The sequence below is a fragment of the Boleophthalmus pectinirostris genome, unplaced genomic scaffold (genome assembly GCF_026225935.1).
Source record: "Boleophthalmus pectinirostris isolate CB_2022bp ecotype Guang Dong unplaced genomic scaffold, ASM2622593v1 HiC_scaffold_23, whole genome shotgun sequence".
NCBI classification, from domain to species: Eukaryota; Metazoa; Chordata; class Actinopteri; order Gobiiformes; family Gobiidae; genus Boleophthalmus; species Boleophthalmus pectinirostris.
Window position 1 is genome coordinate 13,798,270 of NW_026571207.1, and position 72,089 is coordinate 13,870,358.

Consider the following 72,089-nt stretch of genomic DNA (forward strand, 5'->3'; position numbering starts at 1 on the left):
TGGGTTGAAACACAACAATAGGCCTATGCACTTGAATAATGTTCAAAAACTAATTTAAAACACATTTGTTACTGATCTGATGAGGCAAATTTAAAAAGTTCAGGTAAGTTCTTGACGAAAAATCATCAACAGTACTAGTACATAGAATACATTTTGCATAATACCTCTCTCTTCTCTTTAGCATTATCACGTTGGCAGCTAATCTTTGACAATACACCCTGGCTTTACATGTCAGCTTGTGTGTACATCAACACAGAGTTTGGAGATTCCTCCAAATGAAACATAAACAGGATGAAACCATTTCTCTGTCAGACCATAAGCGCATTCTGGCCCGCATCCAGTTTGCCGTCTGCAGCTCATCAAGACCCGCGCACTCCTGGAGAATGTAACAGCGTTTTATTTTTTCAGATTTCTATTAGATTACATTATAGCTGCTTTCCCCCCCTCCTCCCGTCCTCCCCTCCCAGCCAGCCACTTCCTGCCCCGAGGAAAACCGCAGATAAGGGGCCTGCTCTCCCAGTCCTTCTCCCTTAGACGCAAACTGAACAAATTTCCCATCTAAAAACAAAATCCGTCGCTAACAAAAGATATCGCTTTAGAAAACAAATAGAAGGCGCGCCGGGGGACGGAATCTTAAACAGTGCCAGGAAGCAGGGGACATAAACACAACACAAGTGCTCCGTCAACAATCCGATCCAGGGGCACGTCCTTGAACGCATCGCCGGAGATGTCCAGAGGAAAAACCACTTCCGTCATTCTCTGGGAACCATGTGGGAATAGTGCAGAGGGCGATGGGGAAATTCCAAGAGGAAGATGGCACATGATGGATTGTTGTTTTGATTTGTTGTGTGCTATTAATAAAAAAATAAAAATAAAAAAAAGAAAAAGAGTATGCAATTTGGGAAAGATAATGCTGCTATGTAGTTATGTCAAAAGAAAACCTACACGGAAGAAGGAATTGAGTGGTGAAAAATACTTTGCTACTTAATTATATTTCACCAGAAATGTTTTTTTCTTTGCCGTATTTTACAATAGGTTAGGTAAATGCGGTGGTGGAATGTAATGAAGTAAAAGTTGTAAAGTACTGTACTTAAATACAGATACCAATACTTATGTAGATTTTACAGTGGATATGGTTTACTTTAACTTCACTACGTTTGAGAGCAGTTATCAGTACTTCCTACTCTACTATATCTCTGAGCAGGTCTGAAAAGTTTAAGTATTTTGCATTATTGTTTTAGACCTACTCAAATGAGGGATTTATTTTTATCAAGAAATATATAAAAATAAAAATGGCTAACCTAGGGAAAAAAGAGATCGATTCAGTTGTTTCTGTTGAACAAAATCTGTATCAAAATCACCAAATGTGAAGTTTTATTAGATTTCAAAATCTGCACAAAATACTTTGACTTTTTACTCTTTAAGTACATTTTTAAAAAGTACTTCAATACTGTACTTTTACTTAAAAAACCTAATTGAGTACTTCTTCCATCACTGGGTAAATGGTCATGTTTTTATATAGTGTTATTCCACATTCGATATACTCAAAATGCATGGTAATTGTACTTTATATACTTAAGTGTATTGTAGGCATTTTGAGTTTTATGACCAAATTCTGTAAGATTGTTGTGTTATTTACTACGTGTAATTAATTTAAAGTTGCACTATGTGACTTTACAGGTTGTGTGCATTATCTTTGCATTATTTTGTTTGCTTTGAATGTTCCACAGTATGGTATTAAACTTCTCGCATTTGTTCAGTGCTTAAGAATACCCTAAAAACATGTATTCTTTTCTGGGAGTGGGCTCGCCTCTCCACAGATCTGACCTGTAATGTAACCTGGTGGTATGTTTAATACCATTCTGTGGAATATTCTTAACAAACCTATTGCATCTCTATGGAGAAAAGCAGGTGGCAAACCCTCAAAGTGATAAATTGCATAGTACACCTTTTAAATATACATACTACATATTTTATTTTTATCCTTTTCTTTCTTTAACACAGTTTTACACAGTTTACTTCTTTATTTTACACTGTCAAGATTAGACATTGTATAAGAAATATTCAGGGCGATAGACGGGGGGACAAATGGATCTTTTGTCCTGGGCCAGAGTTTTAGGGGCCCAGAATTAGACCCTCTTCCTATTAATTTATATTAGAGAGGGGCCAATGTAAAGCTTCTTGCCCTGGGCCCCCAAATTTCTGTCAGTGGGTCTGGAAATACAATTTTCTTACAAACAGATAAACATATAAATTAACAGTGTTTCCAAATGCATATTTTGAAATAATGTTGTTTCTTAAGTCTATGGGAACGGGCCATAAGGCGTTCACTCCACAAACAGCCCCACTTAAAATACTTGACCCGGTGTCCACATTATGATAACACACAGACCTACAGGAAAAGTGGCTTCATGCGATTTGTTATGTTAGACTGATGAATAGTGAAACCCGAGCCAGGCCGCACTCTTTATTCACTCTACTGGTTGTAGTTCAGGACAGACACCACCAGAGGGAGTGTGTGGGAAATGCTTTGTCTAGTGTTACATAGTGTTTCTGCCTCAGTTTAAAACATTATAGTAGACATTTTAACAATCAATGTGTTCTTTCGCCATACATATGTCTTAAAAATGTATTCAAGCTTGCAAATAAAGTTAAAGGTCCACTATGTAACTTTTTGGTTGGGGGTTCTTCAGCTGCTTGTTCCTATGGATATGTCACTGCTCTGCCTGGAATGTTCCACAGTATGACATTAAACAGCTCTACCTTACATTTACTTAATTACTGGTGGTTTTATAGCTCAAAAGTACCTAGAAAAGCAGGCATTCTAACTGTGAGCGGGGTTGCCTCTCCACAGATCTAATCTGTAACTTGGCTTGATATGGTCTCCATGAAGATAGAAAGGCTTACTTTTTTTTTTTACTTATCTATATAGTCCCATTTTTTTTTTTTTTTTTTTATATATAGTACTTATCTTTATAATTAGTGTTTGATGTTCATCGTCTTTCTTTTTAAAATTATTTTTCCTACACTATGGCCTCATTTACTTTAGTAAAATGATAATCCAAGTCATAATTGCTAGGCATATTCTAAGATTTATGAGACCTAAAGTGATTTTAGACATGTGATACTTTATTTGTTTTGTACATCAAAATTTTATAAATAAATAAATAAATAAATATTAAATTAAAAAATATGGCAAATTAAATTCCTAAATATTTTCTGAAATTTTCTATAGTAGCCTATTATACTGGCAAATGACCAAAAAAAAGTAAAGCCACTTTATTGCTTACATAAACTTTTTAGTGAATTAACAAAATTGGTTTAAGTGTAAGAGTCTGCTGATCATGAATGTAATACAAACATCTTGCAGTGTAAATTTCTGCAAATACATAATGTATCATGTGGTTATACAGAAATATTTTAAAGTGTGATTGCCATAACTTTCCTGGTTTTGGTTCTTGCTTGTCTCCATGGAAATGTTACTGTTCCATGGTATGACATTAAACATACCCATCTAATTTATTCATTACAGATGTTTCTATTGCTCAAAATACAATAATTTCTTCTGTGAATAGGTGCAACTCTCCACAGATCTGATTTGTAATGTAGCGTCGTGCTGTAACCTGCTGGTTTAACCTCTACTGTGGAAAATTTTAGTAAGTCAATTGCATTTCCATGGAGACAAGCAAGTAGCAAACCCTCCACTAGAAAAGCTGCGCAGTGCATCTTTAAACTCCATACACCTTCACCATACACATGAGTGAGATGGATCTCACTGAACAAAAGGTAAAACGTAGCTGTAAACTTGAAAACTACCACTTCATGACATCACAAGGTGGAACAGACATTTTGAGCTTTGGAGATGTAAACAGACTAATAATGCAGCTACGTGAACAAAAACTCCAGGTACGTTTTTGATGAGGTAACAGCATTATAAAAAGACTAAAAACCTCACGAGTCAATTTGTCTTTTTAAACAGAATGAACCCTCCTTAAAACTATTGCTCCAGTCGCCTCCCTCCTGCACTAGTCTCCGTCTGCTAGCGTGTGTGTGCAGCTGCTAGTGTTCTGTCTCCTGCACAGCCCTATCTATTTACGGGACCCGGAATGTTTGGCCAGCTCTCCCTGACTTCCTGGCTTTTGGCAAACAGACAGCCAGCCACAGTTTGTGTATTGTTTTTCCCCTCAGTTCAGATTGTTGATACTTGAAAGAGACTGGGGCCTGCGCGCGGGTTGATTTATGCTCTGGGCTTGTTTGATATCGATCATAAATGATAGCACCGCGGCCAAGGAAGCAAAACACATCTCCTGTTCAACTTGCAAGCTTTGAAGTCTGCCTGGAAGAGGGAACAATGAGGCTAGGTACGGGCTCCGTCTCCGACCTGCTATCCCATAATATCCCCCAGGTCACTCCAATGCTGTATTTACACTCCCGAGCAAAGAGGAAACGGGAATATTTGGTTTAGTGTTATCACTGAAATCGTGTGTGTTTTTATAACGTGGATTTGTACTGGAAAATGAATGCAGAATTGGGAAAACATAGCCCGGAATAGTCTAAAAGTATTGTACAGTGTGTGGAGCCAGACACAGTCACGTGGATGTTTGGGGTCCATGGAAGGAGCAGGAGTTTAGTGTCACCAGACTGGCCTCTACTGGTGAAAAGATGATACTGCAGGATGGTTTTATTAATATAAGCAAAGCTGGTGGTGGAAGAATGAGGAGGGGCATCTGATGCAAAATGTCAAGAGAAACCTAGACAAGTTTCATGTAAGATTATAAGGGATTTGCTTGTTTTTATAGTGTGCTTTTCTGTCAATGTTGATTGATGTTGAATGTTGATGTTTGTGTAGCTCCCTGCCATGTTGCCACAAACACCAGAACAAGAAAATATACGCCGTGGCATTTGCGTATTATAAATATATACACGCCACAGCCGCCGAGCCGATCGCTCATACTACACCAGGACTGGACCAGGACTAAGTCAGGACAGGACCTAGCCATGATATTTGCGGATATACACGCCACATCTGTAGAGCTGATAGCCAGGATTACACCAGCACTGGACCAGGACTAAACCAGGACTGAACCAGGCCTCAACCAGGACATTGGCATATATTCACACCGCAACTGCAAAGCCTATCGCCAGTACTGAACCATGACTACACCAGAACTGGACCAGGTCTAAACCAGGTCTAATCCAGGAGCGCAGCTGGCAAGTGGTCTGTTATTGTTCTAGGAAAAGATTGGGAAATAGCACTTGTTTCCAGGGCAATAGATGTCTAGGATGCACGTCAACGCAGTATATCATAGTTCAGTTCTGCTTCAGTTCTAGTCCAATCTTGGTCCAGTCCTGGTCCTAGTGATCGGCTCTGTGGTTGCAGCATGTATATATTTATAATCCACTAATGACATGGTATAGGTTTAGTCCTTGTCCAGTCCTGGCAATCCGCTCTGTGGCTGTGGCAGTTCGTCTGTTCAGTTCACTCCACAGTCCAAGTGTTGTTACAGTCAAAAAAAAAAAGAGATGGTAGACAAAAGTATTTCAAACATATGTACACTAATCACTTACAGTTCTAGTGCCAAATACCCACTTCGTGACTGCTCCCTCCTTTATACCCCCTTTCCCCCGGCAATTAACGAAAATGGGGTTTTTAAGGAATTAACATAAGCAAAATTGTATTGAGGAACACAAATCAACTTGGAAATAAACATTAAAAATAACTTAAAGAACCCCTCATAAGGTTAACATAAGTTCCATTAAACAACTTGTGACCCCAAATAGACACAATGGTTGAGTCCATGATCACATGTCCCCCTTGAGCGCGCCACTATGCGCTATTTAAAGCACAACCAGGAAGTGCCTCGGTTTGGCCCTAAACTCAAGAACGGCGCGGAGGCTGCTGCAGGTAGGAAAGCAGCGTCGGCGTCGAGTGTGCACCTCGAACGCACTAGCCGGGAAACCGTTCAGATGTTGGGGAAAAACAGTCTATCGGAGCTTAGCTCCGCAAAACGGGGAGGGAAGGAAGCGTCGTGCGCGCTCTTTGGCCAGATGCAGACGCGCCATCGGGAGATGACGGGCAACACAGCGCCCCGTCACACATGTATATATATAATCTGACACATAGGTTTAATCCTGGTTTAGTCCTGGTCCTGTCCTGGCGTAGTCCTAGCAATCAGCTCTGCGGCTGTGCCGTATATATATATATATATATATATATATTTATAATCCACTAATGACACAGTGTAGATTTTGTTGTTCTGGTGTTTGTGGCTCTCTAAATGAACGAGAATTCCACCCACACTCCGATAATACAAACGGTTTATCCTCAGCACATTACAAGGCATCCATGCATCTCTACTGTGTGTGGTCGGACTAATGGGCTTTCGGACCAATGGGCTGACACCATAGTGATGTGTACGAATTGGCTAAAACATGAGAATAAATTAGCCTAAACGAACAGGAACAAAATAGTAATCTGAGGCCACGATTTAGGCCCTGTTTACACGTACACGGGTATTTTTAAAAACGGAGACATTTCCCTTCGTTTGTACCCATCTTTTACATGCAAACGGCAAATTTGCCTCTGAAAACGAATCTTTCTAAAATCTCCGGCTAGAGTGGAGATTCTGGAAACTCTGTTTTCATGTTTGCGTGTAAAGTGAGATAAACAGAGTTTTAGGAGCATAGGAGCACTCATAAAACAGCAGCATGTAGAACTTTGTACGCTTCTCACCGCACATCAGACCAGAGCAGAAGCTGTGAGCTCGGGCAGCAGCGCCAAACACAGGGGAGCACTCAGCGCGCAGCCCATCAAGACAGGGCTGGGGGTCTTCGTCCTCCATGTCCTGGTTCCAGACGGGGACGAGCAAGACCAGCGCGAAGGACTGGGTCCGAGTGCTTCAGTGCAGTCACCTTTGTGCTGGTTCCGTGCGGGAAAAGCGAGAATGCGCTGTGGACCAAAGGTTCGGGCAGGCTGCTCTGATCCTCCGCGCTCGACCGTGGCTGGTTCCGAGGTGGTGCAGCATCTGGACAGAAGCGTGAATCCCGTTTGGTTCGCTATATGTTGTTCTGAGCGTCCTTCCGCACACGTGTTTTTTTTTTTCCCGGGGAAAGGCACCGGACACCACTCCCCGCTTCAGTTCATCTATTTCTTCTGGTGCAAACACTTTTCATGTGTTTGCATTTGCACACACAGCTGATGGATCAGATCCATGAGCAGAGATGAACAAGGACTCGGAGGTCAGTGATTTTGCCACTTTAACATATTTGTGGAGAGGTGATCCCGCTCACTAATGTGCGTTTTTCAAGGTCTCCTGCTCGCTAGTGATGTGCAGCTATCCAACAGAGGTGATGTGATTATGCGTATTATGACGTCTGCCCCCATTGGACACCATAGTTTTGTAAATGGTAAATGGTCACATTTTTTCAAGGAACCACTCACCCATTCACACACACCAGTGTACGCAGATACTACGGGCAAGGTGGGTTAAGTGCTTTGTCCAAGGACACAACAACAGCATTCATCTGTGGGAGCATGAATCGCACCGCCAACCTTTTGGTCAGTGGCTCTGACCGCTCAACCAATGATGTTTATGTCGAACCACCAACCTTCTTTTCAGTATCAGTGGACAAACACCCTTACCAGTTGAGCTATTGTCGCCCTAATGTGGAAGTCAGCGGATTTGTTTATTAGTAGTAAATCATTTTAGATGAATATTGACTATTAAAATGTCCAAATTATAACATAATGCCCCACAGGTCATAGATTATAACTGTTGTATTATTATGTGAATGTGCATTTACAAGAAAGGCAAATAATAGTGCTATCACACCAACATGTAGTGTTAACATTTTTATTTTATATTTTGTATAAAAATAAACAATAATAATAAGGTAAGAATTGAAAACATTTAACCTTAATTCCAATATCAATTGAAGAATTCATACTTTTTACTATTTGTTCCATTTAACTAATCAGCTAAAGGTTTAACCCTCTCACCGTGTAGCATGAAGGTTCCAGGTTTGACTCGTTTTGTTTGATGGTCTCCTTCCACTCCTCCTTGGTTGTTATGTTGTTCTGGAGCTCCTGGTTCTGTCTCTTCACAGCAGAGTTAGGCTTCGTTCAGACTGCAGGACTTAATGCTCAATTCGGATCATCCGCCATGGTTGTAGCTTTCTGACGGTTTCTGCCTACTTCAGTGCAGAACAGTGATGTTTCTCACTTGTTGCTAACATGTAGGTCGGATGAATGCACCTTGGCTGTTCAGACTGAAGTCGCATGTCAAAAGATTGGATCTTTGTTGCAGAACAGAGAAATAAGCAGCATGGCACTGCTCAATCACAGCCTTAAATGTGACTCTCTCTGTGTGGAGAATCTGATTTAAGGCTTGTGTCTGTGCCTTCTGCTCTTTGATTATCTGGCTCTGCTTTTCTCTCTGGAGCTGAGGACTTCAATAGAGAGTTTGTCCTCACAGAGAGCGGATCTAAACTCTGCCACAGTAGACTATACTAGACTATACTAGGCCCATCTTCTCATCCTGGAGAGTTTGAAGTTTGGCCCGGGACTTTCGGTGTTTTTCCCACTGCTCTGTCAGGGCAGGTTTTCTTTTATGCAGCTGATTCTTTCTCTCTCTCTTCTCTTTTCTCTTTGTCTCCACCATCTCCAGTTTGTCCTGGAGCTCTCTGACGAAGTTCCTCTCCTCTGTGAAAGCAGATTGTAGTGGACCCTTCCATCTTCAGGACTTTGTTGACTAACTCTGATAGCTCCAGTTGGCACAGAGCCTTTACAGTGGCTCTCTTCTCCTGTGTCAGGGCGTGTTCGCAGAACAGACACTTCTGCAGTCACCTCTTGATTCTCTCTTTCCAGAATGTCCACTCTGGTCTGTTCCTTCTCCTTCAGGGAGGACTGCTGCTCTGTCACCAGTGTGAGCAGTGATCTTGTCACTTAGTTGTTTCTCCTGCTGATCCTTCTTAGTGTCCAGTAGATACTCTGCCTTATGATTGACTTGGCTGAGTTGCCCCCAAAGGAAAGAGTTCGCGGTAGCTGGATGTTTAATCTCCTCCTGCACCTCTGCCCTGACTTCCTCCATTTGTTAAAAGCAGTCAACTTCTCCTTTTTCAGTCTTTGTATCTGCTTTTCCACATACACATGACTGCGGTCATACTGCTCCTGATGGAGAGCTTTTTCTTTCTCTCCTCCTGCTACTTCCTTATCTGAACTTTCAGCATTTACATTTGCTTCAGCAGATCTTCCTCAGGAGCCTCCTTCTGTTCCTGTTCCTCAGGGACCTCAGTTAGGACCTGTTGGTTGTCCTGGTTGTTACTCTGGCCCTCTGCCTGTCAGAGCAGGGCTCTCCTTTGCTTTCTTTGCTCTCTGCGATTCAGGGTTTTGCTCTTTCATCTCAAACTCAGGATTGCTGGCCATCTAATCAATGTAAAACACTGTGATATTTGTCAGTAAAACGTTTTATATGAAGTTAATAATTAATACAGTATGTATTATTAAAATACATTGTATAATACCTTACAGTGCAGGTTGAAATTGTTGAAAGGGGACACATGTGAAATTTTTTTGAGAGTTTTTACACAAATTTGTATTTCAATTGGTCCATTTGTGTTTTGTCCTGCATTTGAAGTTGGAGAGCTCAGGAAATGTATGTATTCACTAACGGCTTAACATTTCTTCTTTAATTATAATAATAATTACAATCTTCTGGCTCATTCTCTATGTATTCTCAAGTCTATATTAGAATGTCAGATGGCTGATAGTCAGTATGTCAGTGGCTGAATCAGTGCTGCAGTCATTACAGTTGTGTAACTGAAAGAAAAGTACAAATGTATTTATATGAAATATGTTGTTTTTTAGTAAAGTATATAGCAGACACAAGCACAATATATGGTCTTTAAAGACATTTGACGTTTTTAAGTCAAAAATGTTCTCAAAAACATGAAGAACAGAACTAACTAAAGTGGCTGTATCAGATTTTTTTGCATGTATTTGTGCAAAATCTGTTCTACGCCAGTAAGATATTTTGACGAAAAGAGCAAAATACAATGTAAGTCTTTTAGCATTCAATTGTCTGAGAAACAGAAAGTGCGCTATTAGCCTGCTAGTTGTTGTTGAATTGTTGTTTGTAGTAGTATAAACATATTCCTCAGCATATTCCTAACACTGTAGTGAGTTTATAAGCCCTCACACCATTGCTAACAACAATTATCATGCTAACAGCGTACTTTAGCTGTTTGTTATTATAAAACAATGTGATGTGTGAGCTACTGTGTCCAAATAATTTCCCATGTGGATCAATAAAGTTTGTATAAGTCTAAGTTGACCCTGACAGTCACTTTTATAATATAGGCCTTATACTGTAAAAACATTTATTTTGCTAAATGAAAAATGAAATTGTAAAGTGAACCTGAAATGTAGATGCCCCACGTAATAAGTTGAATGCCACAGTTTAAGCAAGTTACATGAATGCCATTTACCACCACATTTCTTTGAGACAGATCGATGATGGAGGGCACTTTTTTGCCCATGGTCTAGTTGTGTAAATACCTCACTATATTTTATTTTTAACTGCATGTTTAGACATCAGTGGCCCTGGTACACAAACAAACATGCTGTAACCCCAGGAGCTGCAGAGGGCTCATAAATCTGCAGCCCATGAATCAGAGGGTCCCCTGAGAGCCAGTGGAGCCAGAGCCAGTCTGACTGGGCACAGAGGAGCAGGCAGGAGTGGGCTTTAACATATTGAAAATGTAATAAGAAAACAGAACTAGGGATTTCCACATTGCAAATTGATCTAAAATATACAATGACATAAAATATGCTAGTGAGATCAGTGTTGTGAGATTCCAACAGGTTGCTGAATATCACACCAAACTCTATACCTGCTGCTTACTGTTCCTTCAGATAAGACCTTTTATTTGGCCTCAGAATAGGAAAACAAAGATTAACAATTCATCTACAATATGTTTTGCATTGCTGGCAACTTAAATGTCCTGTAGCAAATATTTTACTATGTATTAAAAAAAAAAAGTCCCAATACTGATGCATGGTATAAGCAGCTCTTGAGGCAAACTGAATCTTCCATGTACTGTCTGTATCTAATTCAGAGCTTCTCAACTATTTTCTGTCACACCCCCCTAGGAAGAAGAAAACATTTCGTGTCCTTCCCAACCAAACGTGGACAAATCGCACTCTCGCTTTCAGTAGCCTACATACCAGAACAAATGTTTTAGGCCCTATCCACACTAGTATGTATTTGAGATGTTTTCATTGTGGATGCAGTGTTCATTCACACTAATTTGATGGAAAACTGCTCCAGAGACTGAACGATCTGGTGCCGCCAGCTCCCATGAATTCATCTGAGTACAGATCTGCTCTGAATCTATGTGGACACCTGAAAACGTTGATACGATGACGCAGGAGCTCTAGTTGCTGTCCTTATTGGACCACATCACTGTGACTTGCGCCTTCCTGATTAGCAGGGTTTGTGACATCGGTCATGTGACGCTATTGCTTAAAACAGTTTAAACAAACCATAGACAAACGGGAAACAGCATAGCTAGAACTACTTACTAGTAGAAAAGACTATTTTTATGATTGCCATCTTCCTTGACTCGAAATTGGCTGCTGCAACTTCAGACACAGTGCTCCACTTCCTTGTTTTTACCACGACATGACACTAGCTTCCGTTACTGTGTGGATCATGTCTGGATGCAAATTACTGGTGATACAGTGATTCGTTTCAGTGTAAATGTAACCTTAGTTGCCTCTCCAAAGCAACTCTCAGGACACACGCAACATGTGTCCGTCCGTATTACACGCTGCGCCCACCTGCATCATGAGGCTCTGTGTTCTTCTCATTTTTAAAGGTGATGTTTGTGTTATAGTTTGGCAGTATCAGCTCCTCTTCTATATGGTATGCTGCCTTATATGATGTTAACAGTGCTCGTTTGTGCTGGTTTGCTGAAGTAGCATTCACAAAGCGGGCTGATTGTTGGCAATATTCAGCAAAACTCAAGTGGCTTAGGAAAGTGATTGGGGTGTGATGTCTTTAAGTGATGCCATAATTTGTCTGGCTTCATGCTGTCCGATGCCAACGTTTTTAGACACAGTAAACACGGTGGTCTTTCCTCTTTTCCCACCGTAGTCACAGTGAAGCCGAGCGCCACATACTCTTTACATATAATTTGTTCACTGCACTTCATATCTCCTGCTCTGTGCTGTGTGTGCGCGTTTGCTTGGTACAAAATAAAAAACAAAACTATAGCACTAATATTCCTTGTGCACACTCTGACAATCAGAGCACCACTGCCAACTACTGTAATGGATGTGCAATTACACTTTATTCTAGTATGGCAAAAAAAGGTCACACACACCATGGCATGGCATCGCACCACTATTTGAGAAAGACTGATCGTATTATAAGTGTTTTATTGTCCAATAATCAGGGAGTGTATATTGGCATGCTAGCTGTTGTTGTCTCTGCTCTGGTCTGTGAAAGTTCTTAAACATGCTTATAAACCTTTGGTCATGTTCTGAATGCATAAGGTAAATGAGGAATTGCTTTGGACTACTGCACTTTACAGTAAAACAGTAAAAATCAGGTACAGCGCCTTTATTTCATAAATATAAAATAAAACATGCAAATGATACCTATTACCTTATTACTAGAGGGAAATTACTGTTATTTGATTGACCGCATTACAACTTTGAATGTCCTTCCTCTAACAAAAACAGAATCTCCTAGGCACGTTCTAGGCAATGAATAAAGAAAACCCGAGTCTGCGAGCACTTTTGAATTAATTTATGAACAAATTGTGCTATACAAATAAACTTGCCTTGCCTTGGGCACTTTTTACATGGAATTTATTGTCCTGCGTTGTCATTTCTATAAGCTTTTGTAGCTGTCTTCTTTGTGAGACATCAGATGGAAATGCTACCTTTGCTTAGGATTTGGAGTATTATTACAGATGTGGACAATGTGGAAGGGTGGACAATAGACAATTCCTACATATCCCATACAGTTTTTTCTTTCAGTACACCATAATGAAGTTTAAACTCTTCATCTGACACGAGCTGATCCTGTTTAGGTTAATCAAGCACCTTTGCCAAATCACTTCATTTTACTGTGTTATTTATGGATAAGGAACCTGCCAAAAAGTTTACAAATCATTGCTGTATTCCTTGACTCCTAGATCTCTCAAACTTAGCCTACTTTCCTTATATAGAGTCATAGACACCTAATTTGTTATTCTGGGCTAATTTTGTATCACATTTCACACTTATCTGATTTGTAAACCATGCTGCATTTGGTATTTATCTTAAACTGTTGACTCACCTGCAGCAGTCTCTGAAGGGCCCTGTTCAGAATGATTGAAGCTTGTACAGAAATAGACAGGACTGTTTGTTGTATTAGGGTCGACTAGATGCTGTCTTGGGGCCCACACGTTTTACTACAGCCCCTGACCCCATAAATTGCCCACAATGCGTCAGTGAGAACCAAGTCACCCTCCAGGACCTCCTCGCAGATATGTGCACAGGGGGCTGAGGTGAGGTATTCAGGTAGTTAGAATTTACTGGAAAAAAGTACAAAAAAGGAGGGAAGTAGTTTTGTTTGAAGCAGCTAGAGGGCACTGTTGAGCACAGAGTGATTATGGGGTCAACAGAAGCAGTGAGAGGTTACAGTGGCAGAAGTAGAAAAGCGGAGGATTTGACTATATTTTGTATGCCTGAACACATTGACAAAAAATAATATGGCAACTTAATAAACTTCTTAGGAAATAAAACACATTATTAAAAGTATATATTTTCATTAGGATGTTTTATTGTACTAAAAACCTTATGGCACATTCCTTTTGTGAGTGACTTTGCAGACTCAGATGTGGAGGAAATCATAAAACTTTGGATAAAATCTTCCACCATATGCCATAAATCTTATCCATGTCTATGGAGAATGTTCCAAAGTGTGGCTTTAGTACAGGAATAGATGTACTGAATATCACAGTAGGCTCTATTCACGCTTATGTCACAAACCAGGAAGACGTTTGGAAACATGCAATGACAACTTCCAGTGAGCTCTGTTCACAGTAGTAAGTCGGACAGAGTCTAGGAAAAATGAGAAAATGGTCCCAGTTTTCCTTATCTCCATGTCATTGTAGAGTTCCGTTATGTTTGGCTAATGAACAATTACAACCAGACCTCAGGTTTCATCATTTCCCTCTGTCACACAACTCCAAGTGCACTGGGCCTAGCGGTGCCTCTGGCTGGTCTCCATGGAGATGGATAAATTTAATGGAATTCTGTGGAATATTTCATGTAAGATTAATGTCTTCCCGGAGACAGGCAGGTGCCTTTAATATATATGTACCATCTCTCAACTAAAGGTGTCAAATCTAAACACATTTGAAATGGAATATAAAGTAATTCACAAGAACATTGACTGTGACTGAAGTATTTTTTGTAATTAAAATAATGAGCAGAAACTGACAATGGGAATATCCAAGCTCCTGATGACTTTTTATGTAAAGAGCCCATAGCAAACCATATACAAAGTCAATGTGCAAGGAGAAAGGGGGGTTCATGGAAGAAGTTCTATGACAGAGTCTGTCCTCTGTGTCCTGCAGCATTACAACTGTGTCCAGAGGGAGCCAGGTGAACACAACAGGAATGGCCTCTTTCTTACTCCTCTCTGGTGTTTCAGATGGTGACGAAATGGTCTTCTGTCACATATGGTGTAAAAAAGCCTGTGGCTAGCTAGCTCCTTATTGAGCCTCTTGCACAGTCTCCATAGATAAAAACTAAAACTGGACTAAAACCAACAATTAACAAAAATATGTGAGGAATGGAAAAACACAATACTAGTCATCATTTAAAGGTCCTATATTACGCAAAATTGTCTCTTGTGACCTTTAAGCCATGTTTGAATGGCAAAACATAACTGGAATTGTGTTTTGTTTCATTTACATTTACAATGTCTACATCTCCAAAGCTCAAAATGCCCTGTTCCATCTTGTGGTGTCATGAATTGGTAGTTTTCAAGTTAAGAGCTACCTTTTACGATTAGTTCAGTAGAGCTTGAAAATCCCAGGCCTGAAATTATCTAAATTATTCTAGTGAAGGTCAGCACTTCCTGTATTACCCCACAGCATCACAATACCCCACAAATATGCAGAGTTTGTGTGTTAAACATGTGTGAATGAAACAAAATACAAGCTCCATGTATGTTTCTGGTGAGGAAATGTTTCAACACAGATCAGAAAACAACGTAATATGGGGCCTTTAAGATCTGTTGTCAAAATTAACACACCGCAATAAACTCTAAATTCTACTCTTAAATACTGCAAATGAAACACGAATCTAAGTGACCATCATTCTGTCCTAACCTTCCCTTACATCCCTGTAATAATAAATGCTATCCGTTTCCTTACCTTCCACTGTGTTTGTGCACCTCCTCTCTCCTCCAGCAGGGGTCGGTGTCGCTCTATGGATGAGTCTGTGTACTTCCTGTGGGCCGCGTGCCTGGCTGCCAGCTCAGGCATTTGGACTGAATGCACACAGCTGTCAAACCTCAAACTGTGGTTACACGTGTGAAAAGTCTGTGTTTGTTACTTCTGCTTTGAACGTGCTTTAAATGTGGTTTAATTTCCATAACACTTTAACGTATAAATAAATAACAATAAAAAAGATTGATTGCGCAGTACTCGCACAGTGTGATGAAGAGGATGAGGCCAGTGGTGGAATGTAATAAAGTAAAAGTTGTAGTTGTAAAAGTACTCTACGTAAGTTAAAAAATAAAAATAAAAAAAATCTGTGTTTTACCTTTTACAGTGGGTACTTTTTTATTTTTACTTCACTACATTTGGGAGCAGATGTCAGTACTTCCTACTCCACTAAATGTTTAACTGGAGTGAAAAGTAAAAGCATTTTTATGACAGTGTGAGACCTGCTGAAAAGGCTGAGGGTTTATTTTTTAACACCTTTGTAATTTGAACCCAAATATGCAAATAAAAACAGCTAGGAAAAAAAAAAAAAAAAAAAGAAAAACATTTGGACTCACTTGTTTCGGTTGAACAAAATTAAACACAAATCTTTTTCAAAATCACTACATTTGAAGCTTTATTAGATCTCAAACTACTTTGACTTTATTTCACTTTACTAGTACATTTTTAAACAGGTACTTTAATACTTAAGTAAAAGTAAAAGTATTACATGAAGTAAGTAAGTGGAGTTTTTTTTGTTGTTGTTTTTTTTACTCCGGCAGCTGTACTTTTACATAAGTAACAAAATTTAGTCCTCCTACCACTGGAAGAGGCTAGTCATTATGTTCAAATGCTGCACTATAAAAAACAATAATGGTAGAACAATAGAAATGTTTTTATATATTTTTACTGCATGGAGCAAAGGATCATGGTTAAAGGGCTCATGTTACACTATTTTCTGATCTATGTTATAATGTTATTTCCTCATCACAAACATACCTGGAGCTGTGTTTTGTTTCAGAAATTTATGTTTTGGTTATAACTTTTCACACCAAAACACTCCCTAGGATTATATCTGTCTTTCTGAGTACCACCAGATTTCAACCCAGGCCAAAAATGTGGCTAAACCAGACCCAAAATAAACTACGGATAAGGTAGTTCAACAATAATATGACACACACATGAATAGATTTGAGTCTAAATAAAACAAATACACTAATTCTAGAAGCCCATGTACATGCCCCACAGTTTGGAAAAACAGTTGTCTGACATGGTTTATTACAACAACACCTGCAAATTACATGTGTACCACTAGGGGTCCTTGTACCACAGGTTTGGAAACACGGCTGCATGACCGGGACAGAGGAGGAGACAGGCACAAAGGTTTAATGAAGTTAGCTATTCACACTAGTCGGATTCTCCATCAAAGCTTCATCAAAATCTATCAGAAGGCTTTGAATAGGACGTCATTATAAGGCTGAGTCACACATGTGGGAGGTAATCTGGCTCTAACTCAAAGTCAAAAAGTCAAACAGCTTTTGTGAATGAACTGACTGACTAATGAGTATTAACCTACTTTGGATTCTCAGATGTGGATTGTATTTGAAGTTAAAGGTACTGTATCTGATGTTTTACTGTCTTAAAAACATGAAAACAGAACTTTTTTTTTTTTTTTTTTTGTAAATGGTTTGCAGTGGTCACTTATCTTATCTTATTTATTTATTTATTTATTTATTTATTTAACGGTTTTTGTCCTCCTTTGGGTTAAAAAGGGGGTATTATGTATGTGTTATGTCATGTGTATGTGTGTAATATCATCAAAAACATGCCTGAAGATTTGAGATATCATCCATGCATGTTTCAGTAATTTAGCGATCTCTCCCAGGCCCTATTCAAACCCTCCTAATGGTTACCTGTAAGATTCAGTCCAGTGTCACAAGCCTACGTCATTTATGCTCCCATGTGATAATTCTTCATAAATATACAAAACCGTACACAGCAACTTGATAAACCTGATGCTATGTACAATACTTTCATTATAGCAAAATGCATGTGCTCTGAAGGGGCAGCGACTTAGTGCAAAGAGCAAAGGGAGGATCAGAGCATCAAAAACGAAAGTGAAATTTATATAACATGTCTATAGTTGGTTTCATCAACTACAGCATTTAGAATACAGTACTCTGATTGTACTCTGATTCTGTAACTATAAAACATTTTCAAGTATTCTTTCCGAACCCAGAAATTATTATCTGACAAATAAAATGATAAGAAAACATCTTTATTTTGTATTGGAAAAATGTGGTCCTTGTGTATAAATTGTGCTGAATTTTTGGGCAGTATTCTCTCTAGCATCATGTCATCAGTATGTTGAAAATTCTCAACTTCCTTTTTCAACTTTTCTTCACAAACTGCTTCTTGACTGGTGAGATAATACCAGCTGTAAATGTAAATTATAGTTTTTATACCACATTAAAGTCCGATATTACACAAAATTAACTCTTGTTAGGTTTAAACCATGTTTATAAATGTCACCTTCTCAGAAACATAAAAATGTGTATACGAGTTGTGTTTTGTTTTATTCACACATGTTTGAGTAATCCTTTATTTTTAGGCTGTCTATATCTCCAACTCTTAAAGCTCCGTTCCCACCTTGTGATGTCACAGTGGTGGTTTTCAAGTTAACAGCTACTATTTAATGTTTGTTCAGTAGAGGTTCCAGGGTTGAAATTATCCAAATTATTCTAGTGAAGGAACATTTCTGGAACATTTTCTCCCTGAAAATACTTTGGTTTGTGTGTGAGACATGTGTGAATGAGTCAAAACACAACTCTCGGTGTGTTTGTCATGACGAAATATTATAAAATAGACCAGAAAATAGTGTAATATGACACCTTTAAGTCAAAATTAGAGAATCATAAAAATCTGTCATACGTACTTTAATGATAGAATATTGCATTATTAAATGTAGCATATGTTTCCTGATTCAATGTGACAAACCGTGAACTGATCTCCTCCGCATCGTCGCCTTGTATGTGAAGATATTAGAGCAATATGTTTGGAGCTATTCACCGATCCGCTTCCTTGAGCAATTTACGCCAATGGGCTTTCCAAGAACTACTTAGTCTCCAGAACATCTATTTTTGGTGTTTGCATCTTAATGATTCATGGAAATAAACATCTATGTCCCATCCAAACAAGTATTAATTTTTCATATTGCGTGGCATAGATAAGCACCATCTTTCCATCAGAGAGCTGCCGGGGAGGATTATGTCAGTCGTCCAATCATTTTTTTACAAATTGGATGATTTTTAAAAGTATTAAATGTAAAGCTCACATGGTAAATTGGTGTATTAAGTTAAATTGTGGCCAGAGGGTGAAAAAAAATAAAAAATCCATAATTGTTGAACGTAATCACTTATGTTAATCTGTGTGCAATGTTGACATTTTAAGGCCCTGTTTACAAGTACACAGGCATTTTTAAAAAACGAGACATTTCCCTTTGTTTGTACCCATCTTTTAACAAGATTTTAACAAATCTTTCTAAAAACTCTGGCTAGAGTGGAGATTCTGGAAAACTACGGATTCACGTTTGAGTGTAAAGTGAGATAAACTTTTAGGCAGCTGACGACCAATGTTCACCTTTTGCTATGATGATGATCATGGAGCATTCAGGGCAGCAGTCACATTTCTTCTGGTGCAAACACTTTTCATGTGTTTGCATTTGCACACACAGCTGATGTATCATATCCATGACCAGAGACCAATGAGGCCCTGAGGTCAGTGATTTTGCCACTTCTTTAACAGATCTGTGGAGAGGCAAGCCTGCTCAGTAATGCATGTTTTTCAAGGTATTTTTGAGTAATACTTACAGTAATGAAATAAATGCTACAGGTTTGAATCTAATACAGGTGCTGCCCATGGACTTGGCATAGTTATGATGGTGCTCAATGTCATATTTATGCAGGCTGAAAACGATGCTATGTGCATGATGTTATTTTGGAAAACAGAGGGAAGGAAATATTTGTTTCTCAACATACCCGGTTATGTGTAAACGTAGCCCGAAATTCATAAACTTGACTTGATCTGTGTCCCTAGATCTGTGATAGACATGTTCAAATCAAATACAGCTTTTACTGATAGCAATACTAATAGTGATTTATTCTTAATTACAGAAACATTGGGCCTGATTCTTGAGATGATTGTCCAATCAGAGAGCAGAATGAGCCTCATGTGAATCTCTCATTTAGGTTGCCAATTTCAGTGCAGAAATCCAGTTGTTTTAAGTCTAAAATGCCTCTCTCAGATCTGAATGGTCACTGCCTAAACCCTAGCACCTACAGTCAATCACGAACCAGTGCTACTGCAGCCTCTGCAGCTCAGGGAGTGAATTCTGGGGGTTCTGAGCTTTCACATGAGGCATGGTCTGTCTTTATACTGAGAATAAGAAAAACTTGTACAGTATGTTTCCTCAATATGCAGATTTAGACACTGGAAACCCATGTTCAGTTGTGATTGTACAAATCTGCATAATCCAAACATCATACTCTTCCATATTTAGACTTCTGAGTTATGACATGGCTGGGTCATCCTGTGGTCAGCCCATAAGAATAACAGCCACATAAGCCACAATTAGCCATGCCTTTTGCCTTTCGCACTACACATCAGTGACACGCTCCATACTTAGTGGTTTGTGCTCATGCTGTATTTGACCAGTGCATGCGATTCTGAAAACCAATAGGTTGCGGTCATGTGACATCACAACACTCTGGGAGCCCTATAGTTTAACACTGAGCTGAAGGGCATGCTGGAATATGATGGAATTTGCTGTCTGAACTGATATATACGTGGAGTAAAAAAGGAGTGTTATGCAAAATTGACTTTCAGGGGCTTCCTATCATTTTATAGCCTTGTTCACACATTAGAAACATGCCTGGAGAGTTTGAGGCTCTATTCAAACCCTCTGATTCTGTCCAAGACTCAGCACAAAGCTTAGGTCACTCATGGTCCTGCTCGTTATATTTATATATATATATGTTATAGTGTACTATAACTTCACAAATCTGATGCAAAGTGCAGTAGCTTCATTAGCAGAGTTAAAACTCAAACTAAAACTAATTAAACATGTTATGACATTTTCGGCTAAACAATAAAAGACAATAAAACACATATTATGTGTTGATAATTAATATCCAGTAGAAGTGTAATACCCCCTTTAGGTTTGGTAATTCCAAAGTTCAACATCTTTGTCAGCATAAATAAACAACTTTTAAATATTTTTTTCAGAAAAGCTTGAAAAAGTGGAACCATGATTCAACCTCAAAGATGTAAAGTTTTTAAATAAATACATAGATATACCAAAATATAAATATTGTAACTTTGTGGAGCCAATCCCAAACCGATAAGTCTCAAATAAGTCTCACATTTCTGGACGTTGAGACTACTGAGCACTGTAAAAACAAAATGTATTATTATTAGTCAAAACTGTTGAAAAAGTTTTTTAATAGTTTGAAAAATTGATTTAAGCAGCACATTTACAGGTATGACGAATACAAACGTCCATGGTCCTGTTTAAGAGTTTGATTTTCAACAAAAAAATTAAACTGAAAAACTGCTGGCTAATACTAGATAGCTTGAATTAGACTTGTTTAACAGAACAGATCATCTTACCTTTTGTACTTCCAGCTACACAAGGCAGAGCAAGTTTATTTGTATTGAATGCTTGTATGCTTTACAGAATAAGAGATGCATTAAAATCACAATACAAACAAATCAAAACATAAATAATCATAAAATTAAAAAGAAAAAGAGAGACATTAAATGAGAGAGAAGAGTGCAGAATGAAAAATGAAAACCTTTCAGTAATATGCACAGTGAAACTGACTGTTTAAATCCAGGCTCAAAACAGCGTCACAGAAGAGGCCTGTCTCACATGTTCAGGAAGACTGTTCCAGGTTTTAGCTGCTTGAACCTGAAACGCTGACTCCCCATGTTTAGTCCTGACTCTGGGCACCAGCAGGAGGCCGGTCCCTGAGGTCCTCAGAGTGCGAGATGGTTCATATGACACTAACATGTCACAGATGTACTTTGGTGCTCGGCCATGGAGACACTTGTACACAAGTAGAGCTGCTTTAAAGTCTATTCTCTGAGCCACAGGAAGCCAGTGCAGAGACCTGAGCACAGGACTTATGTGCTCGTACTTCCTGGTTCGAGTCAGGACCCGATCTGCAGCGTTCTGGATGTGCTGCAGCTGTCTGACAGCTCGTTTGGAAAGGCCAGTGAGCAAGTCATTACAGTAGTCTAACCTACTGGAGACAAATGAATGGATAAGTCTCTACAAGTCTACGAAATCAGTTCTTTTGATGAGAGGAAAGTCTAACTTGAACAGAGCTTTTGACAGACCAGTGCCCACAGTTAGCATCACACCTCCAGGGAGCGTTGATGATGTCAGCTGCAAATTATCATTCATTTATGAATTTCAGTAGAATTTTCATGATCTTTTTTTCTCTTCAGGACATTGACCGATAGCCACCGCAGACTTTGTAATTACTGTTAAGTGGATATGCCAAATAAAAGTAGCAGGATCAGAAGTAGGAGTGTGTAAATTTAACAACGGTGGTTTTATCTCTGGAGCTGTGGGATGCTTAAATCTACAACGCCTTTAATATAGTGGAAACCTGACACTGAGCCAGGGCGTAATTACAAGATGTATTTTACTAGTTTATAAATACTGTCAGTGATGGAAAATGGTGCATGATGCAATACTTAATCAATGCATATTCAATAGTGTTTTTAATAGGAATGAAATTTGTCAAAATATGTCAAAACTTCCTAAGTTAAAATTTATATATTGATCTTATGCCACATTTTTCTTAGTACTCAGAGTCACTTCACTATTGCATTGCTTAATCTCACTTAAAGGGCCTATATTACGCTATTATCTGACGTTGTTTTAATGTTTCTTCATCACAAACATATTTAGAGTTAGTGTTTTGTTTCATCACATGTTTGAGTAACTTTGAATTATTAGTCTGTCTGTTTCTGATGAGGAAACAACTTTCTAACAAGGTTTAAAGCTTTCAAAAAGTCAATTTTGCAAAATACAGGACCTTTTAAAAAAGAAAATCTTGTTATAATGTTATGGCTGATCAGTGAATGTACATTTTGCATGGCACTTTCCCAATTAGATCTGTTCATTTCTGTGGTTATGAGACAAGATGTGGAAAAGTGCATTAGCTTCTCACACCTACGCAATTCTTACAAGAAGATAGTCAATTTGAACTGCAGCCAAAATACTAAAGTGTCCATTAAAAACTATAGCCTCAGGTCTAATGTGCATTTGAGACCTGATGCTTTATACAGCCTTTTACGATATTCCATCAGAAGAAGTATTCAGTGTCGACAAGGGAGGCCATCAAATTACAAATAAGGAAAGTCAATTTTTTACCAATATATTTTTTAAGGGTTTTTCTGGTATAAATTTTCCATCTTAAAAATTGCTTTGCTTTTTTATTTTAATATTATAGTTATTCCTCACTTTCCTAACATGATCTTGGAGTGCCAAGGGGTGACTCAAAATTGAATTCAGATGAAATAAAAATAAACAACACCACCACCACCAGGGTTTAATGCAGAAAAATAGATAAAATATAACAAACTAAAACTAACAACATGGGTTTGACAGCTCAATAGTCTATGGTACTGTAAACAGAGTAGCAGTGTTCAGCTTTACCCGGAAGTGCACCAGGTCAGAGGGAGTGTCCTTTATAGGTTTGGGCGCTACCTGATTACCCAAAAGCAGTCACACTAGCATACTAATAAGGGGTCTTAAAAGTTTTTAAAAAGTCTTAAATTTCATGTTCCTAAATGAAGGCCTTAAAAAGTCTTAAATTATATTGTCCAAGTCTTATTTTTTTCACAAATGTGTTAAATTTCATTAGCCTATTTTTCTGTATACTCAACCGGGCTGTAGTGTAATGTTAAATGGAGGGAGAAAAGAATGAACGTCTAATTTGGAGTATGCGCAAACAATACTTTGGTTAGTGGCACAATGAGTAAACAATCAATAGAGTGGAGTAAGACGTTGGATGGATCGTGGGGAAGTGCCGGTTTAATCCACAGTGGCTTTTAGATTGTAGATGTAGTACTGTAGTTGGTTGGTCATTATTAGAATTGGATCTGGAGTTTTTCGCCCACATAATGGGTGCGATGTTGGTCTTAATTTTCATTTAAATAGTCTTAAAAAAGTCTTAAATTTCGGGTAGTCAAACCTGGGGATATCCTGATTATAATTATCCTATATTATTCTTTTCCATCCACAGTAAAGCTAACAACAACTCAGTCAATTTATTTGTGTAGCACAATGTTTCCCAAACTTTTTTTTTGGCGACCCATATTTTAAAAGTCACAAACCTTCGCGACCCAAGACAATAGACATGGAGGTGGATTTGACCATTATTGAACATTAATGAGGACATTTTACTGTTGACTGAGTGATCATGTCTCTCTGAACAATTACCGTATGTTCCGCACCATAGGGCGCACTCTTAAGCCTCCAACCCCATCAGAAAACGACTGTGCACCCCGCAATCCAGAGCGGCCAATACACGAATCCACTCGGGTGTCCCAGCATGACTTCAGTAAACTACAAAGCCGCACCACCCGCAGTGCACGCAAACAAGCACAGAGGAGACAGCGACCGCACAGCGAAAAACACCCACAGCCACACTCATCACTCTGCGTGGACGAGGAATGGAACGGAGAAACGAACCAAAAAAGTGAGTGCAATGTGCCACTTCTAGGCACAACTGAATAACTGAGTCACTGAGAACGCGCCAACAATTCAGCGGTCCCAGACAGCACCCTCCCTACACGCCACAATTGAACAAAGCCAAGAGTCACAGTGAACGCACCAAACAAAGTCCAACTGAGCCATCTAACTGTTGTGTTTCATTTAAAGTCCCATGTGGTTTATTTGGGACAAAAGTTTGAAAATAGAACATTCTATGACAGTGCACCTTATAATCCAGAGTGCCCAATAGTGCGGAAAATATGGTAGTATTACTCAAGTTTTAACTAAGTAACTGAACCAGCAATAAAAGGAATCCATAAGTTGCCTATTTGGACATTAAATGTAGCCCATGTGTTTTTCTTTTCAACATTCAATTGAACCAGCAATACTGGAACAAAATAGTCAATAAAATAATTACAAAAAGATTAGAAATTATACAAAACATGTCTGAACATTTCAACATTTCTGATGAGATAGGTGGGCGTGTCTGTGTTTTTGGAGCACGTTCCAGTCTGGGGTGCAGGAGGAGAGCGCAGCAGCAGATCAGGCGCAGTGTTCAGTCTGTTTCTGGGCTTTGTTCTAATTTTTTTGAGCACAGAAAATCTCATGTGTCAGAACTGTATGTGTCAGATCTACATGCAGATCGTGACAAGGCAACAAAAAAAAAAAAAAAAAAAAAAAAATCTCTTGTGACCCAGTCTTTGGGAAAGCACATTTAAAACCAGCCAAAATCTTACTAAGCTGGCATGCTTTTTGTGCACCAGTATTACTTACTAGTTCATGGATTATAAACTGCTTTGTAATTAAATGCAGATAGCACACAGCGGCCTAATTCTGACATTAACTTCAAGAATTTTGCAGTGCACTGATTTCAGAAGGAGGGCAGGGGCCTGTATAACTCTGTGGGAGCGTTGCATGTGGATACACTCAGTAATTAGAAATATTAACCAAATTTGCAATCTTCCAGATAAACAGCAAAGCCATCCAAAGAATTCTGACCTGTTTTCCAGCTCAGTGTTCAGCTACAGGCACACCACTTTGACTCCATTCATTTCCAGAATTAACCTCATAATTAATTAATCTTTTTGGGGTGAATCTGGAGCAATTTGTACTCCAAACCCCCAAAAAGCCCTTAACCTTAAATTTAAAAATATAGGAGAACTTTAACAGGAATTTCACCTGGACTTTTTAACCTAATTACAAGTCCTTAAACTTGCATTGTAGAACTTCTCTGGTGGAGGGCCTGTCAAATGCTTTTCTCCATGGAGATGATGTTGCTTTGTCTGGAAAGTTTCACAATATGGTATTAAACTTTTCTATTTTCAAACTAGACCAAGTTACAGGTCAGATCAGTGGAGAGGCAACCCTGCTCACAGTCAGAATACCTGTTGTTCTAGATATTTTAATTTAATCAACAAAAAGTTATAACGTGCACCTTTAAATCTCATCCTTTGTGAAATATACTTCAGCTTTGACATGGGGATTGTCAAAACCCGACAAATGCTCAATCTACGGTCCACCCAACAATCTCTTCAGACACCAGCTATACCTAATCTCATAATTACCTCGCCCAAAAATAGACAGGTTTAGATATCTGACGTTCCTCTGTGTATAGCTTGTTCCCACTTATAATGCATGTAGATCAGACAGCGGCCAAAACTAGTCTCACAAAAAGTTCACAAAAAGTCCAACCATTTGTTGGTACTTCAAATAGTTCAGAAACAGATTCAGTTTGAATTGGGGTCATTTTAGTCAGGTGTTTAGGATAAATAGGCCAACATTGTACGGGGTTAACTAGCTTTATTTGATCAAGCCTTGCGTAAGACTTTAATCCCTGGTTTTGACTCCTGCTCTCTGGTCCCCCCTCACTAGCTTTAGCCAAAATCACATCAATTGAATACATTTTGCGGCTGAAGAACGACCCGAAGTGTCAGCGCCTCCTCGTGACCTCTGACCTCTGTGAAGTCGACCCATCAATGTGTGTGAAGAGCCACTGTGCCACCTGCTCAGCTCCAGCGCAGGTTCAAAGGCTTTGGGGAATAAATCATTTCACTGCACAAAATGGATTTCTGTAATAGAATTTTCAAGGGCAGCAGCAGAGTGAATAAAAGCGACTGCAGGTTTGAGTATTTGATGTGAGTTGATCGCAGTGGAGCAGGGCCCGGGACGCTCGGTTCACCTGGAGAGTGGAAGGAAGTTTAGAAATGGGATAGAGTCATGGTTGGCAGCTCTTTAACATTACAAACTTACATTTTTAGAACTGCTTTTAATTAAAGAGCTTCTGATCTTTGCTATAATGATGTTTCCTCCTCAAAAACATATCAAGAGTTGTGTTTTGTTTCATTTACACGTTTATTTAACACACAAACCCTGCAGTAACTTAGGCTACTTTCATATGATGATGGTCTGAACAGAATACGCAAAAGTGACCCCGCATTTTCACTTTTTGTTCCACATTTAGACGGGCGTTTTCATGCATACGGTGAGACAAAGTGTGTGGAATTCGATTGGGTCTGCATACCAGGTGGCATTCACTTAAAGCAACAAAGGCATCTTTGGACATACGGAAGTTTTCACGCCACGCATTTTCATCAGCTACTCCTTCCACAAAGTTGTTCTAAGATCGATTGGTTCTCCCAGGTCTCGTCCATAGCCGTCTGGCTCGCTTGCGACGAACTGCTGCAACCAGAATTTGACAGCAGTAAATGCAGATCCTTCTCTGTTCACTAAAAGTATCCATGCATGTTCTGGACATTTGTTGGGATGCCTCCTGTAAGTTTATTAGAGCTGCCAGAGCAGCTTCATATAATTTATTTAATTATAACACAGGTAAGTCTGGCTAAAACATAGGACAAAGGCAGTAAATACTGGAAAAAAAATGCAATTCTTTATTTAGCTAACAATATTAAAAAGAGTTAATTTTACACATTTAAAAAATGTACACATTCAACACCACAATTTGGAGCTAAAATCTGGGACTCAACTAAAATAAATCACACAACAAACGAAATTAGTAATGCAAACAAACAAAGATTAATCAAACCAAAACAACCAGTTGAATCCCAGATTTCAGGACCCAAAGTGCTAGTGCTGTGCAAACATATATAAAAAAGGTGCTATAGTATTTTCTTTTTTTCTTTATTTGTAAAGTGCTAGGTGCGTGGTCTTAGTGCTGAGAATTAAAGTGCGAGGCCAATAAATATATACACTATAGCAACTACACTAACTCTACAGATAAAAGGAACTATGGAATCAAACTTTGCGAGAGAATTCATGATTTACGAGAGAATTTGAGAGAATAAAAAAATTTGAGAGCAGAAACAAACAGCAGCAGCGTAATCTGGCACATAGAAATACACCGCACAAATGCCATTAAATGCCACCACCCCAAATATACACCACCCAGAGCCTCTACCTGGATTCTAGAAGGAGTGTACCCTACATGGAGCTGGGAGCAGCCGCCGTCACCACCGCCTGCTCCAGACAACACCTTTAAAAGTAGTCACCAGAAACATCGCATTAAAACAAGTTCTAAGAGAAACATTGAAAGAACAACTCTGGTACTTACACATGCCGCGTTCACAAACCACCGAAATCTCCGACTGCCTCTCCACGGCGTGCGCAGCCTTTTCTAATCACTAATCAGTGACGCCAGGAGCCACGCACAGCGACACATAGGACGCATTCATGGACACACCAGGGTAGGAAAATATAGTCTTCTAACCACCCGGTTACACATGGAAATGATCCTACATGTTTGTTTCTGTGTACTGTACGTATGTGACGTAAACGCGTACATGACGTGAGCAGATCTGACCAGAGTTTTGGGTCTTGGGCAGTATAGACGGAAATGCTATGGTGGAGAGTATTCAGCTTTTCCACTCTGGAGGGTGGTTTCCGATTTTTGCATTTTTAAGACCCAAAAACGGCATCACTGTCTAAACGAAAGGCACTTCTGATAAAATATTTTGTCATTTTTACCTGCAAGCATTCTCGTGTAAACAGGCCCTCAATTGGTGTTTTTTCATTGATCCAAAGTTTGGCAGTTCGAATTCCGCTCTTAACGTAAACATATCGTCTTTAATATAGTGGTTAGATTCACTGACTCACATGTTGGTGGTGTGATTCCAGCTCCCACAGATGAAGACTGTTGTTGTGTCCTTGGGCAAAATACTTCACCCACCTCACCCCCAGTGTCTGTGTACACTGGTGTATGAGTGTGTGTGAATGGCTGTGAATGGGTGAGTGGTTCCTTGATCTAAAGTGCTTTATAAAAATGTGACCATTTACCATAATAGCCTGGATGTATGGAGCATAAAAAGAAAGTTACGTATGACCTTTTCTCCCCCAGCACATAAAAAAAACACTAATCCCGGTTTGTAGTGCAAGTATCGCTCCCTTCTTGCTGTCAGCTTACCCCTTCACCAGAGAATGTGACATGAAAGCCCTGACACCCTTTATATCCATGCTTCAGAGGGTGCCACTCCGCTGGGCACATCACTCGTCCATCACCTCCCCTCGCTCCGGCAGACACAGCGGCCGCATCCCATTTCCTCCTGTCCCCTCCACGCTGAGAGGAGGGGGGTGGGGTGGGGGGGGGGTGGCTCGTCTCAGGCTCGTCTCAGGCTCGTCTCAGGCTCGTCTCAGGCTCGTCTCAGGCTCGTGTCATCGCCACAGTGTGCCCCTGTGATTGTTATAGATCCACTGTCAGATTAGCTGTTAAGTTAGCGGTCAGGTTAGCGGTCATCCAGGAGCAGAGGGCCTGTCCTGCAGGGCTCAGGAGACGAAGGTGTGGTGTACTGGAGGTTAATTTACTGTGGAGGTGCTGATATAGGCTACTGGTATAACAGGTCTGCACAACAGAGATGGACCAATACATCAGGTCTGCCCTTAAAAATAATATAATATATAATATATTATATATATATATATATATATATAATATATATATATATATATATATATATATATATATATATATATATATATATATATATATATATATATATATATATATCTACCACGGTGGTAGGTCTCTCTCACCCTCATTCAGCTCGGGTCCTCTACCAGAGGCCTGGGAGCCTGATCATTTTAAATCTCCCACACTGGTTGATATTTTATTTTGGATGACCTGCTACCTAAAGAGAACACGCGTTGCGGCTTTATTTATATATATAATAGAAAAACATGATACAAAATATACAAAATCTTCCAGCTAAGGTAGTCCTGACCAAGCCTAGCTCAACATCTGGAGATGTGTTCCCTGGAAGCAGCACTTTGGGGACCACTGATCAGATGTCAACTAAATGTAGGATACAACTGTGAAACATCAGGGGTTTTGGGTTCAATCCCTTCTACCAGCATTTCATAGTGTGGTTGTGGGTTACACTGAGCACAACATTTCACATTGCCTGGACCATCCTGCAAAATATTTGACTTTGAAATTAAACTCCCACTCCCAGGAAATGCCCCTTTCAGTTTTTCAAAATTATGTAAATATGTAAAAAATTTTTACATTTTCCCTGGCACAAGGAAGATAAAATTTTAAGATCACCATGTTAACTTTTATCGTTTTGTAAAAGCTATATTTGCTGAAAAACCATATCAACATGTTTAAGAGATGTCACTTTTGTTTTTAACAATCTCCTCGTCCTTTGCTTCCCACACTCACTCCTCTTTCAGAGCGCTGTCACAACAGAATCGTCAGGCATTTCGCTAATGAAACTACTGCACATGGTATCAGTATTTTTGGTATATTGTCTTGTATCATGTTTGCATACATTTATGGAAACTTGTCTTCGTGAAAGCTCGGACCACAGTTGATACTGATCCTTAGCCCAGGCGTCCATGATCCATTGGCAGATCGTGGCGTAAGTTGCTCGGCACTGTCTCCCTGTCTTGGTGAATGTGTGTTCGCCTTCTTTCATCCACTGCTCCCATGCAGCTCGCACTTTAACTTTATAATAGCCTTGAGTTTAAAGTCAGCATTGTAAGCGTGTCTCTTGACAGGTGGCATTTTGAAAATAAAAGGAATCACAGTATGTATTACTCCGCGATGCTCCTGACTACGGACTACAGTAGCCGTAATGCTGCAAGTGGTGCGGCTTTGTAGTTTACTAAAGTCGTACTAAAACACCTGAATAAATTCATATATAAGGTGCTCTGGATTATAAAGTGTGCAGTTGTTTTTTGATGAAATTAAAGGCTTTTAAGTTCGCCCTATAGTGCGGAAAATATGGTACTGTTAAGCATAGGAGGATTCAATTGGGGCCTGGAAGAGATCGCTAAATTACTCTAAGCATACACATATGACATATAATAAAAAACAGATAGCCACCCTCACATTTCACATACTAATTTTGCTTTTAGTTTAGTCTATCATCACCCACGTTGGAGCTGTGTCCAGAGATTGGCTGTGCGAATGACAGCGAATCAGATTAAACTGGTATAAAGATGCAAATGAGGCAGGACCTTTATAAAATTCAGCCTGCGCTACCACCGCTCCTATAATTTTATTTGAAGACGCTATAACTTTCAAAGCAGTAATGGCCAGCGCTGTGTGAAGCCATCCTTATGCTCCACTTTAAACCAAATTCTAAATGAGTTGTATATTAGTATGCTTGGTTAGGTTCACCAGCCGAGTTCAAAGACAAAGTAACATATCCAAGCAGAGTTGTTTATGAATGTTTTATGTCACTTTGTAATACATGAGTGGACAGACTCATTTTCAACACCTCATTTGACTATGCAGCCGACTGTGGAGGCAAGTTCTGGGTGTCAGCAAGGTTATAGGATTACTTTGTGTTTGACTTTTGTATTAAGTTCTGCTCAACTGTAAAGGAACTCTCCTAGATTAAAGGGCCCATACTACGCCATTTTCTCATCTGATGTAAAAGGTAGCTGTTAACCTGAAAATTACCACTATCTGACATCACAAGGACAGAGGATTTTGAGTTTTGGAGATGTAGGCAGGTTAATAATGAAGGGTTTATTCAAACACTATAGCACTTTTATTCCCAGTGGTCTCCTATCCAAGTACTAACCACTACCAACTCTGCTTAGCTTCCAAAATCAGATGAGATCTTGCTTTGTCAGTGTATCGAAAGTATTTACTGGAATTGTTTTTGTCTTGAAAATTTCAACAATAGCATCAGTAAGTTCAGTATGTAAATGTTGTTCTTATTCCTACTTCTTGCAAGAAATAGGCTTGACTGTTTTTTTTGAATTACATAATGATGCTATAAAATTTAAACATCACTGCGTGGGCCTGCATGCCTGGAGTCTGCAAAAGTTAAAATCTATATCCCCACTGACCATATTTCTTGTTTTTGGAGGCCCTATATGCAAAACCTTTTGATTCTTTCTACCACGTTACAGCATTGTTCCATTACCAAAAACATGCTTGAAGAGGTTTTATTGGTCATCCAGGCATGTCTGAGTAATTTTTCGATCTCTCATGAAAATCCTTAAAAATAACTTGGCCAATTATGCTATGAGGCTTGCAATTTTGTGTTTTTAAATCAATAAAAGTTAACATGTTGATCTAAATATGTTGAGTACAAACAATCTGTACCCCAGAGAAGTGTAATATCTCCTCTTGAAAGAACACATATTGTGCTTGAGCTTCTATATAGTTATACTTTATGACACCCGGAGATCATTGTGTTATAAATTGCATATTTTACATCTCAATATTCATCATGACTTGTCTATGTCTATCATTGATTGAGAAAATGAACCTGGAGAATGAAGCAAGTACAGAGCAGTGGGCATTCACCAGTGGTGGTAAAACTGGGGTTGATAGGCACAGTGGAGTCTTGAAATTAAGTGATTAAACATTACTCAAACATGCACAAATCACTCCAAATGCAACTTTGAGACAGTAAATGAGAAGGGGAAACAATTATAACATGGTTAAAAAGCTCTGAAAAGTCTATTTTGCATAATAGGTCTGCTTGAAGAAAATGTAATGCTCAGGTTTGTAACTATGCAATTACTGCTCCTTTAGTGATTATGCAACTTCATATAGTCAGCTTCTAATTAGAATCTGCTCAGCTTGGACCAAACCAGCAAATCACATCCTTCAGAGCCACATCCACACGCTGTAAACATGAGGACAGAGGCTGGACCACTGCCACACGGTAATGGAAGAGCACTCAGACTGTCAGCATGGCCTTGTTCTGCTGTCGTCAGCAAAGATCTCACTATAGAAGAGGGTCATGCGCACGCAACAAGCTGTGTCTGTCTCTCCAGTCCTAAGCACTGTCTATTTTAAAGGCCCTATATAACGCAAAATTGACTCTTGTAAGCTTTAAGCCATGTTATAATGCTGTTACCATGTTTGAGTAACCATTTATTATTAATCTGTCTATATCTCCACAGCTCAAAATGTTCTTTTTCATTTTGTGATGTCATGTAGTGGTAGTTTTCAAGTTAAAAGCTATACCTTTTATCTTTTGTTCAGTAGAGACTGACAGTTCTGGGGCTGAAATAATCCAAAATGATTCTAGTGTAGGTGTATGGTGCTGAGCTGAAAGGCAAAGCCCTCAATTTACCGGTCAATCTACGTTCCTCCCCTCACCTATGGTCATGAGTTTTGGGTAATGACCGAAAGAACAAGATCGCAGATACAAGCAGCCGAAATGAGTTTCCTCCAGAGAGTGGCTGGGTGCTCCCATAGAAATAGGGTGAGGAGCTCGGTCACACAGGAGGAGCTCAGAGTAGAACCGCTGCTCCTCCACTTTGAGAGGAGCCAGTTGAAGTGGCTCGGGCATCTATTTTGGATGCCTGGTGGACACCTTTCTCAGGAGGTGTTCTAGGCATGTCCCACTGGAAGGAGGCCCCGGGGAAGACCAGGACACGCTGGAGGGACTATGATTCTCGGCTGGCTTGGGAAAGACTTGGGGTCCCCCCAGAGGAACTGGACGAAGTGCCTGGAGTGAAGGAAGTCTAGGAGTCCCTGCTTATACTGCTGTCTCTGTGACCTGGCCCTGAATAAGTGGAAGAAAATGGATGGATGGATGTAGGTGTATGAAGTTTAAAAGCACAATGAAGCACTTAATGTATTACCACATGACACTACAAGGTGGAACAGAGTGTTTTTTTGTTTAATAGATCCTAAATATGCAGGGTTTGTGTGTTAAACATGTGTGAATGAAACAAAACACAACTCTAGGTATGTTTGTGATGAGGAAACAACATTATAACATAGATCACAAAATAGCACAATATGCTTATATGTATATGTGTACAGTCCAGATGATGAAATTTGGGATTGTAAAATTACATTGATACTTGGAAACAATTTTCTTATCTTTGAAAGGAAAGATATGTAGTCATTCTTGTTTTAATCCAATAGCTACAGACTGTATGAATTATTTAAACAGAATTAAGAGCCCGTAAGTGTTTTTTAGACTCTTTAAGATGTAGAAGTCTATATGTCTGTCTAATATGTATTCACTCTTCCCTAGACTCTGCTTTCCTTTAACTTCCCTAAGAGATCAATTCCTTCTAATCTAACAAATATGGGATTTAAATTGCTTTGTTTCCCTTCCAAAAAGTAAATAATGCATTGGATTTATACAGCACTTTTCAAGACCCCCGAAGACCTTTACATTGCATTATTTATTCACTTCAAACTCAGTGGTGGAAAGTTACTATTCTACCCACAGCAGCCCTGGGATAGACTGACTGAAGTGAGGCTCCCAATCTGCGGCCTCAACATCTTTGACCACCAACAAGAGTATGCGATAGAGCCACTGCTGCACCACCATGGCACCTGTTTTTGGTATGGAGTGAAGGAATAATGATCTGTAAAAGTGTCTTTGTGACATATGTCTGTGAAAAGTGCTATATAAATAAAATCTTACTTACTTACTTTTACCCCAGTGGTCTCCCATCCAAGAAACTATTAAGGCACAACCCTACTTAATGTCCACAAGCTGGCATTCTCAAGGTAGTACTTCATTCAAATGGGGTTTAAAAAAATATTATGTTATTTCTATGGAGTACGAAAACTTTCAGAAATATTTGTGTGCATAGGAGGGAAATCCGTGCATATTTGGCTGTAGTTGAGCATAAAATAAATATTCTTAACTCTCAGGTGAGTCCAGGCATACATACACCTGTAGTTTATCCATCAGAATACAAATTGAAAAGTTACGACATCAAAAATTACAGTTACGAAATGAAAATTTACGATTACGCTTTCTTCAGTACGAATACGAATTCCCAGACTTGACTGTTAAAGGTATGTCATCACTTCACAGGCATTATTTATTAAGCAGAAGAAACATCAATTGAGATGCCGGACTTTTGCGCCGCACACGGATTGAACCAGGACCAAACTAGAACTAAACCAGGACTGATCCCAGGACTGAGCCCAGGAGTGAACCAGGACTAAAACAGTACTAAAACAGGACTAAAACAGGTCCAAACCAGGTCTAAACCAGCTCTAAACCAGGAGTGAACTAGGAGGACTAAACCAGAACTAAAACAGGACTAAACCAGGACTCATTCAAGAGTTTACAAATATTTATTTTATGCCCAACTACAGCCAAATATGCACAGATTTCCCAAACATGCACACCAATATTTCTGAAAGCTTTCGTACTCCATATATTTCCTCATCACAAACATACCTGGAGTTGTGTTTTGTTTCATTCACACATGTTTTTCACACAAACCCTGCATATTTAGGCTTCTTGAATTATTCACACAAATGTAAAACACTTTGTTCGACCTTCTGATGTCGTGCCAATACAGGATGTGCTCTACTTTATTTTTAAGATGCATACACACGCCCTGGTATTGCTAAAATCTCAACTGAACGAAAAGGTAAGTGGTAGCTGTTAACTTGAAAACTACCGCTTGATAACATCGCAAAGTAGACCAGAGTGTTTTGAATTCAGGAGATGAAAACAGACTAATAATGAAGAGATACTCAAACATGTGTGAATGAAACAAAGCATTACTTCAAGTATGTTTTTGAGGCGGTAACAACATTCTAACATGCCTTAAAGAGTCAATTTTGCATCACCTTTCAACGTTCAGCACAGCATTTTATTTAGAAGACTTTGCACTTAAAAACATTACCTCACATTTTTAAACAACAACTTCTTCTATAATATTCTACTGTAATATTCCAAAGGTCAAGGTCCACTTCCATCACATGTAACCCACAGACCTTTATAAATAGCCTTACCTTGGCTACAATTACAATGATGCAAAGATGGGCTGCTCAGGGCTGACAGGTGCTCTGTGTGGTGACAAATGTTATTAACATGTCAATCAGTGTGGCAGCCATGTGACACGCACCTGCCCCCTGTGAACTTCAATTATTCATGGCTGCTGGCTTCTCCTTCTCTCATCCTCCTCCGTCGCCTGCTGCTTGTGCACCAGATGAAGCGTATAAAAGGCGTATAAGAAGGCTGGTTTCGCTGGCATTTGCTGATTAGTTGTTGTGTTAGCTTGTTAGCAGTATGGCATCAATTGGATCACTTTTTATGACAAGCGTTTCAGATTGATTTTGCCTTCACTGAAATGTAAAGGTCCTATATTATGCAAAATTGACTCTTGTGAGCTTAATTTAAAAAAAAATTAAAAACATACCTGGAGTTGTGTTTTGTTCCATTAACACATGCTTGTATAATCCTTTATTATTAGTCTGTCTACATCTCCAAAGCTCAAAATGCTCTGTCCTACCTTGTGATGTCATGAAGTGGCAGTTTTCAGGTTAACAGCTATGTTTTATCTTTAGTTAGATAGAGATTGACAATTCCAGGACTGAAAGTGTCCAAATGATTGTAATAAAGGTGTGTGGAGTGTAAAAACACAGCGACAAGGTAGAACAGGGTGTTTCTCAGCCTAAATATGCAGGGTTTGTGTGTTTAACTTGTGTGAATAAATCAAAACACAATTTCAGGTTTGTTTTTGATGAGGAAACAAAAAAGCATAATATGAGCCCTATAAATAAAAAAAACATTAAAGGGACAGGTTGGAATTTTGGACATAGGACCTCATTTCCTAGTGAGCCAGAGTGTCGGAGACGTGTGGAGACACTTTTTAAAATATTCCATCCAGTCCTTGTATTTGTAGAGGTCGCTGGTGCTAGACTATCGCATGTCAATGGCCATAGTTATCCTGCCAGTAAAAGCAGTCTTACCCACTCCACAAAACCACCGTGTTGATAGAATAATTTTAGAAGTAAAACCAACCTTGCATTTGAAGGATTTATGTCTGAGCAGCAGCTCAGCTTGGCAGCAGCGGACTGATATCACCTAGCACCTATTTTACTGGCAAAGTAAAATCAGCTGCTGCTGAGAAAATAGTCCCTCAATACACAACGATTCATGCGATGCAAGGTTAGTTTTTTTCAAACATTATTCAGTCAACACATTCACATCCACAGTCTGGCGTAATAACAAATTTGCTTTGGGTGTTTTGTTGAGTGGGTAAGACTGTTTTTAGTGGCAGGCTAACTATGGCCATTGACATGCACTAGCCTAGCACCAGCGACCTCTGCAAATACAAGGACTGGATGGAATATTTTAAAAAGTGTCTCCACACGTCTCCAACACTTTGGCTCACTAGGAAATGAGGTCTTATGTCCAAAATTCCAGACCATCCTTGTTTATTTTAAAGGGACAAAGTTGTGAAAAAAAGATTCAGAGAGTATGAGCATAGCACATGAAGGCACCTTTGCCAGATCAGGACAGTACACAACATTCATAACATTGAGCTTCCTAAACTGTCTGCACTCGTACTGTAATAGCAATAACAGCATTTTGAATTTATAGGACTTGACAAGCTTCTTGCTGTACACAGCTGCCGTGGGGCTGACGTGGCTGCCGATCTGCACCAGGAGATCCTCCAACCTCCCCCAATCACTCACTCATGCATTATTCACAGAAGAGAGGTGGATGGAATGTCCTTCCCAATAATGCACAAACCAGAATTCATTTGCAAAAACAGATGGCTTAGTTTGTGACTGTGAAAGGCAAAGCTCTCGATTTACTGGTCAATCTGCATTACTACCCTCACCTATGGTCATGAACTTTGGGTAATGACTGAAAAAACAGGATCGCTGTGTGTAATATAGCTGTTATAATGTTGTTTCCTCATCAAAAACAAACCTGGAGTTTTGTTTTGTTTCATTAACACATGTTTAACATACAAAACCTGCATATTTAGTTCTTCTCTCATACAGAAAACACTCTGTTCCACCTTGTGATGTCACGTGGTAATACAGTAAGTACTACCCTGATGTTTTTAAACTCATACACCTTCGCTAGAATCATCTGGATGATTTCAGACCTGGAATTTCCTATCTCTACCAAATAAAAAGTAAAGGGCAGCTGTTATTTTCAGCTTTGAAGATCAAACATGTGTGAATGAAACAAAACAACTCCAGGTATGTTTTTGAGGAGGTAACAACATTATAACATGGTTTAAAGCTCACAGGAGTCAGTTTTGTGTGATACCTTTAAAAACTGCTCTGTGTATCTGAGAAGATGTACCTCAATGGGGGAACTCATCTCGCACTGTTGGAAAAGGAGTTTAGCAGCTTGAGCCGCCTGTGAGGAGCTGGGCTAGTGCTGTGCCTGCTGCCCTGGGTAGTTCTTGCTCTGGCGTGCCAATGGGTGGTGGTCTTCTGCCAAGGACAACATGTGGGCTGTAGCCGTGTATTGCCTCTGTAGTGTGAAGTTGATGGGGGTCAAATGAGTACGCTTGGTGGTTAGATCTATATCGTAGACCTTGTACATCTGATATCCACCTCTCCATCTCCCATCTTTCATCACCACCAGTGTCAAAGCTTAAAGGTCCTATTGTATATATTGCAAAATGTACTCTTGTAAGCTTTTAGCCATGCTGGAATGTTGTTACCAAATCAAAAACATACTTGTGTTTTGTTTCATTCACACATGTTTGAGTAATTCTGCATTATTCGTCCACATCTCCAAAGCTCAAAATGCTCTGTTCCACTTTCTCATGTTATGTAGCATTAGTTTTTTTGCTAACAACTACCTTTTACCTTTTATTTGGTAGAGATTGGCAATTCCAGGCCCAAAATTATCCAAATGATTCTAGTGAAGGTACATGGAGTTCAAAAACACAGTGGAGCACTTCTTGTATTAACACACAATATCAACAAACATCAAAATAAAAAGCTGGGACATACCTAGGTTGTGGTGATTGGTAATAATAAAATTGTGAAACGACAAGTGTGTAATTAAGGAAAACAGTTCTGCACTCGGCACTACAGTAATGCAAGTCAGTTCAGTCACATTTTCTTTGTGTTTTGGTGATTTTTAAGCAGCTTTTCTGTATTTTAGCAAAACAAATAACAATTTATGCCTTTCTTTACTGTTGGCAGGGATCATATTGTTAAAAAAACTAAAGATATAAAACTGCATGAGTTGTGTGGTCCTTTATTATTTATTGGTATTCTTGCTTTTATTTGATTTTACTAGATTTATTGTCTTAACAAGGACTAGTGGAATTAAGTAGAGCTTTATTTTATACTTCTTTTGGATTTGTTTTATTTGTATTGTGCAGCACTTTGGAAACTGTTTTGTTTATGAATTGTGCCATACAAATAAAGTGGATTGGACTGGAAAAATAGGGACACCTGGGATACAGGGCTCAAAACTGGGACTGTCCTGGGTAACTAGAGACATCTGGTCACCCTAATAGCATCACAAAGTGGAACAGAGTGCAAAGTTTGTGTGTAAAACATGTGTGAATGAAACAAAACACAACTCACAATCTAACATTTTTTCTTGCATATCAACTTTAAACTGAAGAACACTGAACTGCATTTTGAATTGGCACTCTCATTAACCTTATTACGTGCTAATCCTGGCAGCAGTACAGCTACAAACAAAATACTTACTACTTCAATTTGGCCAAACTTTTCTTGGAACAAAAATCTTGCTGTGCGTCTTTGTGTTGTCTAATTAGCAGCAGTTTAGTGGAGTGAGACAGAGTTGATCCACTGCTTTGACCACCCCTCCATCATATGTCCCTCGTGGCCCACCGTACTGCGAAACATGGAGCTCCAGCAACACTCGCCAAGAGCAGCGGCCAAGACTGTCTACCTCCTGACAGTGTGTTGATCCACTGATTATGGCTCCGCTCTGGGGCCACACGATACTGTTAGCTGTGGGAGTGAGAGCAGGAGTGAAGTCCAAAGGGAGTAGTTGGAGTTAGAATAATAGAAATGTCAAGGGTTTTTGGTGACAGCTATTAGTGGTAATACTTGTTAATATTTATTTGGGTTTGTAAGAAATACAGAGTTGGTCAAATGGACACGTTATCTACCTCTTTAAAGGGCTGAAATAACTCTATTTTCTGACCCATTATATAGTGTTGTTTCCTCATCATAAACATACTGTATCTGGATTTGAGTTTTGTTTCATTCACACATGTTTAACACACACATCTAGTTCTTCTCTCAAACAGAAAACACTCTGTTCCAACTTGTGCTGTTGATGTGGTAATACAAGAACTTTTTTTTACTTTATTTTTTAAACTTTATAGACCTTTACTGGAATAAATGATTCTAGTATATGATAATTTCACCCTGAGTATTCTGGGTATATTAGCACCTTTCCTGTCAAAAACTGTTTGCTCCCTCCAGCTGCCACTGCAATGACAAGTACTACGTGACATCACCCAGGATTGCCCTAGTTGAAGCCAAGTGTTTCTGATGGCTGCAGGGGTTGGGTTTGAAGTGTGGATACCTGTTAAGCAGCGTTCAAAGTGATGTGTCAGGGTGTCACATTTACATGCAAAGTCTATGCGGACGTGCATCTAGGGCATCCTGCGTTATTGGGATGTGTCTTCATTCATCTGCGTGGCGAGAATCTAGCATTGACTCAGCACGTCTTAAGCGTTTAGGCTTCTAGGGCATTCCAACACCAGAAGTTGAAAAAGTTGAACTTTTGGTGTCGGATAAGCTGCATCAATCATCAATCAGGGACTGCTATCCAGTGACTTGGAGACATCATTATCCAGAAGAAGGAGAAGAAAGAGAAAGGCCAAGGAGCCACAGACACCATAACAAGAAATCTACAGTGTGTCATTAGCAGAGTATAAGTATAGATACATCACAGCCGCCGAGCCAATTTTAAAATATTTTTGTCTGATGTTCGTCCATGGTGTCCAAGATGAATGTCGGGGACGTCTGAACTCAAAGGCAAAGATGTCCAACTAGAGGCATCCAGCGCACTTTTTGACGCTGCAGTTTGAACGCAACTTAGGCCAATTACACTGTTCTTGGACCCCAGTCCCTGCCACTCCTCCTTCCTCACTCTTTTCTTAAGTCCTCTAAATACTGCCCAGCTCTGGCGCTTTATTTGCGATGTGGTGGTGTGGGGAATTTCTGTGTTTAGTCCCACTTTAAGTGAAATGTTGCACTGTCTAACAAACTGTAGTAACATTTGATAACAGTTAGGTTTAATATTTGGGTTTGGGTTGAGAATGTGTTACTTTTTACTTTTGAACTTGGCATTAGAGAAACACATGGTTCGTCAAAAAGAGAAAAATAACACAAAGGCTTGAAAGACGACATTGCAGCCTCCTGTAAAATCTGGGAGGAAAGAATTAAATGCTGTAAGTCAGATGTGACAAGTTAGATTTTGTTGTAAATTATAGATGACCAATGAAGTTTAGCAGCAACCCTCTAGTTGGTGAGTATTCATCTTCTATCACCCCACACAGACAATAGCATCAAACTTTGGCGATATATTCTAAAATTTAGCTTTTTAAATGTCTAATATTCAATTGCTACTACTTTTTTTGAGAGTGAGAACAATTCTGCCTCACAGTTGAGTTGCTGCTGTTTGCCAGAGAATCCTGCCTACTACTACTACTACTACTACAACTACTACTGCTATGACATTACAGCATTTTTCCTATTCCACATATAAAACAAGGCCCTGAAGAAATATCCCTGAAGACCCCCTCACTGCCAAACCTAAAACTTTGCATTCATACTGTATTACTTCAATATGACTCAAAATGAACAACCTTTTTTTTCCTTATGACCTCTTGTATACAACCCTGATGTACTGTATTAATATCACTATATTTATTTATTTATTTTTTTTTTTAAACTTTACTTATAGTTATATAATACTTATACAATGATATAATTAGGCCTTATTTGACACCAGTCTCTTGCTATTTTATTGCTACTCATTTAGAATTTATTATTACCTTTTTTTTTTTACTCTTTGTCATTGTAATATAGAGTGAGCAACTGTGTCCAAGTAATTTCCCTTGTGGATCAATAAAGTTTGTCTAAGTCTAACCTTATAAAATGCTTTTGACTGCACTATTGAAGCTCATCCCTGCGCACACTACATCCTCCGCAGCTACATCTATCACTCCAAACTGCCAAGAGAAGTGACAGATTGATTGGCGCATACTTACACGTCCTAAATTCCAGGTCATCTGATTCGAGTTTGTGCCCCATACTGGATCCGAGCTCCCTGGGAAAGACTGGAGACTATTGGTGGTGGAGCTTTGCAGGTTTTACTGGCTGATGTCTGGAGATAAATATTTCACTAATGTACAACAGCTTCTTGGAAACATCTTGAGTGCAGGAGTTTCGACTGTATTGAAAGGCGCTTGTGTATGCATTCTTTAACAGATAACAAAGGCCGATGGAGCAGAGAAGCAGGGAGAAGAAGTGGGTAGAGTAGCCAAAAATTGTACAAAGGAATATTCCAAGAAATTACTCAAGTAAGAGTAAAAAAGTAAAGGAAGTAAAGAAACCTACTACTCAAGTAAGAGGAACTTAAAGGGCTCATATTACACTATTTTCTGGTCTATGTTATGTTGTTTCCTCATCACAAACAGACCTGGAGTTGTGTTTTGTTTTATTCACAAGTTTAAAACACAAAGCCTGTATATTTAAACTGAGTTCTTCTCTCAAACAGAAAACGTCTTGTTCCACGTTGTGATGTCATGTGGTAATACTTGTGCAATACTGTATTTTTCAACTTCATACAGTTCACTAGAATCAGGATTACTCACGTGTGAAGAGGTAACAGCATTGTAACATCCCTAAAAGTTCATAAGAGTCAATTTTGTGTAATATAGGGCCTTTAAACTTATGAATAATATATATAATTAGCAGTTATTTTTGTCAGACAGCTTTACTTTCAGGCCTTCTCCAGGATTGCATCCCATGTGTGTAATAAGGGGCAGATCGGCAAACAAGGTCCAAAGAGCATAAATCGTGACAAGAGAGTGTGCACCTTATCACACGCTTGGGATCCTAATTCAAGTAAGAGTAAAGTCCGCCACACACTACAGGAGAATTTGCCCAATTTAGGCAGCAATTTCTCCCAAGAACCAAGAGGCGTGGCCCAACTTTGTGTCTCTGTCTGTGATATTGAAGCCGCTGTGCTCCTCATGTGTGTGGTGTCGGTGTGACTCTGAGCTGCTCTGTCAGATCATAACAGTATTAAGGGGCAGACAGAGTGGCGGATACAGAGGCGTAAGATACAAACTCAGGAAATAGCAAAAATAAGCGAATTATTACTCACCTTTTGAGAGTTGTAAATTTAAACCCGCAGGATCTTAACCACATTATCCATTAGAATTTGTCCTCCACGAATGATGACAACCAATCCACAAAACGTCGCTCTTAATCCAGTTTGAAGCATTCTTTAAAAGTAAAAAGGCGAGATTAGCTCCTCATGTGTGTCTGTTTACATCCAAGCAGTGCGTGGATCGGGTGAAGCTGCAGATTAGTGATCGAGACACTACTTCCCGTGTTGTACTTTATTGCAAACCTTCTGTGCATTAAAAATTATGTATCTGAAGTACTGCACCATGTTTCACTAATAATATCACAGTTTTGTCTTGCATGTAATCTAGTGCTCTGATCTTTGAACACTTAAGAGTCTCAAAGTGAGTGGTTTTACTGTAGGAAACAGCAAACGCGATAACGCTCACAGCTTGCGAGCCTATGGTACACAGCCGTATCAAACTGCAGTCTTTGTGATCAGAGATTTAAAAACTCATAAGATTCTCCTTGTGTCTGTGGTGTGTGTTTTTGTTGCATATTAAAAATTGTTATTAAAAAATTGTTCAAGACTGAAAAATCCTATATCGTATGGTGGCCTTAGTGTTATTTCAAAATATTATTCCTCAAGTAGAAGTACAAAGTAGTGCTCCAAAAAAGTACTCAAGTAAGACTGACTTAAAGAGAAACTGCCAGGACATAACATGCAAGCAACAAACACAAATGTTGAAATCATTTAATATTGTCAACACACATCTTTTGTCACTCTTCCCACTGTGTAAGTCTACAAGTAACATTTACAAAACTTTTACGCAAGTAAGAGTAAACATATCATACGAATATGCTGCTAGAAAAGTACTCTGAAAAGTAGGGAGTGAGGGAGAAGGTTGCAAACAGGAGGCTCTTACGTGATATTTGAGGTAATTTGTCTAGTAAAGATCAGCCTGGCTGTGCTCACATTATGCAGAATGGTGGGGAGACAGAATAATGGGTGATTTGGTGTGACCTTTTATGCAGAGAACTCACAGAAAGCAGTTTGGTGTTGTATTCTGTTTATGGTGTTATGTTAAAAGTCCACTATGTAACTTTTCTGATCTTGCTTGTTTCCGGAGGGGTGTTATTGCTTTGTCTTGATTTGAATGTTCCACAGTATGGCATTTAGTGTTGTCAACATACTGACATTTCAAAGTCAAATTCAAAACTAAAAAATGGACTCGATACTAAATACCAATTACTATTTATTTACTCAAAAAGAATGTGATTTTCAATATATAAAGGTCCCATATTGCATGTTCTAATGTTGTTACCTCATTGAAAACAAACCTGGAGTTTTGTTTCATTCACACATGTTTGAGGCCACCTTGTGATGTCGTGAAATAAACAGATATCTTGTACCTTTCATTTAGCAGAGCTTGGCAATTCCAGCGCTGAAATCATACAAGTGATTAGATTGATAGTGAAGGTGCATGGAGCGTAACATGGGCCCTTTAATGAGTCACAGAAATTATTTATTCAACCGTCTGCAGCTCAAATCTTCTCACAGCACAGGAAAATATCAAAATGTGCCTCACTAGTATAAAGAAAACATACTCACAAGCCATGACAAAGACTAACCCCCTAAAATAATTGTTCCGTCCATCATATATTGAATGATAAGTCAGAATAGTAATTATCATGACAGGCATATGGTGCAGCGAACATAGTGCCAAATGTTATCAGTGGGGTTTAAATGGCAGTTTCATTTGATTCGCTGTCAAGTTCTTAGTAGTTCTTAGTTTCCAGCTTTAGCCTGAGTGTTGTTATGTCCTTGGGCAAGACACTTAAACTAGTTCTCCAGACCCTGCTGTTGTAACAAATATGGGAAGGGCTTTGTAACAGTTATAACATAATAAGCTCACTTTAATAGTCCTTAATGAAGCATGAACAAAGACATCATTCATAATAAACAAATAATGTGTTAAAAAAATAATAATACATTTTAAAAAAACCTCTCCCCCTCCCTCCCTGAGATGGGTGGAGTAAGGGCGGCTCACTCAGAGCCTACGTCACATTTGGAGGGTAGAGCCTGTGCTTTCTCAGGACGGATGGGGGGATGAGCAATAGTCGGCCTTTCATAGTACCTGTTCTGTGACTGCCTCCAAGAAATCAGTAAGATTTCATAACTATTGTGTAATGGATGTTCCAAAACTCAAATTGTGCATGTATATGTGCATAAGATACAATGTGAAAAGAGTTATTTTGCATGTGAAGGGCCCTTTAATGAAATCTTTGTTCATGCTTCATTAAGGATAATTAAAGGACCCATAATACGCTATTTTCTGATGTATGTTATAATGTTGTTTCCTCATTAAAAACACACCTATTGCAATGTTCTATGGCCCGCACTCACACCAGCACAACCAAACCGGGCCACGGCCCAATCCCGATGATGTCACCCCACAGCGCTATTTGTTAACATGTTGGTTTTAGCAGAGAAATTAAGTCCAGTGACATGAAATATCTATTAAATAGTGAGGCAGATGTGAGTCCTGGCTCTAGTCAGACATAGTCAGAACATTACAAAATTAAAAGTTATTGGGGGTCCCATTTTATAACAGATATGTCCAGGGTGCCACACTAGAAATCAGTACCTCTCCTCCACTTCAGCTCCTCCCCCGAGCTAATGACTTCGTTAACGATGTAAACATGTCGTTACGCAGTGATGAGATATTAATAGCGGGTCAAGGGTCAAACAGATGAGGCTGAGGACAGAGAGGGGGTCGCTAGAGGAGCCGCTAACCTGTTTCGTGCCGTGTGTAATTGTGCCTACAGTTGTGATGGCGGGTTCGATGGAGCGATAATGACGAAGAGGCACTTGAAGGCTGTCGTTGTGATGAATGAGAGCAGATAATAGTGGTGTTAATGAGGCCCAGCAGATGTATTATGCAGAGTTACCTCATATAATGCAAACCTGCAGCTTCTATCAATGAGTAAATGACGTAGTTATCAATGCTGCAGGTGCGTAGTACTAGTAACAGTCATGGGAACAGCGGAACTTTTAACTGAGTTTGAATTGTGTTAAATTATCCCCAAAGCATTGTTATTTCTTTCCTGGCAAATCCAGAATGATATCTCTGTATTTATTTATACAAATGGATATCATTTGTCAGTCTGATCACCACGCATCTGTCGCATCCTTAGAGTGTAGAAAGAAGAGAACTAAGAGAGTGTGATGTTACCCATATTATCTGGCTCCAGTCAAATGAAGCTTGTTGAAGGTGGCAGTTATCAGAGCGAATTTGGAGTCAGTGCCATATTATTAACAAGAACTGATTTATGGACCATGAGGGAGAAACTTTAAATGACCTCCACATGCTAAACCAGTCCTGTTTTAAGGGCTGTCTCATTGTCATCACTTTAGTCCACCTGTTATTCATTTCCATTAAAAGAGGTGGCACTGCCCTGTCCATATTTGTATAGATATCCAACATATTTTGTTCACATTGAGATCTGATGTGTTTTCAAAGTTTTCCTTTCCATATATATGTTCATGCAATCAGGTTAGTTTATTTCAGTGACACTTGTAAAACAAAGAAGCTCATCGGTCACAAATGATTTACAAGTAAAATAACATTTCTCTCACCTACAGTTAACAGTTTCAGCATGGCTCAGAAATCTGCGATGTTTTTCAGTTCCTTGTGATTTTAGCAGCCTTATTTGTTTTGATATGGATGGACCATGCATGTGCCTGGTTGGCTAATCACATCTGAAAACGGGGAGATTCACCAGTGGCCAGACTCAAATGTATTTATTTATTTATTTATTTATTTATTTATTTATTTATTTATTTATTTATTTATTTATTTATTTGAGACAGGGACAGCGCACAATTTTTGCATTTACTTTAACAGGAGAGATGCATTGTACATCAGGTTGTAGCATCAGTGCTAATTTCCACCTGTAGTCCCTGGGCAGATCCATTGATTGATTGTATTTAACTGACCTTGACTAACAACTGTTCTGGAGACCTGTGTAGCATGTTTTGTAAAGTATTGAAGAGGTGTGTATTTTGGATCCCAGCCAAGTCTTTTTTTCAGTAAATAAACTGTTATGATTTTATAGTGCAGTGGAATGAATTTCTATAAAGTGTAGAATCTATGTCTTTCCCTTCAGTCTTTTGGGCAAATAGCCCAGTGAACAAGCAGTGGTGTTTGTTTCTCTCTAATAGTCACAAAGCAGACAACAAAAGTCAATTCAACCAGCAGCAGCAGAGCATTTGCCAACCAATCTGAAGGCTGTCAGTTCTATCCCTGGTGAGACATATGCAAACTGTTGTGTCCTTCGGCAGGACTCTTCTTCCTGTTAGTCGAGTCTCTTAAGTGTCTGTGTGTGTGGCCAGTAGCACACACACAGCAGCAGTTCCACCTGTTCCATCCACTCTGCATCCATCTCCTCATGCCACCGCGTGCCACCCTTGCCCCCTGGGCACTTGCCCCACTTCTTCTTCTTTTTCTTCTTCTTCTTCTTTCCTTTCTCTCTCTGCCCCCCGTGGCATGTTCATTCCCGTCCTTTCATACCCAATCCTAATCCTCACCCCAGTGGAGGTGTGTTGATTACGAGTCACATGGCTGAAGTCACATGGTGAGTTGCCATGACAACAAGCTGAGGAGCGATATCTAAAATCATGCAAACTACAAAGAACACACTAAAAATATGATTAAAACCAAACTCCTAAAATCAGTCTCACTTTTGCCATTATAGAACAGTTAAAATAAACAAATAATAATAGAAACTGAGGGAAAGAACTTGACTTGTAAGTGTTTAAAGCTGAATTATTATGGAAAATCTACTTTTTAGACCTTTTAGTTCTGCTCATTTACCCACTCAAAGTTGCGTTTAGTATGATTCATGCAAGTTTGAGTCATCTTTATACTCAAGACATCATTAAACTTATGTTTATCACGGGGGTTACTTTCTAAAAATAACCCGCAATAGGCAAAATCCGCAAAGTAGTCATCTTTATTTTTCACAATTATTATATATGTTTTAATGCTGTAAACCCCCTCACCACATACTTTATGCACTTTTCTCTCAGACAGGACAGTTACAATCCTTTTTGCATCCTTCTTACAACTTATTGCTGTTGTCATCCTTATGTTATTTTCCTCCTTCTTTATGTAACAAACCGAAGATTCATTTATTCTGTAATGTGCTACAGCCACGTAACTTCTACTTTCCTTCAGCGTGTTCAGAAGTACAACAGTTTGTGTGATGGTTACATCTTCCTCTGTCTTTTGGGTGCAACCGCAGGAGCCTTTGTCGGAGAACGTTTCGTTGACATTGTGGGTTTTGTCGGGGAGAAAACTTGCAAACATACAGCACTTGAGAATCACACTGCTAGAGATCGAACATTTATGTAAATTTGGCAGCTAAATGCTTTCTGTACTGTACAGGAGACATGGCACAGAGGAGATTGGCTAACAGACTGTAGACCATTGTCAATCTATCAGGATGCAAAAAAAGCTTGCAGAATTGTACTAAAAAAATTCTGCAAAACAGGGAGGCTGCGAAAGGTGAACCGCATCATAGTGAGGGACGACTGTACCCGTTTCCACCAGTACACGCTCACCGCTGTGTAATTTCTTCTTTCTCCAGTTTTATTTTCTTAATCGGTGATACTCATACGATTTGGCAGAGTCACAAAATCTGCTTGTATACTCAGCAGTAATCCTATGAGGTGCTGACAGCAATAATGTTTTCGGTGACATCATAGCTCCTTTTGGGCATCACAGTTTTCTAACGTGGAAATCAGCATACTTGTTTATTTTATTGTTGTCCAAACTGCAATATAATAATCCACTGATGTCATAGATTAGAACAGTATAGCAGACTCAACATATCTTTTGCAACATACGTAGTGCTTTGCTTCGGAATGTAGGGGAGAGAAAAGGGGGGGGGAAACTCTAGGGAGTCATCTGACCTTTTTAATGTTCACAACTGGCATCAGATCCATTTCACCATTCGCTGAGGTTTTATTGATTGCCCTGTGTAATATGACCTTTTTACTACTAGCTATTGAAGGACCTTAGAACTAACTGATAAAATGCATGTGGTTGACAATGACATGAGTACTTGTAGCATTAGCCTGCAATGTACACTATTACATGCCAAGGAAGCAAGTGTCAAATATACAAAGGCCTGTCATAATTACTGTATCGACTTACTGTTCAGCATATGAAAGCTTGAACAATCGTCTCAGTCTTTATCATTGTACTTTTTTTCTTTACAATAAAAGGGAGATTTTTTGCCATTTTTGTGTAATAATGTAAGATTTGAGCTGCAGAGAGTAGAATAAGTAACTTCCATTACTGGTTCATGCTGCCTGTTTGTGCAAAAGAAAAAACAGATCTGCAGTGCAGTTCTTTGGAGCTCCCAATGTTTTTTTTATTTTAATGACACCACAATGTCAAGCCTTTTTTCTATTTTCTGATCTATGTTATAATGTTGTTTCTTCATCACAAACATACCTGGAGTTGTGTTTTGTTTCATTTACACACACGTTTAGCACATAAACCCTGCATATTTAGGCTGAGTTCTTCAATCACTCTGTTCCACCTGCTCCAGAAAAAAAAGAAAATACCTTTACAATTATGCTTTAAGATTGTAATGAATAGTAAAAGATGATGAAAGGAAATGATGATGATGAAAATAATATTAGTGAAGTATAGTGAATAAAAATGTTAATTCAAAGAGAGAGAGAGAGAGAGAAAGGAATTTTAAAAATAAACTGGGCAAAATATCAACATAAGGGGGTCTAGCAGTATGGTTATGTTGCAGTACCACATTACTTTTGTTTTATTTAATTAAATTTGTGTCGGTGGGTGTGTTTGGGGGTGGGTTATTTGTTGTGGTTGTTGTTCTATGTTTTTGTGTTTTATTTTTGTGTTGATTATTGTATTCTGTTAAATGTTATATTTTGCTGTCTTTAATAAAATTATTAAAAAACTCCAAAATAAAAATTCCACCTTGTGATGCCATGTAGTGATACGTAAAGTGCTCCATTGTGTTTTTAAATGTCACACAACTTCACTAGAATCATTTGGATGATGAAAGTTAGATGTTAAATACCAGTTCTGGACATCACAAGGTGGAAGAGAGCATTTTGATCTTTGAAGATGTAAACAGACTAATGCAGGATTACTCAAACATGTGTGAATGAATCAAAAGTTTCCAGGTATGGAAAAAATATTTTAACATGACTTAAAGCTCACAAGAGTTCAATGTTTCAAAAGCAGAAGTTGGAATAGTAACATTTCTTTTGCATTTAACTAGTCTCACAGAAAATATTCCTTCATATCAGTGGTTTGTTCCTGTGAGTCATACTTTAAGGAAAATTTTCACAGCCCTTTGATTTGAGTACTTGAAGCCAGGGGAACAGAACACTGTGCAGATCGGAGATAGTCATCTTTCCACATGATACTACCACTGCTTTGATACCGGAGCCCCAGCTTACACATAATCACCATTTGTGTGGATTTACACTTCAGCCCTGGGTGCTGTCTGCCAGGCTCCCCCCTGTTCTGCTCGGTGGGAAATGGCCACTGGCACAAAAGGGGGGAGTGCGTGTGATTTTTATGAGTGTAGCTGGCAGTGTGATCAAAGAGTTCCCCCAAAGGCTTGTCATCACATCACAAGGACGAGCAAGAACCTTGAAAATGAGGAGAACCACAGTCCCACTTATTAACGCGCCCAGGCGAAAACACAGCAGTCACCAGGTCAGGGGGAATTAACTTTAGAAAGAGAAAAGTGGAAAAATAACACTATAATCTGGTGATGCAAGATCTGACAGTCACTATAAAAAGCTTGACTTCAGTGTTATGAGTTTGAGTTACGATGCTGCAGTTTGCTCTCATAGCACCAATGCCAAGTAGTTGTTGTACTGCAGATCCTAATTGGGGTTATGTTAGAGGTGCACTGTGTAACTTTTCTGGTGGAAATGTCTGCCTTCTGCTTGTCTCCATGGAGCTGTTACTGTTTTGTCTTGATTATTCCACAGTATGGAAATAAACTTGGTAATCACTACAGAGAGGTTAAAATATACATTTATTCCAATATTTTTCCAAATTTAATAATATTAATTTAACACATTTTAGTTCACAATTTGTTTATTCAACGTTCTGAGATGTATTCAGTGATATGATGACATGGTTACCGCTGCCACTATATCATTGGCTGTAACAGAGTGATGTCATTAGTGGTGCCAGGAGCCTAAACTGGGGAAGTGGCAGGACAGTGCCAGTACCAGAAGATGGCGGCTTGAGCAGGCATGAGTGAAGACGCTGCGCACCAAACTTTGAAAAACTTTTCAAAAGGAACTTACTAGGCTTCATCTTCAATTAAACTGGCCTTGTAATGAGTCACCACAGAAAAAGAGCAATTATCGCCACAAGTGCACCTCTCAAACGGAGCCCTACTCGTGCGCTGTTAGCAGCTGGACTCTGTTGACAATATTCCATGGAAAAATGTTTGGACATGACCTCACAAATATCTCATCACCAACAAGCAAAGGGAAATCTGCTACAAACATCTACATCACAGTTTTCCGCTAAAGAATAGTCTTAAGAGGGCAATGGACACTAAAAAAAAAAAAAAATGAAATGAAAATGAAATCACCTCTCACTTATTTTGGACCTGCCCAGATTCTCTGTTTTTAGAAAGAATTCATAAAACATATGGGATGAACAAAAGCAAAGGAGTTATTTTTAATGCCTACTTCTTAACATTTCTGGCCAAGACATAACATCATTCCACCTTAAAAGTTACACAGTGCACCATGAAGCAAAATGTTTATATGAGAAAAAAAAAAAAGAGAAATTTCAACAATTTCACTTTTCAATTTTTTTTCTCATAAGTAAATAACTGAAAACAAAATGACTTGCCTGGTTTCATAATTAGATACTTGCAATACGTGGTGGCGGTCACCACGCTTAAATGTACAGAGAACTCAGACTTCAGAAAACAAATTTAAATCATCTGTGCCTTCAAATCAGACCACTCTTGTCCCAGACCAAAGTACCAAAAGGGTGCAAATGTGGAGCTAAGAGGCATTCAGGTGTTTCTTGCATTATTAGTAATACTTGTGTGGTGTGGTGTAATTGCTAATAAAACACAAATGTCATACTTATAAAACCTCACGCAGACATAGATAAGTGACATCTCATTTACAGTGAGAACTTGATTTTCAGACAGGCTCAAAACTCTTAAGTGGATATGCATAGTGGATTAAAACAACTCAAGATGTGTTAAACGGATCTGGGAGAATCGAACCACGGCACCATAGGTTTCAAGTTTTCATGCATTTCCTGGTGTGCATGTAAACGTAGTAAAGTGAGTGAGTCTCATTTTTACACTATTTTTGTCATTATATTGTTTCTTCAGAGTTGTGTTTTGTTTCATTCACACATGTTTACTGTAAACTCCATACACCTTCACTAGAATACTTTGCATAAATGTCAGCTTTAGAATGGCCAGTTTCTACTGAACTGAGGTAAAAGGTAGCCGTTTGAAAACTTGAAAACTGCTGATTTATGACATCACAAGGTGGAACAGAGCATGCTGAGCTTTGGAGATGTAGACGGACACATAATGCAGGATTACTTACATGTGTGAATGAAATAAAACACAACTTGAGGTATGTTTTTGATGGGGTAAGAGCATTATAGCTCACGGGAGTCAACCTTGCATAATATTGAACCTTTTTTAAAGTAAATTAGTTTGAAATGATAGGCATGGTTCCTCATTGCTGTGCGTAGCATAAGGAACAACATTTTCTGTGCTGCATATTCAGGAATGCTTTTGAGAGAATATATATAACAGTACCACATATTATAGTACCATAGCAGCAGACATGTGTCATACAGTTATTACCATGCTGTTTTCCATAGGTCCTGGTACTTCATCTATACTGCACGAGTCTGTTAAATGTTAATAGGGATCAAGTGCAGAGTCTGACCTTTCCTGCTTTTTTCCCTGATCTTGGTCATTCTTCGCCTGCGCTTTCATTTGGAGAATATGACATTTGGAACCGTTTTTCCTTTAGAGCAGTGACCTCTCTCTTTATACCTCTGCACTCTCCAAAGATCATCTGTCAATCATAGCATGTCATACAGTGCAGTTCATATGACTTCTCGTGACATTTTCAGAACATTTTTGTAACATAATTTTGAGCATGATTTGCACTATTGACCTGCGTTTGTTGGGAGAGTGGGACAAGGTAATTTTTAAACCTTAAATTAACAGATTTGGTACATGAGCGTGATGGCAAAATGAGCTGATGTAGAGTGCGGTCTAGAAGTCAAAAACATTTAAAGGTCCTATATTATGCAAAACATGTTTGAGTAACCCTTTATTATTAGTCTGTCTACATCTCCAAAGTTCAAATATGCTCAGTTCCACCTTGTGATGTCATGAAGCAGTAGTTTTGAAGTTAACAGCTCCTTCTACCTTTTGTTTAGAAGAGCTTGGCAATTTAAGGGTTAAATTATTCAAATGATTTTAGTAAAGGTGTATGAGGTTACCACATAGAGACAAATCCCGCACACCATCTTTCTTGCAAAATGTGAGATTTATTAGGAAACACTGTGCAACATTTCAGCACTAGGCCTTCATTGGGCAAACAGATCCCTATGTTCTTGAGCTGCTCACTCTCCTCCAACGCACCCATCTCAAGTAACTGAGATTCTTTTATGCCTGTATTAGCACATGACATCACAAGGTGGAACAGAGTTTTCAATTTGGTAGAACATGTGTGAATGAAACAACACACAACTCCAACTCTGCGATGAGGAACCATTATGATAGACAGAGATAAGAAAATTATGTAGGGATTGTACTCTTCAGAACAAAAAATGTGCATTAAAATCACAATCAAAAAAGAAGAGAGGAAAAAAAACAACATGAAACAAGACACGTATACACTGGTCTATGAGTGTGTGTCTGAATGGGTGAGTGGTTCCTTGATGTAAAGTGGTTTAAGTTCCTTGAAGGTGGAAAAGCGCTGTAATTTGACAGCAGAAATGCTCAAATAGATTGATGTCTGTCTATCTATCTGTGGGCCTGTTTACATGAGGAAGCTTGCGGGTAAAAACAACAAAATCATTTCTTGGAAGTGCCTTTTGTTTAGATGGTGACGGCGTTTTTGGGACTTAAAAACACAAAAATCTGAAACTATCCTCCAGAGTGGAAAAGTTGAACATGCTCCACCATAGCGTTTCCATCTACCCTGCCCAAGACGCAAAACTCTGGTCAGGTCCGCTCATGTCGCATATGCACATCACATACATACAGTACACAAAAAAAAAACATGTTGGACGGCATGCATACCCAATCGATTTCCACACACTTTTGCGTCATCGTGTGCATGCAGATTTCCTCCTGAAAACACTCATCTAAACGTTGAATAAAAAGTGAAGACGGGATGCCACTTTTGCGTCTTCTGTTCATCGACCATCATCATATAAATGTAGCCTGGATCTATATGTAGTTTTAAACTCTTGTCCAGCTGACAAATTGGATTTCTCCTTTTCCATCTATAGCTATACTTAAAACTCTGTAAAGCTCTGTAATGGTGCTCACTATTGACTGGAGATCAACTTTAGCATTGATGAAACACTCTCACCTTCTTTAAGTTCTTTAAACAGTGTTCCCGGCTGGGAGTTTCTGTTTGGCTGGAGGGTACACACCAGAAGTAAAAAATCCAATAAAACCCCATGGCACATTCAGCACTCCACTAAACTGTCAAAAGGTGATTTTCTTACTCACTGCTTTCTTCACACTGTTTGTTAAAGGATGAAAAATCAATTTCACAATAGCATACAGCTAGAAGATGGAGGTATTGCATGACAAAATGGACATGGCTGGTCGTTCAAATTATTTAAAAGAAAAAGATAGATTTAAAAAAAAAAAACTTCTCCCAATACAGAAAGCAGCTCTAAGGGTGAAATGAATCAGGAACTGTGCTGTTAGGAGGCTAGGCCTCTGAAAGTTGGGTAAAGCACTTATAAATTCATCAAGGTGAATACCTACTAATCAGGAAACTGAGAAAACGGTTAGAATTACTGAATTAGTTCAGATTTTCACATTGTTTTTTTTGTTTTTTTTTAAGTGGTCAAAGGCGGAGTTGGGGACTTGCAAGTCATGACTTGGACTCGATTCAGACTTGAGTCACTATTTTTAGGACTTGAGACTTGACTTGATAAAATGGACTAAGACTTGGGACTCGACTTGGACTTGAAGGTCTGTGACTTGAGACTTGATGCTTCTCCTAAAAAAAAAAATAAAATAGAAAATACTTTTCTCTTTAAATTTGGTGCTTAATTTTGCAGGAACTGGAACATGTACTTCCCACTTCTCTGTTTGTTACTTTGGATATAAGTACTGTGATACTCAAATGCACTACAGTAATATACAGAACAATGCAGTATATACAGTACAATACAGTTAAATAGAGGGAACTGCAAAGAACACAATCTTTCCCTTTTAGTGAAGGAACATGTTCATGTTCACGACAAAATAACTGTTATTTAGCACTTTTTAATCTGAATTTGTTCTATTCTGACCGTAATGATTCACACTAAGATCTTGTCAAGACATTTAAAAAGGAAAAAGTAGCATTTCAACTACTCTTATATTAATACTCATATATAAATATACCATGACTTTTTAAGTTCAAATTAGTTTAAAATTCAAATAAATTGCAAAAACCAAAGCTATATTTGGTTCTTTGGTTTAAAGACTTGAAATGACTTGAAGCTCAAAGCAGATGACTTGGACTTGACTTGGACTTATGGGCCAGTGACTCGAGACTCGACTTTGACTTGCCTGTATCTGACTTGGGACTTAACTTGGACTTGAGGTCAAAGACTTGACACTTATTTGAGATTTGCAAAACAAAGACTTAATCCCGTCTTTGGTTAAAGGTCCCATATTACGCTAGCTTTTGAACCGTTATAATGTTGTTTCCTCATCAAAAACATACCCAGAGTTGTGCTTTGTTTCATTCACACAGCCTAAATAGTTTTTAGTGCAAGTTTATCTGTGACGCCACTTTGAATTACTTTGTGTAGAAATTGTGCTCTACTGAACAAAAAGTGTGCATTAAAATCACAATCCAAAAAAAAAACAACAAAAAAAAAAACACAGACTTACACGGTTGAAAAGTTTTGTGTGAATCTAAAATACATGAAAAAACTGCTTCTAAGTTTTCCAATCTAAAAATACATTAAAAAGACTCGGGCTGCTTCCAACTTTTCCAATCTAATAGTAGGACTCAGCCGCCATAGCCACATAAAAGCGTGGCTCTTAAACCAATACAGGAGCCATAGGTCTTTGTCATCAGATTGGGTGTATTAGACGTGACCTTTGACCCCCAAAAGCTGCAGAGGGGAAGAAGAAAGGCGCTGCATTGCTCAGATTTATTGGTTGGATTTACAGCTTTTTATTGCTTTTTAATAAAACCATGATGTCACTGTCTTAAAGTGAGGGTGCATGAAACTAAATCAAAAACCTTGTATTTTCCTTGGCATCAAAATCCGAAAGAGCTTCAATGGTACTATCAGTCAACAACATTCACATACTATAGGACTGTGCAGGGAGTAATACTACGAACAATTTAAAGGTGTGTAACTTTACTGGAGGCTCCATCATTTGCGTGTCTCCATAGATACATTATTGCTTATATTATTCCATATGCTATCTATCTTATCTATCTGCTGTTTTTGCTGCCTTGAAAAACATTGCATTCTTACTGTGAGCAGATACTCATCTCCACAGATCTGACCTGTAACTTGGTCCTGCATGTATCCATAAAGATAGGTCATTTTTACTGTGGAACATTCTAGGCAAAGTGTTAACATTTCCATGGCGACAAGCAGGTGGCTGGACCTCCACCATTAAAAATTATATAAAGTATTTTTGAAGTATTACGGGCTTGCAAAGTAAACTCAAGTAGGATTTAATATAATTTGTCTTATCCTAAACAGTAACAACAAAACCAAGCACGTAGCAAATCAAATCCAAGTGTATTTCAAAATGTGTTATGGTGTGCTCTCGCTGCCAGAGATGATCCCTATAGGGGCAAGTCGTGAACAAATGTAATAATTTTACAGACTTGAATCTGGAAGTGCGGTTGGTGGAAGACATTTGTCTCCACTCAAAAGTTTAGCCTAAGTTTTCCTTTTGCAAAAACTCTCAAATGAGCCCAGTGTCCAGACGTTGGTGGTGGAAATGTGAGGGTGTCACGCTGATGAACACATAAGGAACTGTAGAAAACCAAAAAAGTATGAAATAAATCACATGTTTTAGATTCCTCAAGCTAGTCACCCCTTGCTTTGATCACTGCATTCTACCTATAAATTCTGACAAGGCAAACGCGTGAGATGAAAACCATTTCAGGAGACTTCATTTCAGGAAGATCATTGAGAGAAAGACAAGGGTTTGAGGTGCTGTCGATAAAGCAAAGGGTGGTTACTTTGAGCACTCTGAGTCTAAAATAGAAAACATATTTAGAGTTGTTTAACATTTGGATGTAGAAAAAAAAATATATAAACAAAATGAGTGAGACTTTGCATATAGAAAATAATTTAAAAAATGTATAATAGTGTTAACACTTTGACATTTCTCTGTTCTACAAGAAAACAACAAGAAATACTTTATTTCTCATGGCTTTGGAAAATCACTTTGTTTTCTCATTTAAGCAGCACCGTGTCCTCATAGTCCCCATAGAGAATGAGCATTAAATTCTTCTCAAATCAATCACCAGCGCTCACCTCAAAAGCCATTTCTGTTTTGTCCTTTACAATTTGTCACAACTTGCTCTCTATCCAATTACCAAGAAGAACAGTTGCAGTTTCTAATTATATGTCAACAATAGCAGAATAATTTAGCTGAAAGCAAAGAATGCTGGGAGCCTTTAGTTTGAAAGGACACTGACAGCACCATTCAGCATGCCTCCCGTTTTCTCCTGTTTTGTCTGAGTTCTAAATTTAACATGTTGTTATAGAAAACAAATATAGTAGCAGCTGTATGCCTGTGACATTTGTGCGCATCTACAAAGTTATTAAAGTTATGCTGTTAAGAAAGTGGTTACAGCAAGTTAGATTAGGATGCAGGAGCTATTAAGTAGTCAGCAATGTTAACTCTAGCCATTGTGTCGTTGTGCAAGACATTTGGGAAAAGTACTATTCAAGTAAGAGTAGTGTTAGGTTAAATAACTAGGCTTAGGTGGTGAATAACTACTGCTATGATGTTATTGATGTACTGCTATATTTTATTATTGTACTATTATAATTCACTATACAGTGACCCAGAAAACAGGGACTAGATAACAGATAAGGGATGCAGAGATAAGTTCAGTTCATGTACAAGATAATCAATTTCTATCTATATGTCTAATCAATTAACTATAGGGCAAGGACTTATTAATAGGGATATGCTGACTCACGACTCATCACCCTGATCAGAGCAGCAAGATGCTTCTGTAAGGGGAGTGAGATGAATCTGTGGGATCCTTGTCATAATTGGATAAGATTGTGCAACGTGCCAAGAGGCCTGCCTGGCCTGTGCACCAACAAAAAGGCACTAAGTCTAAACCATGGTCGCCTCCCACTATAGTTTGCGTATAAAAATAATTGTATAGGCGTAAATATTCAGTCTCTGCATGGGAATGTCAGCACAGACTCCTTGTACAAGTATGACTTTGGAATAAGTAAATTATCTGGACTTTATTTCAGTTTCAAGTGTAATTTTTTCTCTAAGCAGAAACTAACGAACACGCGAGCAAAGGGTTATTTTCCTCAACAGTAGACATCTGATTTATAATTTAAAGTAACTCTAAAAGGAAGGACACAGAGGAAAGGCTTTTTCATAAAACTCAACTCAAGTTGGAGTATAAGTATGTTGCTAGAAAAGTACTCTGAAAAGTACAATGTAAGTAACATCAGAATTTTGTTCATTAGAAAGACGTCTGCGGTGGTTACGTTGTTGTTTCTTCTCTTACCTTCCTCTGCCTGTTTACCATAAAATAAATCTTTACACAATTCAACAACTTTGGAAGGAAAACAGAATCATTTGTCACAGCTACTGGTGTTTTGTCGGCAATTGCTTCAAACTGGAATTTTAAAGGAGCCGCTGTAGCAATTTTCGGTCAATATTCGCTCATAAATATAGAATTTTAGGATGCCACATCAGGCGCAGCCATCACTTTCAGCAGCGAAGCAGTTAGAGCAGAAACTTATTGAGTTTGACAATGGCCCATTATGTGGCAATCCAACCAATCCATCAGGCGCTGAAATGTTTTAGGTTTTTTTTTTCTTCTAAAATGTTCTACAAAAAAAAGTTCAGTAAGAAAAATGAATGTGACTTTGAACTTTGCTTTAAATTGTGATACACGTGTGGTGCAGTGGGGAGATCAGAGACAGAATGTTCATATTAACCCTCTCTGCATGATCCTGGTGTTTTATTTTATTATTATAAATATTTATTTTATTTTACCCTTAAATAATAATAAATAATATTCCTTTTCCTAGCATGGAACTCCAGATTTGCCCTTATAACTGCAGGCCTGGTGAGCTTCATTTGACTGGAGATGAACTGGGTGGCTTCACACTCACTTAGTCCACTTCTTTATACTGTCTTTGTAAGGGTGATTCTAGAATTAGGGGAACATTTCACTAGCCTGATTCATCAGCCGATTTCACTTTGTTTCACTTCATAGAAACCGCCTGACCTCGCAGTGTTAGAATTTGTTTTCATACTTCATACTGTTTCATTTTTCATACCTCATACTTTTTATCATTTAACCAATCGCTGCTATTTGGTCGTGACATATGCAACTTGCCTCTAATGGGGCTAACTGGTACATTAAGCTTTTCCCAAATCCTGTAGGAAGAAGGGCAATAACATCTTTCCTGTTGATGAAATTCACCAAACATTCTCTTTATTCTGGCTTTAAATCCTCTATCTCAGAAATCGTTGACAACATAGAATGTATGGCTCTTCGCTGATTGGCTGGTGCCCGAACTCGCACTTCCGGGATTCTTGCAAACCGTCTAGTGTATTTTGATTCCTGATGTAGTTCGCTGGAGAGAAATGAAATTGATTGGAGGCACTAGGTGGCGCCAGCTTGGCTAACATTTTACTTCAATAAATAGTGAAAATGTAGGTTTTGTGTTTTGCTGAAGTAATTACATATTTTCAAGGTAGACCCCCCTAAGGGACATAAAGAATTATTTGGTGTGCTTTTGTTATTGTAAAGTAATTCATCTTTTAAAAAGCTTTGAATAACTATTTTCTCAACTGGGTAACTAAAGGTAAAAGAAAGTTTTTGTCCTTTTGGCACTGACCATTGGTGATGAATTTAAAACAGAAAATTAAATTCAATTAAAATTAAAACAGATTTATCATCCATTATGGAATACTCTTCATCACTGATACTTATATTTATGCATAACATAACAAATTACACATGTATACATTGTTGAGTCCTTATTTGAGTGATGCCCTCTGTAATTTTCTATGCAATATAACAAAATACTTCTACTATGGCCCAAAAAAGATCCAAATTCAATGGATAACATGTCAACATCATCCATTTGTGTTTACTGATATCTACTGTATAGTCTGTTGGATGTAAAATTTCGCTAATGTCAACTGTGTAAAGCCTATGGGAAGAGTTACCCAACTGACGTGCTACCCAGTTGACATTCAGAATTACCTTGACCAATTTTTGTAATTAAGCTTATCTCATTCTTGAAAATATAAAATCAAATGTAATTCTACACAAATATGTGCATTATCCAGTTAACATCTCAAAGAACTGAGCAGTTTCTTTTCAAATATCACTCCACAAAGGCTGAGGCTTCACTGTGGTGCTGAGCCTGTAACATTAGAGCGAACCATTATAGTTTTATGAGGGATTAACCAAGGCCAGTTGACAAAAGTCTTTTCAGATCAGCACATAATAAGTGTTTGAATACTTTTGTGCTCTAGATGCTGAAACTTCTTAGATATAAAAACAGCTAACGTACATACAGTTTAAACACACATTACAGCTCTGGTCATTTTTACATTCACATTAACATGAAGTCGATTAATATAACAAAACACAAGCTAGTCTGAAGTTGAGTCTAATGGATTTGAACTTCACCTCCTCTGACGTAGGATCTGCTCATAACATTTTACACAAAAGTCATGCTTAACAAGATGCAGTTTCTAAAATGATGATGAACTCCTAACTTGACCTTTTCGTCTAACAGCTTGTGCCTGCAGGGCTTCAGTCATCTGTGAAATCACAATCTGCAAATGTTGATACCATAAGTCACCTAGGACCAGAACACTTGACATTCTAACTACATCTCACAACTTGCTTCAACTAACTTCACTACATATTCAATGATACGCTATAAAATTATATTATTCAATAACAAATCTTTATTCAATATCAACACATTTTAATGCATTATGTAACATCACAAATGAAAGTGAATTCTGTCAACTGGCAAAAGTAAACAAAAGGAGGATACTGCTTTATATGTACACTCAAACTAACGCACCCTATTTGTCTGCTAAATGATGATCTGAGTGCATTTTGTATTCAAACTTCTTGGATGGGTGAAGAAATGTAGTCACTCTTAAAAACCTTGAGTGATTTCATGCTGTAAGGGTTGAGGAGTGGAGTAGTTATTTTTTATTATTATTTTTATAGTTATTTTGATTTGGATCTGTACAAAAGCTACTCATTCGCATGAGGCCTTTTATAACGCTGTCCTAAAGTGTGTTTTCTTATCTTGTTTGTGGTCCTAATGCTGCAGTGTCGGATTTCTTCACATCCTCTGTCACCAGCTCCATTTAATTTCATGATCAAATTGTTCCCATTGTGCCTCTTTGGTTAGTTTTAAAAGTTAGTTGCCAGTAGGTAGACTACCATCAGAACAACAGAAAACTGTGCTTGGAGCAGTTGGACTTTGTCGGAGCATGAACATTCATTGACAGCTCGAGGCTGTGACAGCAGAGTGGACACACATCTCATATGTGCTGCTCTCTGTTGGCAGCAGTGGTCAGTAGAGCTTTGTACAGCGGCTCAAGAGACGTATAGTGCACATGACCACTACTCTGTACAGGCACCTGCGCATCCTACTCTGTCCGCTCATGGAGGTCATGCAGTAGCCCTCCCAGTGCGTTAATGGTTTAATCCATGTCTGTACATGAAGTAGGAAAATCAGAAATATTCATGTGACAACAAATGTATTCCATAATCCCCAAGACTACAATGAATGGAAATGGAAATGCAGTGGACACCCGTGAGATAAGAACGTGAGTCGTTAGCAGTAGCTATAGTGGAATCTCCTACCTCAGTTGAGAAATGTAGTTGTGAACTGCTGGGGCAGGTGCGACCAAGTGGCACCAGGGGGAGAGCAGCAGTCAGTGGGTCTGCTGTGGGATGAGGAGCACATGAGATAGACACTGGTCTGCTGCGTAATGAATGGAGGAACGCAGAGAAAACTTAAAAGGTTGACATGCGTGCGTGTGCACAATTCTGTCACAGACGACCCAAAATTCTATATTCCTCGTGCCTCTACTGGGCATTTTTGCTTCGTGTTGCTCCGGAGCTGTTTTATTGTTCTCATATGAAACTTTTCCCTGTATCCCTGTTTGCTGCCTGGTAATGAGGCAAAAACTGCAGACATTACCCACACGGGCAGTGCTTTTAAATGCTACAGTGGTCACAGATTGGTTGAGATGTCATCACCCTATATGTACTTGTTCCGTTCCACTCCAGACTCCAGCAGCGCAACCTGGACACACCCTCTCATTAACACTACTGCAAAACAGGGCCCATTATGTTGAAATTAACAGCTATTATTGCTAACTAAGAAATAATGATAGGATATATGATGTTGGTTGTATTTCACTTCATTGACACTGGTTCATTCATTCTTTCATACAAAGTAATCATCTGTAAGCACTTAAAAATGTCTTTTGCATTTTGCCTGGATTGTTGTGTCAAAGGTAAAAAATGTTCTGCACAATTTCAAGTCTATAATCTCATCTCTGGACCTTTTGTGTGGTCAAAGTGTGTTCACAATAAACATATTGCTCTACTGTATTTGCCTAAACTTCATGTGGCATAAGAGCTTCATTTGTTTATTTCATGTTTTCTCCATTGTTGACAGCAGAGGGAGCTCTAGTATCTAAATACGTCATTAGAAACAGAGGTGTAGTTTATGAAGTGTGTTCTCCAAATGCAGACATTATGTTAAGGAAAATGTGAAATACTAATTCCAAGATGACCAAAAGCATGTTTTAAAGAGAATTAAAGCCAAAAGGATGCATGATAGTGTATACGTCCTTTAAAGGTGCATTGTGTGCAACTTTTCTGGTGGAGGGTTGGTCAAAAATGGTATTAAACCTTTCTATCATCATGGAAACCAAACCAGACCAATGCTACAGGTCAGATCTGTGGAAAGGTGACCCCGCTCACAGTCAGAATGCATGTTTTTCTAGATATTTTTGAGCTATGAAACAGAGCAATGACATATCCACAGAAATAAGCAGGTGAGACCTTCAACCAAAAAGTTACATAGTGCACCTTTAATGTTGCTTACTTTTCTTACCTATTACCATTGCATACAACCTAAACCAGTGCTAATAAAGAAAGTTTATCAAAACTTTGGTCAAAAGAATCTACAGTAAATATTTACCCCATCCTACAAAACATCCCATGCTTTCGAAAAACACTTGGGCACCACCTGCTCATGTGCATCTGCCCGGCGCCCAACAAAAGCCCTGCTAATTGGAACTACGAGAAAAAATAGCAACGCAATGAATAGCAAACAATGGCAGCTAGTTGCTACCTTGGCATAGCATTGAAGCGACAGATGCACGAGATGAGGAATGAATAAAGATGGTTTGACCTTAAGACTGGCAAAACAAAATGGAATTGTGGTGCGGAGCTGGGTTACCGCGGTGACAGATGTGGCAATGGGGTAATCACTTGTGGTTGTTTATCGGGGAAGGCCGCCCCAGAGCCATTCACTGTATTGATGGTGGACCTCAGACTGTGATAATCTTACTCGATGACAAGGCAGTGACAGGTGAGAGTAAATCACAAGCTAAACTGGCTACACATTTATAGGACATGAATAACTTAAAGGGCCTATAGTATACAAAACTAGGACTGGGAACCGGTAGATATTTTTCAGCCAGTACTTTAGCAATACCTATTTTTTGATACCAGTTTCTGAACGGTTCTTATTTCAGTGTCTGTATTTGTTTATGTAAATGAATTACTAATATTATTCAGAAAATACTTTTCCATCCTTAAATTACTTTATAAGTATGTTATTTCATATTTGAAAACATAGTACTAGGCTATTCAATGTTCAGTTATAACTCAAAACAAACTTTACTGACACGCACTTACGTTTTCTCTTTTGTTTTCACCATTTACAGGACTTTATATTAAAGGCAGCGCTCGGCCACTTGTTTTTTGTTTTGATTAATAGCATGTTTTACTGCGTGGTTACTTGGACAGAGGAGGGTTATGGAGAACTTTTCATGGTCTCGTTTTGATACATCTTTAGGCACACGTGCTCTGTACTTGCCATTTGGTAATTACGCTTTTACCAGGACTGACGAGGAGGAGAATTTTCGCAGAGTTTGGTTCATATTATAAGTTTAACTGGATTTTACGCACACTCACTCCACGTTAGATATATTTACTACACTACATTTTGAATTACACTTTTACTGGGACTGAGGAAGAGGAGGAAGTTGGCAGAGTTTTAGTCCATGTTATCTGTTTGGCTTCAACTTTATTATTTTGAACAACACATTGACTGTGAGACATTGGAAAGGCCCCACACTGGAGACTTGATGTGTTTCATGTTGCGCAATGTTTCTTCAGCTCTTCTGTGTTATCAGTAAGAGACATGCTGCTTTGTTTGGACACACGTCCACACACTAGAACATGAGTGCTGTTGGTGCCATACGTTTGTTCAGGGTGCAGTCGTGACACGTGATAAATGAATCAGTGCAGTGTATGTATTGGCTCATTGACGCGGCCCAAGGAGTCAAATGTTTCTTGGTGGTTTCAGTAGTTTTTCGGTACCTGGGCGGGTCTGGAAACTTCGAACTTCAAACTCCGCTTCTGCAGCCAGTTGTTTATAATCAGAAACATTTGGCTGGGCAGTCTTTTGTGATGTTACCAACTACTTGAAATTGCAAAGGCCACTGAGGGCAGCAAAATTTTTGATTTAGAACTTTTCTTGTTTGTTTATTTGTTTTTTTTACTAGAAAACTACGAATACACCTAAGTTTCACTAAAATTGCCCCCAAAATAATGCTATTCAAATACCATGTACACAGTTTAGTCGCGTATACAGTTTTTTAAGTGAGTACAAATATAAAATAATTTTCTAAAATGTACACAAACCTTTATAAACAAAACATCACATAGAATCTTTGTTTACGTTCATTGTCTTGTCCTTTTATCCGTGACCATTTACCGTATGATTGCATTTCCTTTTGCTCTTCACTTCTGCATCTGTCTTCATCTCACTTCAGAGAATTTCATTTTACCATCCTGGCAACCCCCTCCCTCCTCCACAGCCCCAGACGAACCCCATATCATTCACATCACAGGTTGTACTCAACAGCTCCACTTAGGCATTCGAAAAGAGGACTTCAATTCCACGCCACTCGCCGTCGGGAAGGAGCTAAGGGGCCAACTGGGGCCAAGGCTGAGGCTGACAAGTAAAAGAGCCACTTGGGACTGTCCCGAAGTGCCCCCCCAGTGAAGAGCTAGACGCAGCAGATCCCAAAAGAACAGGCTTAATGGAATCGCTATTATCTGGCAACCTTTGACCTCCAATTATTAGCTGGTCTTCAAGCAGCACCACCACCCGTGCAAATTGGAACAAATTAATAAGAGAAAAGTTGATTGCCAATAATATGTGACAAATTTCAGTACATCTACTTTTCTGCTTTTGGTGTTGTGTAGTTTGTATTGAGGAAAGAATTGCATTTCAAGCCTATTGTCATTTGCAGCTCAAAATTAAGGACTCATAAGCTCGATGACTGGCTAAAAGTAGGTCTTTGACTTTGAAGTACATTAAAGATGAGGACCTAAGGCACTGATGCTTGCAAATCTCTTTTTTTGTTGCTGAAATCTAACAGATGGAAAGCCATGACAACACAAATTTTACATTGAAAGGGTTTCCAGAATAGTTAAGTTACAGCTACAACGTGGAATTTTAGTTTTTATTTTTTCCAAATTTCTCCACAATCAGTGTCCCTGGATACAAGTTAGCCATGTTAGTATTTACAGATAACAACTGTAATGGTGAATAACAAAAACAATGGCTATGATGGTCAAGTTGTTTATTATAATTTGGTGTTTTAGTTCTCAAGATAATGATTATCCAGTCATAAAGCAGAATGAGCCTCACGAGTCTCTTATCAGGGTTACAAGTTTCAATGCTCACCTCCAGTTGTTATTAGGTTCTTTTTTCAGACCAAGAGTTTGTTTTCATACCTGATAGTTTCAACTGCTCATTAGCACTCTTCCTCAAAGTGGTCACGTGATGTTGCTGTGACGTGTCCAGTCAGCTGATTTATACAGGATTTGGCGTGGTCTTCCAACAGAAAACAAACTCTTGGTCTGAAAAAAACTAAAACTAATAACATAAATTATCAAAAGACCAAATGAACCTCAATGGACTAAAATCCAGGTGGTTTAAACCTAAAAATCTCTCTGATCTGAATGAACACTGTCTAAACCCCGGCACCTACAGTCAATCATGAATCAGTGCTAGTGTTTCCTTTGCACCTCAGAGGGAATGTCCTCTATTTGCACTTAGGTCACAAAACTGGAAGACTTTTGGAAACAAGCGAATGACGACTTCCTTTAGGCTCTGTTGGCGATATTAACTCAATCTAGTAAAATAGTAACAATGTAGACAGTAACAAAATCTAGGAAAACTAAGAAAATGGCCTGGTTTTCTTCATCTAGATGTCATAGTATTCTTTTTTTTCCCTTTTATAAATTGCCTATTTGTGTATTATAATTTGTCTTACTTAATTAAAGAAAAAAAAAGTGCAATTAGAGTCACGTCCCCCATGGAAAGCTTTGGCAGAAAAGAGAGCAAGTTACATACATTAGTTTTTAGGCAAAAAAGTTACAGAACTCCCATAGTTAACTAGGTGTAAATGTTTACATTTTTTGAAACACTTCCAGCTGTTTAGTTTCTTATGCATAGTCTCCGAGAACGGCAGCAGTTTGTAAACGAAAAGTTAAAAGTCTTATATTACGCAAAATTAACTCCTGTGAGCTTTAATCCATCTTATAATGTGTTACCTCATCCAAAACATACCCGGAGTTGTGTTTTTGTTTCATTCACACATGCTCCAGTAATCCTTATTATTAGTCTGTCTACATCTCCAAAGCTCAAAATGCTCTGTTTCATCTTATGATGTCATGCAGTAGTTGTTTTCAAGTCAAGAGCTACATTTTACCTTTTGTTCAGTACAGATTGGCAATTCTAGGGCTAAAATCATCTAAATGATTCTATTAAAGGTGTAAAGAGTTTCTGCTTGTGTGAAGAACTCAGCCTAAATATGCAGGGTTTGTGTGTTAAACATAAGAATCAAACAAAATGTGCATACTTTTCATTTCATTTAAGTCTCCCCCAATATCTGAAAAAGTCCATAAGGCAAAAATACAGCCTTTTCCTTCTAAGAACAGGATGCTGGAGCTGTTTGTTTGCAAAGGGTTGAATGTAATGCAGTGTGAGACTAGCACAAGTCCCTCAGATCCTGACTGATAGTTCCAGATGGTTGGGGTCTGGTCCAGGCACTGAACCGTGGGATAGCTTTTGGCATTTCCTGTGCTCTCTCGACTCTCTCACAAAAACATAATGGGCGTTTTTGGGGCAGAATGGAAAAGGGACTGATGCAAGAAGAGCCCCGAGGTCATACAAAACTGGTCCATGCCATATTTCCAGTTGGTTTGGGAACACGTGCAGACTAATAGAAAAATGTGATGAATTGCAGACCACATGTGACAGCATTTTATTAACAATTTTTCTGTGTATTTCTTAAAGGTACACTATGTAACTTTTTGTGTGGAGGGTCTGTCACCATGGAGATGTTACTTTGCTTGGTAATTTTCACAATATGATATTAAACATATCTGTTTCCATGGAGACAAACACCATGACAATTTACAAGTCAGATGTGTGGAGAGGTGGGCCAAAAAACACCTATAATAAGAAAGTTTAATGCCATACTGTGGTACATTCCAAGGAAAGCAATCTCCCTAGCATGACCAGATGCTGGACTTGTGCCAGAAAAGTTACATCGTGCACCTTTAACACATTTTTAACAAATCTCTTCTCTGTAGAAACATGTGGTCTTTGTAAGCTTTAAAATCTTTAGTGCTCTGTAAATATTTAGAACAAGCAAATACAGTTTTCTAAGGTTGTATGTCTTTGTTTAGTCGATTAATCACTCCATGGTGTCTTAGTTGACCAAAAATTTGTATAGGCTAATAATTATTTTATTTAGATTATAAGGATTTATGTGCAGAACAGCTGAAAGGAAAGGCTATGGAGTGAGCGAGCTAAAGATTTGAGATGTAATGATGCATTTTGTACATATAAATACATATAAATATAAGTATCTGTAGTATTTCTCTGTAAATAGTTGTTTTTGCATAAACTTCTATGCATTTGTAGTCTTATGAATGCAATTTGGGTCAGATGCAGAGCTTATGCCACGGCCCCTCTTCAGGATGAGCAGGACATATCTTTAGTTGATCATAAATTTCTTTAGTTGACTACAGCCCCAGAGTTTTCCTATTTTGTAAGTTTGCAATGCACAATAATTTTACTATCTGATACAAAAGTAACTGTGTATTTGCCTGTCAATGTCTGTGAGTGGTAACAATCTGATTTATTTACATTTATTTGTCATTTAGACATGTAAAGTAGAAATTCAAATGTTTTTGTCAGGTTTTATTTTTCAAACTAATTTAAACTGACAGTTTTTGAATAAATAGTTCTAAATCTGTTACAAAAGTTAACAAGACTCTACTAAGTTGGTAATTTTATTAAATCAGCACATGTTATGCATTGCCTAAAAGTACTTCAAAAAGTAACAGAACTTACTTCATGCTTGGTGATGGATTTATTGATCAGTATATCGCACAGTAACTCTTCAAGCCACCCAGTTTCCGTATGAGCTACATAGACAACTCTCAATAAGTCACGCCAAAATTTCTTCAATCCTGGACCAAGACAACTTTCAATACATGCAATATTTTCCAACTACAATTTCTGTGTTTTGCATCAGATTTCATCATCTCACTGCATGTTTAAGTGGTCTCTTTGGTTATTGCATTGGAAATCTCAAATGTTCCGCTGTTATGAAGTGGGTGGAGGAGGCAGGCGGGTGCCATTTTCATCTGTGTGATCCTGTGACCTGTCGGCTCAGTGAATGAACGACATCAGCTGGGTGTTGGGGGAGTGAGGCTGGAGTGATTCTATGATGTGACACAAATGACTAGACACTGTCATGAATCCGATGTGAGGCTAGTGTTGTAAATTCACAAAAAAACTGTAGTTGTCATTAAAGTACCCAAAATTTCGCATGTGTAGTTTTGGAGCAAAATACGCCTTGCCCCAGTCCAAATATATTGCACAAGCAGCCCTTGAGACTGTGTGTATCGTACAGTATTATGAAGAATCCAGGTATCATTCATTCATTTGTTTTTCAAAAAAAAAAACAAATATTTTCTTCATTATTTGTCTCCAAAACCAAAATGAAATATGGCTGATTTTTCAGTTTTTGATTTTGTGATTAAATGAACAATGGAAAAACAAGGATAACAGCCGTTTCCCATTTCTGTGACTTAAGCTGTGATGCCAGACTTTTGCACCGAATACGAACTGAACCAGGACTAAACCAGGACTGAACAAGGACTGAGTGTTGGGACGGTCCCGGATGTGCGCCTGCATAGACCGTCGGGTGACTGCAGGTGAAAGGACCAGCACAGAGCTCCGCGCCTCAAGGGGCTAAGTGCAGCCGTCATCCGATTGCACTTGCAGACACCCTGCTCCACGGGCTCGGGGTCCTGTCTCTCTTGCTCTCAAGTCCAAGATTAGTCCAAGATTAGACTTAGGTTAGTCCTGGTTTAGTCTTGGTTTAGTTCTGGTTTAGTCCTGGTTTAGACCTGGTTTAGTCCTGGTTTAGTCCTGGTTTAGACCTGGTTTAGTCCTGGTTTAGTCCTGGTTTAGTTCTGGTTTAGACCTGGTTCAGTCCTGGTTCAGTCCTGGTTTAGACCTGGTTTAGTCCTTGTTTAGTCTTGGTTTAGTCCTGGTTTAGTCCTAGTTTAGTCCTGGTTTAGACCTGGTTTAGTCCTGGTTTAGTTTTGGTTTAGACCTGGTTCAGTTCTGGATTAGACCTGGTTCAGTCCTGGTTTAGTTCTGGTTTAGACCTGGTTCAGTCCTGGTTCAGTCCTAGTTCATCGCAGTTTAAGTGAAATGGGAAACGGCCGTTATCTGTTTTTTCCAGTATTCATTTAAAAACAAAATCTAAATAATTTTCAGTTTTTTTCATTTTGGTTTTAGAGACAAACAATGAAGACAATAGTTGTTCTTTCGTTTTCTTATTTTTGGTTTTATTTTGAAAAATGAATGATACACAGATCATAAAGCATCCGATATTTTGGAATTGCGTGTTAGCATGCTAGTTGTTGTTGGCTTTGATGTGACAGCAAAATTCTGCTTTGGTCTCTGAAAGTCACGTGCTTTTAAACTTATTACTGTGAATAATTATAATGCTCAGAATGGACAAGATAGTAAAAAAGGAATAACTTTGAACCATTGCAAACTATTTAAAAAGTTGTTTTTCATGTTTTTAAGACTTTAACCTTTAACATAGAGATGCACCAATGATACTTTGACTTTAAGTATCTGTTGATCCCAATATTATCCAATACATATATACAATATATAGAAAATGGCACTTATTAGACATGAGATCCAGTTGTGATATGTAATTGTTGAAATGCCGATATCATGGAATATACCCAATGCAGCAAATTTATCATTATCTGCTCCAATATTCAACACCAGTATTGGTATCAGTGCATCTCTACCTTTTAGTCAGTAGTGTAAAAAATCTACACTGAAACACGGTTAGAATGAATGCCCATTTTTCAATTTGTAGAGACACTCTTTCAAGAAATGCCACCTTTACTGTAAAAACTATTCCGTAAGTAATAAAAAGGGACAATCTGAATTTGTCACTGAGGCTGTAACTGCATTCTGGGCTGGCAGCAGCTAAACATTCCTCTGTTTACGTAGGGAGGGATTCGATTAGGCAGTTTCAATTTAACAGATTTATTATTGGGGGCTAGTGACAAACTGCAGGGACAGACGTGAGCTGGGAACATATGCGTAGGGAGCAGTGTACATCTGTGACAGGAGACCCCAGAAGAAGGAGCATTCTGACAGCTGTTGGCATACTGGAGTTTTTTTTTTTTCCAAATCCTAGAAGACCATTTTCCCATGAAGCGATTCCGAGCCTCTGCCAGAATACAACTTAATCCCCCAAACACATGCTCCTCTTTCAACCCAGAGCACTGGAGTGTCAACAGCTAAGTGTGTATGTTCTGGTATTAGCGCCATAAGATAGAGTTTCTGTGATTACAGGCTCTAGTTCAATGTGTGACTGAAGTTAGCATGACGGTAAGCAAACAATGTCAAATGTCAAAGTTAAGATGTGAAAGAAGCCTTACTTGCTTAGTTTCATCCAACAATTGAATTAGGTGCAATAGTTATATTTTGAATTTTGTGTTTATTTTCCATTGTGTTTTCAAACTGCAAACACCTTCACTAGAATCATTTGGATGATTTCAGACCTGGAATAGACAATTTTCACTAAACAAAAGATAAAAGTAGCTGTGTTAACCTTAAAATTGCCACTACATGACATCACAAGGTGGAACAGAGCATTTTGAGCTTTGGGGTCATTCCACGCCAAATCTCTGAATGCCCCCGCTCGACCACCTCAGATCTGACTGAAAACATTTCCATATTCATAGCTCGAAACTTCTTATAGTTTTGTCATTAAAAATATTTTGTCAACTCCCCCTGAGCTGTTTTGAGCACAGTTTTTCGAGGAGCCACTTTCAGATTGCTCTATCTTAAGAAAAAAAAAGAAAAAAAAAACTATTTAAGG